The sequence below is a fragment of the Calliopsis andreniformis genome, unplaced genomic scaffold (assembly GCF_051401765.1).
Source record: "Calliopsis andreniformis isolate RMS-2024a unplaced genomic scaffold, iyCalAndr_principal scaffold0008, whole genome shotgun sequence".
Classification (NCBI taxonomy): Eukaryota; Metazoa; Arthropoda; class Insecta; order Hymenoptera; family Andrenidae; genus Calliopsis; species Calliopsis andreniformis.
The window spans coordinates 21,528,988-21,601,076 of NW_027480426.1; positions in this window are offsets into that span (position 1 = coordinate 21,528,988).

Sequence of the window (72,089 nt, forward strand, 5' to 3'; positions counted from 1 at the left end):
CAGAGGGAATAGTTAGGGCATAAGAAGTCAACGCCAGAAGGATCAAATACAAAATAAATAAAACAGTTTTTCCATCGTATAAAACGAATAATTGCTACCAGTGTGAAAGTTATGGTCATTTCTACGCTCCGCGCACCCTAGGATTGACCCTAGGGCGTTGTTCCACCAGATCGAATAGTTAGGGCCTTAGGAGTCAACGCCCGAAGCATAAAATACAAAATAAATGGAACAGCTTTTCCATCGTATAAAACGAATAATTGCAACCAGTGTGAAAGTAATAGTCATTTCTACGTTCCGGGCAACGTAGGTTTCACTCTAGGGCGTTGATCCGCCAGAGGGAATAGTTAGGGCATAAGAAGTCAACGCCAGAAGCATAAAATACGAAATAAATAAATGAAACAGCTTTTCCATCGTATAAAACGAATAATTGGAACCAGTATGAAAGTTAACGTCATTTCTACATTCCGGGCAACATAGGCTTCACCCATGGGCGTTGCACCAACAGATTGAATAGTTATGACCTTAGGAGTCAACGCCCGTAGCATAAAATACAAAATAGATAGAACAGTTTTTCCATCGTATAAAACGAATAATTGCTACCAGTGTGAAAGTTAAGGTCATTTCTACGTTCCGCGCAACCTAGGCTTCACCCGAGGGCGCTGTTCCACCAGATGGAATAGTTAGGGTCTAAGAAGTCAACGCCAGAAGCATAAAATATGATATAAATAGACCAGCTATTCCATCGTATAAAACGAATAATTGCAACCAGTGTGCAAGTTATGGTCATTTCTACTTACCGGTCAACCTAGGCTTCACTCTAGGCCGTTGCTCGACCAGATCGAATAGCTAGGGCCTTAGAAGTCAACGCCTGAAGTATAAAATACAATAAAAATACAACAGCCTTTCCATCCTATAACAGGAATAATTGCAACCCGTGTGAAAGTGATGGTCATTTCTACGTTCCAGGCAACCTACGCTTCACACTAGGGCGTTGTTCCACCAGATGGAATAGTTAGGGCCTAACAAGTTAACGCCAGAAGCATAAAACCCTATATAAATACAACAGTTTTTCCATCATATAAAACGAGTAATTGCAACCAGGATGAAAGTTATGGGCATTTCTACTTTCCGGGCAGCCTAGGCTTCGCTCTAGGGCGTTGCCCCACCAGATCGAACAGTTAGGGCCTAAGAAGTCAACGCCAGAAGCATAAAATACAATATAAATATAACAGTTTTTCCATCGTATAAAACGAATGATAGCAACCAGTGTGAAAGTTATTGTCATTTCTACGTTCCGGGCAACCTAGGCTTCACTCTCGGGCGTTGCTCCACCAAATCGAATAGCTAGGCCTTAGAAGCCAACGCCTGAAGCATAAAGTACAATAAAGATGCAAAAGTTTTTCCATCGTATAACAGGAATAACTGCAAACAGTGTGAAAGTTATGGTCATTTCTCCGTTCCGGGCAACCTGGCTGCACTCTAGGGCGTTGTTCCACCAGATGGAATAGTTAGGGCCCAAGAAGTCAACGCCAGAAGCATAAAACACTATATAAATACAACAGTTTTTCCATCATATAAAACGAATAATTGCAACCAGGATTAAAGTTATGGTCATTTCTACTTTCCGGGCAACCTAGGCTTCTCCCTAGGGCGTTGCTAAAACAGATTGAGTAGTTAGGGCCTTAGAGGTCAATGCCCGAAGCCTAAAACACAATATAAATACAACAGTTTTTCCATCGTATAAAACGAATAATTGCAACCAGTATGAAAGTTAACATCATTTCTACGTTCCGGGCAACCTAGCCTTCACCCTAGGGCGTTGCTCCAACAGATTGAATAGTTAGGGCCTTAGAAGTCAACGCCCGAAGCATAAAATACAAAATAAACAGAACAGTTTTACCATCGTATAAAAGGAATAATTGCTTCCGGTGTGAAAGTTATGGTCATTTCTCCGTTCCGGGCAACCTAGGCTTCACTCTAGGGCGTTGCTCCACCAGATCGAATAGTTAGGGCCTTAGAAGTCAACGCCAGAAGCATAAAATACAAAATAAATAAAACAGTTTTTCAATCGTATAAAACGAATAATTGCTACCAGTGTGAAAGTTATGGACATTTCTACGTTCCCCGCTACCTTGGCTTCATCCAAGCGCGTTGTTCCACCAGATGGAATAGTTAGGGCCTAAGAAGTCAACGCCAGAAGCATAAAATACGATATAAATACAACAGCTTTTCCATCGTATAAGACGAATAATTGCAACCAGTGTGAATGTAATGGTCGTTTCTACGTTCCGGGCAACCTAGGCTTCACTCTCGGGAGTTGCTCCACCAAATCGAATAGCTAGGGCCTTAGAAGTCAACGCCAGAAGCATAAAATACAATAAAGATGCAAAAGTTTTTCCATCGTATAACAGGAATAACTGCAGACAGTGTGAAAGTAATGGTCATTTCCATGTTCCGGGAAACCAAGTCTTCACTCTAGGGCGTTGTTCCACTAGATCGAATAGTTAGGGCCTAAGAAGTCGACGCCAGAAGAATAAAATACAATATAAGTACAAAAGCTTTTCCATCGTATAAAATGAATAATTGCAAACATTGTGAAAGTGATGGTAATTTCTACGTTCCGGGCAACCTAGGCGTCACTCTAGGGCGTTGCTCCACCACATCCAATAGCTACGGCCTTAGAAGTCAACCCCAGATGAGTAAAATACAGTTAAGATGCAACAGCTTTTCCATCGTATAAAACGAATAATTGCAACCAGGATTAAAGTTATGGTCATTTCTACTTTCCGGGCAACCTAGGCTTCACCCTAGGGCGTTGCTAAAACAGATTGAGTAGTTAGGGCCTTAGAGGTTAATGCCCGAAGCCTAAAATACAATATAAATTCAACAGTTTTTCCATCGCATAAAACGAATAATTGCAACCAGTATGAAAGTTAACATCATTTCTACTTTCCGGGCAACCAGGGCTTCACCCTAGGGCGTTGCACCAACAGATTGAATAGTTAAGGCCTTAGAAGTCAACGCCCGAAGCATAAAATACAAAATAAATAAAACGGTTTTTCCATCGTATAAAACGAATAATTGCAACCAGTGTGAAGGTAATGGTCTTTTCTACGTTCCGGGAAACCTAGGCTTCACCCTAGGGCGGTGCTCCACCAGATCAAATAGTTAGGGCCTAAGAAGTCAACGCCAGAAGCATAAAATACAACATAAATACAACAGATTTTCCATCGTATATAATGCATATTTGCAAACAGTGTGAAAGTAATGGTCATTTCTATGTACCGGGCAACCTAGGCCCCACTCTCGGGCGTTGCTCCACCACATCTAATAGCTACGGCCTTAGAAGTCAACCCCAGATGAATAAAATACAATAAAGATGCAACAGCTTTTCCATCGTATAAAACGAATAATTGCAACCAGTGTGAAAGTAATGGTCATTTCCTTGTTCCGGGCAACCTAGTCTTCACTCTAGGGCGTTGTTCCACCAGATCGAATAATTAGGGCCTAAGAAGTCAACGCCAGAAGAATAAAATACAATATAAGTACAAAAGCTTTTCCATCGTATAAAATGAATAATTGCAAACATTGTGAAAGTAATTGTCATTTCTACGTTCCGGGCAACCTAGGCGTCACTCTAGGGCGTTGCGCCACCAGATAGAATAGTTAGGGCATTAGAAGTCAACGCCAGAAGCATAAAATACAAAATAAATAAAACTGTTTTTCCATCGTATAAAACGAATATTTGCTACCAGTGTGAAAGTTATGGTCATTGCTACGTTCCGCGCAACCTAGGCTTCACCCAAGGGCGTTGTTCGACCAGATGGAATAGTTAGGGCCTAAGAAGTCAACGCCAGAAGCATAAAATACGATATAAATACAACAGCTTTTCCATCGTATAAGACGAATAATTGCAACCAGTGTGAAAGTAATGGTCATTTCTACGTTCCGGCCAACCTAGGCGTCACTCTAGGGCGTTGCTCCACCACATCTAATAGCTACGGCCTTAGAAGTCAACCGCAGATGAATAAAATAAAATAAAGGTGCCACAGATTTCCATCGTATAAAACGAATAATTGCAACCAGTGTGAAAGTTATGGTCATTTCTACTTTCCGGGCAACCTAGGCTTCACCCTAGGGCGTTGTTCCACCAGATCGAACAGATAGGGCCTAAGAAGTCAACGCCAGAAGCATCAAATACAATATAAATATAACAGTTTTTCCATCGTCTAAAACGAATAATTGCTACCGGTGTGAAGGTTATGGTCATTTCTACGTTCCGCGCAACCTAGGCTTCACTCTAGGGCGTTTCTCCACCAGATCGAATAGTTAGGTCCTTAGAAGTCAACGCCACAAGCATAAAATACGATATAAGTACAACAGCTTTTCCATCGTATAAAACGAATAATTGCAACCAGTGTAGAAGTTATGGTCATTTCTACTTACCGGTCAACCTAGGCTTCACTCTAGGCCGTTGCTCGACCAGATCGAATAGCTAGGGCCTTAGAAGTCAACGCCTGAAGTATAAAATACAATAAAAATACAACAGCCTTTCCATCCTATAACAGGAATAATTGCAACCCGTGTGAAAGTGATGGTCATTTCTACGTTCCAGGCAACCTACGCTTCACACTAGGGCGTTGTTCCACCAGATGGAATAGTTAGGGACTAAGAAGTCAACGCCAGAAGCATAAAACACTATATAAATACAACAGTTTTTCCATCATATAAAACGAATAATTGCAGCCAGGATGAAAGTTATGGTCATTTCTACTTTCCGGGCAACCTAGGCTTCACTCTAGGGCGTTGCTCCACCTGATCGAATAGTTAGGGCCTTAGAAGTCAACGCCAGAAGCATAAAATACAAAATAAATAAAACATTTTTTCCATCGTATAAAACGAATAGTTGCTACCAGTGTGAAAGTTATGGTCATTTCTACGTTCCGCGCAACCTAGGCTTCACCCTAGGGCGTTGTTCCACCAGATGGAATAGTAAGGGCCTAAGAAGTCAACGCCAGAAGCATAAAATACGATATAAATACAACAGCTTTTCAATCGTATAAAACGAATAATTGCAACCAGTGTGGAAGTTATGGTCATTTCTACGTTCCGGGCAACCTAGGCTTTACTCTAGGGCGTCGCTCGACCAGATAGAATAGCTAGGGCCTTAGAAGTCAACGCCCGAAGCATAAAATACAAAATAAGTAGAACAGTTTTTCCATCGTATAAAACGAATAATTGCTACCAGTGTGTAAGTTATGGTCATTGCTACGTTCCGCGCAACCTAGGCTTCACCCAAGGGCGTTGTTCCACCAGATGGAATAGTTATTGCCTAAGAAGTCAACGCCAGAAGCATAAAATACGATATAAATACAACAGCTTTTCCATCGTATAAGACGAATAATTTCAACCAGTGTGAATGTAATGGTCATTTCTACGTTCCCGGCAACCTAGGCTTCACTCTAGGGCGTTGCTCCACCAGATCGAATAATTAGGCCTTAGAAATCAACGCCAGAAGCATAAAATACAACATAAATACAACAGATTCTCCATCGTATATAATGTATATTTGCAAACAGTGTAAAAGTAATGGTCATTTCTACGTACCGGGCAACCTAGGCTCCACTCACGGGCGTTGCTCCACCAAATCGAATAGCTAGGGCCTTAGAAGTCAACGCCAGAAGCATATAATAATATAAAGATGCAAAAGTTTTTCCATCGTATAACAGGAGTAACTGCAAACAGTGTGAAAGTAATGGTCATTTCCATGTACCGGGCAACCTAGTCTTCACTCTAGGGCGTTGTCCCACCAGATCGAATAATTAGCGCCTAAGAAGTCAACGCCAGAAGAATAAGATACAATATAAGTACAAAAGCTTTTCCATCGTATAAAATGTATAATTGCAAACATTGTGATAGTAATGGTCATTTCTACGTTCCGGGCAACCTAGGCGTCACTCTAGGGCGTTGCTCCACCACATCTAATAGCTAGGGCCTTCGAAGTCAACCCCAGATGAATAAAATACAATAAAGATGCAACAGCTTTTTCATCGTATAAAACGAATAATTGCAACCAGTGTGAAAATTATGGTCATTTCTACTTTCCGGGCATCCTAGGCTTCACCCTAGGACGTTGTTCCACCAGATCGAACAGTTAGGGCCTAAGAGGTCAACGCCAGAAGCATAAAATACAATATAAATATAACCGTTTTTTCCATCGTCTAAAACGAATAATAGCAACCAGTGTGAAAGTTATGGTGATTTCTACGTTCCGGGCAGCATAGGCTTCCCTCTAGGGCGTTGCGCCGCCAGATCGAATAGTTAGGGCCTTAGAAGTCAACGCCCGAAGCACAAAATACAAAATAACTAAAACAGTTTTTCCATCGTATAAAACGAATAATTGCAACCAGTATGAAAGTTAACGTCATTTCTACTTTCCGGGCAACCTAGGCTTCACTCGAGGGCGTTGCGCCACCAGATCGAATAGTTAGGGCCTTAGAAGTCAACGCCCGAAGCATAAAATACAAAATAAATAAATCAGTTTTTCCATCGTATAAAACGAATAATTGCTACCAGTGTGAACGTTATGGTCATTTCTACGTTCCGCGCAACCTAGGCTTCACTCTAGGGCGTTTCTCCACCAGATCGAATAGTTAGGTCCTTAGAAGTCAACGCCAGAAGCATAAAATACGATATAAATACAACAGCATTTCCATCGTACAAAACGAATAACTGCAACCAGTGTAGAAGTTATGGTCATTTCTACGTTCCGGGCAACCTAGGCTTCACTCTAGGGCGTTGCTCGACCAGATAGAATAGTTAGGGCCTTAGAAGGCAACGCCCGAAGCATAAAATACAAAATAAATAAAACAGTTTTTCCATCGTATAAAACGAATAATTGCAACCAGTATGAAAGTTAACGTCATTTCTACTTTCCGGGCAACATAGGCTTCACCCTTGGTCGTTGCACCAACAGACTGAATAGTTAGGGCCTTAGAAATCAACGCCCGAAGCATAAAATACAAAATAAATAGAACAGTTTTTCCATCGTATAAAACGAATAATTGCTACCGGTGTGAAAGTTATGGTCATTTCTACTTTCCGGGCATCCTAGGCTTCACCCTAGGACGTTGTTCCACCAGATCGAACAGTTAGGGCCTAAGAAGTCAACGCCAGAAGCATAAAATACAATATAAGTAAAAAAGTTTTTCCATCGTATAAAACGAATAATTGCAAACAGTGTGAAAGATATGGACATTTCTACGTTCCGGGCTACCTAGGCTTCACTCTATGGCGTTCTTCCACCACATCGAATAGTTAGGGACTAAGAAGTCAACGCCAGAAGAATAAAACACAATATAAGTACAAAAGTTTATCCGTCGTATAAAACGAATAATTGCAAACAGTGTGAAAGATATGGACATTTCTACGTTCCGGGCTACCTAGGCTTCACTCTATGGCGTTCTTCCACCACGTCGAAAAGCAACGGCCTCAGAAGTCAACGCCAGAAGCATAAAATACAATATCAATATAACAGTTTTTCCATCGTATAAAACGAATAGTAGCAACCAGTGTGAACGTTATGGTCATTTCTGCGTCCCGGGCAACCAAGGCTTCACTCTAGGGCGTTGCTCCACCAGATCAAACAGTTAGGGCCTTAGAAGTCAACGCCCGAAGCATAAAACACAAAATAAATAGAACGGTTTTTCCATTGTATAAAACGAATAATTGCTACCAGTGTAAAAGTTATGGTCATTTCTACGTTCCGGGCTACCTAGGCTTCACCCTAGGGCGTTGTACCACCATATCGAATAGCTAGGTCCTTAGAAGTGAACGCCAGAAGCATAAAATACAATAAAAATGCAACAGTTTTTCCATCGTATAACAGGAATAATTGCAAACAGTGTAAAGGTAATGGTGTGTTCTACGCTCCGGGCAACCTATGCTTGACACAACGGCGTTGTTCCACCAGATCGAATAGTTAGGGCCTTAGGAGTAAACGCCAGAAGCATAAAATACAATATAAATACAACAGCTTTTACCTCGTATATAATGTGTATTTGCAAACAGTGTGAAAGCAATGGTCATTTCTACGTTCCGGGCAACCTAGGCCTCACTCTAGGGCGTAGCTCCACCACATGGAATAGCTCCGGCCCTAGATGTCAACGCCTGAAGTTTGAAATGCAATAAAAATACAACAGTTTTTTCATCCTATAGCAGGAATAATTGCAACAAGCGTGAAGGTAATGGTTATTTCTACATTCCGAGCAACCTAGGCTTCACTCTAGGGCGTTTCTCCACCAGATCGAATAGTTAGGTCCTTAGAAGTCAACGCCACAAGCATAAAATACGATATAAATACAACAGCTTTTCCATCGTATAAAACGAATAATTGCAACCAGTGTAGAAGTTATGGTCATTTCTACGTTCCGGGCAACCTAGGCTTCACTCTAGGGCGTTGCTCGACCTGATCGAATAGCTAGGGCCTTAGAAGTCAACGCCTGAAGTATAAAATACAATAAAAATACAACAGTCTTTCCATCCTATAACAGGAATAATTGCATCCCGTGTGAAGGTGATGGTCATTTCTACGTTCCAGGCAACCTAGGCTTCACCCTAGGGCGTTGTTCCACCAGATGGAATAGTTAGGGACTAAGAAGTCAACGCCAGAAGCATAAAACACTATATAAATACAACAGTTTTTCCATCATATAAAACGAATAATTGCAACCAGGATGAAAGTTATGGTCATTTCTACTTTCCGGGCAACCTAGGCTTCACTCTAGGGCGTTGCTCCACCAGATCGAGTAGTTAGGGCCTTAGAAGTCAACGCCAGAAGCATAAAATACAAAATAAATAAAACATTTTTTCCACCGTATAAAACGAATAATTGCTACCAGTGTGAAAGTTATGGTCATTTCTACGTTCCGCGCAACCTAGGCTTCACCCTAGGGCGTTGTTCCACCAGATGGAATAGTTAGAGCCTAAGAAGTCAACGCCAGAAGCATAAAATACGATATAAATACAACAGCTTTTCCATCGTATAAGACGAATAATTGCAACCAGTGTGAATGTAATGGTCATTTCTCCGTTCCCGGCAACCTAGGCTTCACTCTAGGGCGTTGCTCCACCAGATCAAATAATTAGGACCTTAGAAATCAACGCCAGAAGCATAAAATACAACATAAATACAACAGATTCTCCATCGTATATAATGTATATTTGCAAACAGTGTGAAAGTAATGGTCATTTCTACGTACCGGGCAACCTAGGCTCCACTCACGGGCGTTGCTCCACCAGGTCGAACAGTTAGGGCCTAAGAAGTCAACGCCAGAAGCATCAAATACAATATAAATATAACAGTTTTTCCATCGTCTAAAACGAATAATAGCAACCAGTGTGAAAGTTATGGTCATTTCTACGTTCCGGGCAACATAGGCTACACTCTAGGGCGTTGCTCCACCAGATCAAACAGTTAGGGCCTTAGGTGTCAACGCCCGAAGCCTAAAGTACATAATAAATAGAACAGTATTTCCATCGTATAAAACGAATAATTGCTACCGGTGTGAAAGTTATGGTCATTTCTACGTTCCGCGCAACCTAGGCTTCACTCTAGGGCGTTTCTCCACCAGATCGAATAGTTAGGTCCTTAGAAGTCAACGCCAGAAGCATAAAATACGATATAAATACAACAGCTTTTCCATCGTATAAAACGAATAATTGCAACCAGTGTAGAAGTTATGGTCATTTCTACGTTCCGGGCAACCTAGGCTTCACTCTAGGGCGTTGCTCGACCTGATCGAATAGCTAGGGCCTTAGAAGTCAACGCCTGAAGTATAAAATGCAATAATAATACAACAGTCTTTCCATCCTATAACAGGAATAATTGCAACCCGTGTGAAAGTGATGGTCATTTCTACGTTCCAGGCAACCTAGGCTTCACCCTAGGGCGTTGTTCCACCAGATGGAATAGTTAGGGACTAAGAAGTCAACGCCAGAAGCATAAAACACTATATAAATACAACAGTTTTTCCATCATATAAAACGAATAATTGCAACCAGGATGAAAGTTAACGTCATTTCTACTTTCCGGGCAACATAGGCTTCACCCTTGGTCGTTGCACCAACAGACTGAATAGTTAGGGCCTTAGAAATCAACGCCCGAAGCATAAAATACAAAATAAATAGAACAGTTTTTCCATCGTATAAAACGAATAATTGCTACCGGTGTGAAAGTTATGGTCATTTCTACTTTCCGGGCATCCTAGGCTTCACCCTAGGACGTTGTTCCACCAGATCGAACAGTTAGGGCCTAAGAAGTCAACGCCAGAAGCATAAAATACAATATAAGTAAAAAAGTTTTTCCATCGTATAAAACGAATAATTGCAAACAGTGTGAAAGATATGGACATTTCTACGTTCCGGGCTACCTAGGCTTCACTCTATGGCGTTCTTCCACCACATCGAATAGTTAGGGACTAAGAAGTCAACGCCAGAAGAATAAAACACAATATAAGTACAAAAGTTTATCCGTCGTATAAAACGAATAATTGCAAACAGTGTGAAAGATATGGACATTTCTACGTTCCGGGCTACCTAGGCTTCACTCTATGGCGTTCTTCCACCACGTCGAAAAGCAACGGCCTCAGAAGTCAACGCCAGAAGCATAAAATACAATATCAATATAACAGTTTTTCCATCGTATAAAACGAATAGTAGCAACCAGTGTGAACGTTATGGTCATTTCTGCGTCCCGGGCAACCAAGGCTTCACTCTAGGGCGTTGCTCCACCAGATCAAACAGTTAGGGCCTTAGAAGTCAACGCCCGAAGCATAAAACACAAAATAAATAGAACGGTTTTTCCATTGTATAAAACGAATAATTGCTACCAGTGTAAAAGTTATGGTCATTTCTACGTTCCGGGCTACCTAGGCTTCACCCTAGGGCGTTGTACCACCATATCGAATAGCTAGGTCCTTAGAAGTGAACGCCAGAAGCATAAAATACAATAAAAATGCAACAGTTTTTCCATCGTATAACAGGAATAATTGCAAACAGTGTAAAGGTAATGGTGTGTTCTACGCTCCGGGCAACCTATGCTTGACACAACGGCGTTGTTCCACCAGATCGAATAGTTAGGGCCTTAGGAGTAAACGCCAGAAGCATAAAATACAATATAAATACAACAGCTTTTACCTCGTATATAATGTGTATTTGCAAACAGTGTGAAAGCAATGGTCATTTCTACGTTCCGGGCAACCTAGGCCTCACTCTAGGGCGTAGCTCCACCACATGGAATAGCTCCGGCCCTAGATGTCAACGCCTGAAGTTTGAAATGCAATAAAAATACAACAGTTTTTTCATCCTATAGCAGGAATAATTGCAACAAGCGTGAAGGTAATGGTTATTTCTACATTCCGAGCAACCTAGGCTTCACTCTAGGGCGTTTCTCCACCAGATCGAATAGTTAGGTCCTTAGAAGTCAACGCCACAAGCATAAAATACGATATAAATACAACAGCTTTTCCATCGTATAAAACGAATAATTGCAACCAGTGTAGAAGTTATGGTCATTTCTACGTTCCGGGCAACCTAGGCTTCACTCTAGGGCGTTGCTCGACCTGATCGAATAGCTAGGGCCTTAGAAGTCAACGCCTGAAGTATAAAATACAATAAAAATACAACAGTCTTTCCATCCTATAACAGGAATAATTGCATCCCGTGTGAAGGTGATGGTCATTTCTACGTTCCAGGCAACCTAGGCTTCACCCTAGGGCGTTGTTCCACCAGATGGAATAGTTAGGGACTAAGAAGTCAACGCCAGAAGCATAAAACACTATATAAATACAACAGTTTTTCCATCATATAAAACGAATAATTGCAACCAGGATGAAAGTTATGGTCATTTCTACTTTCCGGGCAACCTAGGCTTCACTCTAGGGCGTTGCTCCACCAGATCGAGTAGTTAGGGCCTTAGAAGTCAACGCCAGAAGCATAAAATACAAAATAAATAAAACATTTTTTCCACCGTATAAAACGAATAATTGCTACCAGTGTGAAAGTTATGGTCATTTCTACGTTCCGCGCAACCTAGGCTTCACCCTAGGGCGTTGTTCCACCAGATGGAATAGTTAGAGCCTAAGAAGTCAACGCCAGAAGCATAAAATACGATATAAATACAACAGCTTTTCCATCGTATAAGACGAATAATTGCAACCAGTGTGAATGTAATGGTCATTTCTCCGTTCCCGGCAACCTAGGCTTCACTCTAGGGCGTTGCTCCACCAGATCAAATAATTAGGACCTTAGAAATCAACGCCAGAAGCATAAAATACAACATAAATACAACAGATTCTCCATCGTATATAATGTATATTTGCAAACAGTGTGAAAGTAATGGTCATTTCTACGTACCGGGCAACCTAGGCTCCACTCACGGGCGTTGCTCCACCAGGTCGAACAGTTAGGGCCTAAGAAGTCAACGCCAGAAGCATCAAATACAATATAAATATAACAGTTTTTCCATCGTCTAAAACGAATAATAGCAACCAGTGTGAAAGTTATGGTCATTTCTACGTTCCGGGCAACATAGGCTACACTCTAGGGCGTTGCTCCACCAGATCAAACAGTTAGGGCCTTAGGTGTCAACGCCCGAAGCCTAAAGTACATAATAAATAGAACAGTATTTCCATCGTATAAAACGAATAATTGCTACCGGTGTGAAAGTTATGGTCATTTCTACGTTCCGCGCAACCTAGGCTTCACTCTAGGGCGTTTCTCCACCAGATCGAATAGTTAGGTCCTTAGAAGTCAACGCCAGAAGCATAAAATACGATATAAATACAACAGCTTTTCCATCGTATAAAACGAATAATTGCAACCAGTGTAGAAGTTATGGTCATTTCTACGTTCCGGGCAACCTAGGCTTCACTCTAGGGCGTTGCTCGACCTGATCGAATAGCTAGGGCCTTAGAAGTCAACGCCTGAAGTATAAAATGCAATAATAATACAACAGTCTTTCCATCCTATAACAGGAATAATTGCAACCCGTGTGAAAGTGATGGTCATTTCTACGTTCCAGGCAACCTAGGCTTCACCCTAGGGCGTTGTTCCACCAGATGGAATAGTTAGGGACTAAGAAGTCAACGCCAGAAGCATAAAACACTATATAAATACAACAGTTTTTCCATCATATAAAACGAATAATTGCAACCAGGATGAAAGTTATGGTCATTTCTACTTTCCGGGCAACCTAGGCTTCACTCTAGGGCGTTGCTCCACCTGATCGAATAGTTAGGGCCTTAGAAGTCAACGCCAGAAGCATAAAATACAAAATAAATAAAACATTTTTTCCATCGTATAAAACGAATAGTTGCTACCAGTGTGAAAGTTATGGTCATTTCTACGTTCCGCGCAACCTAGGCTTCACCCTAGGGCGTTGTTCCACCAGATGGAATAGTAAGGGCCTAAGAAGTCAACGCCAGAAGCATAAAATACGATATAAATACAACAGCTTTTCAATCGTATAAAACGAATAATTGCAACCAGTGTGGAAGTTATGGTCATTTCTACGTTCCGGGCAACCTAGGCTTTACTCTAGGGCGTCGCTCGACCAGATAGAATAGCTAGGGCCTTAGAAGTCAACGCCCGAAGCATAAAATACAAAATAAGTAGAACAGTTTTTCCATCGTATAAAACGAATAATTGCTACCAGTGTGTAAGTTATGGTCATTGCTACGTTCCGCGCAACCTAGGCTTCACCCAAGGGCGTTGTTCCACCAGATGGAATAGTTATTGCCTAAGAAGTCAACGCCAGAAGCATAAAATACGATATAAATACAACAGCTTTTCCATCGTATAAGACGAATAATTTCAACCAGTGTGAATGTAATGGTCATTTCTACGTTCCCGGCAACCTAGGCTTCACTCTAGGGCGTTGCTCCACCAGATCGAATAATTAGGCCTTAGAAATCAACGCCAGAAGCATAAAATACAACATAAATACAACAGATTCTCCATCGTATATAATGTATATTTGCAAACAGTGTAAAAGTAATGGTCATTTCTACGTACCGGGCAACCTAGGCTCCACTCACGGGCGTTGCTCCACCAAATCGAATAGCTAGGGCCTTAGAAGTCAACGCCAGAAGCATAAAATAATATAAAGATGCAAAAGTTTTTCCATCGTATAACAGGAGTAACTGCAAACAGTGTGAAAGTAATGGTCATTTCCATGTACCGGGCAACCTAGTCTTCACTCTAGGGCGTTGTCCCACCAGATCGAATAATTAGCGCCTAAGAAGTCAACGCCAGAAGAATAAGATACAATATAAGTACAAAAGCTTTTCCATCGTATAAAATGTATAATTGCAAACATTGTGATAGTAATGGTCATTTCTACGTTCCGTGCAACCTAGGCGTCACTCTAGGGCGTTGCTCCACCACATCTAATAGCTAGGGCCTTCGAAGTCAACCCCAGATGAATAAAATACAATAAAGATGCAACAGCTTTTCCATCGTATAAAACGAATAATTGCAACCAGTGTGAAAATTATGGTCATTTCTACTTTCCGGGCATCCTAGGCTTCACCCTAGTACGTTGTTCCACCAGATCGAACAGTTAGGGCCTAAGAGGTCAACGCCAGAAGCATAAAATACAATATAAATATAACAGTTTTTCCATCGTCTAAAACGAATAATAGCAACCAGTGTGAAAGTTATGGTGATTTCTACGTTCCGGGCAGCATAGGCTTCCCTCTAGGGCGTTGCGCCGCCAGATCGAATAGTTAGGGCCTTAGAAGTCAACGCCCGAAGCACAAAATACAAAATAACTAAAACAGTTTTTCCATCGTATAAAACGAATAATTGCAACCAGTATGAAAGTCAGCGTCATTTCTACTTTCCGGGCAACCTAGGCTTCACTCGAGGGCGTTGCGCCACCAGATCGAATAGTTAGGGCCTTAGAAGTCAACGCCCGAAGCATAAAATACAAAATAAATAAAACAGTTTTTCCATCGTATAAAACGAATAATTGCTACCAGTGTGAACGTTATGGTCATTTCTACGTTCCGCGCAACCTAGGCTTCACTCTAGGGCGTTTCTCCACCAGATCGAATAGTTAGGTCCTTAGAAGTCAACGCCAGAAGCATAAAATACGATATAAATACAACAGCATTTCCATCGTACAAAACGAATAACTGCAACCAGTGTAGAAGTTATGGTCATTTCTACGTTCCGGGCAACCTAGGCTTCACTCTAGGGCGTTGCTCGACCAGATAGAATAGTTAGGGCCTTAGAAGGCAACGCCCGAAGCACAAAATACAAAATAAATAAAACAGTTTTTCCATCGTATAAAACGAATAATTGCAACCAGTATGAAAGTTAACGTCATTTCTACTTTCCGGGCAACATAGGCTTCACCCTTGGTCGTTGCACCAACAGACTGAATAGTTAGGGCCTTAGAAATCAACGCCCGAAGCATAAAATACAAAATAAATAGAACAGTTTTTCCATCGTATAAAACGAATAATTGCTACCGGTGTGAAAGTTATGGTCATTTCTCCGTTCCGGGCAACCTAGGCTTCACTCTAGGGCGCTGCTCGACCAGATGGAATAGTGGGGCCTTAGAAGTCAACGCCAGAAGCATTAAATACAAAATAAATAAAACTGTTTTTCCATCGTATAAAACGAATATTTGCTACCAGTGTGAAAGTTATGGTCATTGCTACGTTCCGCGCAACCTAGGCTTCACCCAAGGGCGTTGTTCGACCAGATGGAATAGTTAGGGCCTAAGAAGTCAACGCCAGAAGCATAAAATACGATATAAATACAACAGCTTTTCCATCGTATAAGACGAATAATTGCAACCAGTGTGAAAGTAATGGTCATTTCTACGTTCCGGCCAACCTAGGCGTCACTCTAGGGCGTTGCTCCACCACATCTAATAGCTACGGCATTAGAAGTCAACCGCAGATGAATGAAATACAATAAAGGTGCCACAGCTTTTCCATCGTATAAAACGAATAATTGCAACCAGTGTGAAAGTTATGGTCATTTCTACTTTCCGGGCAACCTAGGCTTCACCCTAGGGCGTTGTTCCACCAGATCGAACAGTTAGGGCCTAAGAAGTCAACGCCAGAAGCATCAAATACAATATAAATATAACAGTTTTTCCATCGTCTAAAACGAATAATTGCTACCGGTGTGAAGGTTATGGTCATTTCTACGTTCCGCGCAACCTAGGCTTCACTCTAGGGCGTTTCTCCACCAGATCGAATAGTTAGGTCCTTAGAAGTCAACGCCAGAAGCATAAAATACGATATAAATACAACAGCTTTTCCATCGTATAAAACGAATAATTGCAACCAGTGTACAAGTTATGGTCATTTCTACATTCCTGGCAACCTAGATTTCGCTCTAGGGCGTTGCTCCACCACATCGAATAGTTAGGGCCTTAGAAGTCAATGCACGAAGTATAAAATACAAAATAAATACAACAGTTATTCCATTGTATAAAACGGATAATTGAAACTGGTTTGAAAGATAGGGTCATTTCTACGTTCCGGGCTACCTAGGCTTCACTCTAGGGCGTTGCTCCACCAGATCGAATAGTTAGGGCCTTAGAAGGCTACGCACGAAGCATATAATAAGATAAAAATGCAACAGTTTTTCCATCGTATAACACGATTAATTGCAACCAGTGTGAAAGAGGTAGTCACTTCTACGTTCCGGGCAACCTAGGCTTCAGTCAAGGGCGCAGCTCCACCAGATCGAATAGCTAGGGCCTTAGAAATCTACGCCCGGGGCATAAAATACAATAAAAATACAACAGTTTTTCCATCGTATAAAATGAATAATTGCAAGCAGTGTGATGGTAATGGTCATTTCTACGTTCCGGGAAACCTAGGCTTCACTCAAGGGCGCTGCTCCACCAGATCGAATAGCTAGGGACTTAGAAGTCAACGCCAGAAGCATAAAATACGGTATAAACACAACAGTCTTTTCATCGCGTAACAGGAATAATTGCAACCAGTGTGCAGGTAATGGTCATTTCTACGTTCCGGGCAACCTAGGCTTCCCTTTAGGGCGTTGCTCCACCACATCGAATAGCTACGCCCTTAGAAGACAACGCCTGAAGCATAAAATACAATAAAAATCCAACAGTTTTTCTATCGTATAACAGGAATGATTGCAACCAGTGTGAAAGTGATGCAATTTCTACGAGCCGGGCAACGTCTGCCTCGCTCGGGGGCGTTGTTTCACCAGATCTAATAGTTAGGGCCTAGGAAGTCAACGCCAGAAGCACCAAATACAAAATAAATACAACAGTTTTAACACCGAATAAAACGAATAATTGCAACCAGTGTGAAAGTAATGGCCATTTCTACGTTCCGGGCTACATAGGCTTCACTCTAGGGCGTTACTCCACCACATCGAATAGTTTGGGCCTTAGAAGCCAACGCCGGAAGCTTAAAATACAATATAAATACAACAGTTTTCCATCGTATAACAGGAATAACTGCAGCCAGTGTGAAAGTTATGGTCATTTCTGCGATCCGGGCAACCTAGGCTACACTCTATGGCGTTGCTCCACCAGATCCAATAGTTAGGGCCTAAGAAGTCAACGCCAGAGGCATAAAATACAATAAAAATACAACAGTTTTTCCATCGTGTAACAGGAATAATTGCAACCAGTGTGAAGGATATGGTCATTTCTACGTTCCGGGCAACCTAGGCTTCACTCTAGGGCGTTGCTCCACCAGATCGAATAGGTGTGGCCTTAGAAGTCAACGCCCGAAGCATAAAATACAAAATAAAAAGAACAGTTTTTCCATTGTATAAAACGAATAATTGCAACCAGTGTGAATGTGATGGTCATTTCTACGTTCTGGGCAACCTAGGCTTCACTCTAGGGCGTTGTTCCACCAAATCGAATAGTTAGGGCGTAAGAAGTCAACGCCAGAAACATAAAAAACAATATAAATACAACAGCTTTTCCATCGTATAAAACGAATAATTGCAACCAGTGTGAAAGTTATGGTCATTTCTACGTCCCGGGCAACCTAGGCTTCACTCTAGGGCGTTGCTCCACCAGATCAAACAGTTAGGGCCTTAGAAGTCAACGCCCGTAGCATAAAACGCAAAATAAATAGAACGGTTTTTCCATTGTATAAAACGAATAATTGCTACCAGTGTAAAAGTTATGGTCATTTCTACGTTCCGGGCAACCTAGGCTTCACCCTAGGGCGTTGTTCCACCATATCGAATACCTAGGGCCTTAGAAGTCAACGCCAGAAGCATAAAATACAATATAAGTAAAAAAGTTTTTCCATCGTATAGAATGTATATTTGCAAACAGTGTGAAAATAATGGACATTTCTACATCCTGAGCAAGCTATGCTTCACTCTAGGGCGTTTCTCCACCAGATCGAGTAGTTTGGTCCTACGAAGACAACGCTAGAAGCATAAAATACAATAAAAATGCAACAGTTTTTCCATCGTATAACTGCAATAACTGCAACCAGTGTGAAAGTACTGGTCATTTCTACGTTCCGGGTAACCTAGGCTTCACTCTAAGGCGTAGCTCCACCTGATCGAATAGCTAGGGCCTTAGAAGTCAGCGCCAGGAGCATAAAGTACAATAAAGATGCAACAGTTTTTCCATCGTATAACAGGAATAATTGCAACCAGTGTGAAGGTAATGGTCATTTCTACGTTCCGCGCAACCTAGGCTTCACCCTAGGGCGTTGTTCCACCAGATCGAATAGTTAGGGCCTTAGAAGTCAACGCCCGAAGCATAAAATACAAAATAAATGGAACAGTTTTTCCATCGTATAAAACGAATAGTAGCAACCAGTGTGAACGTTATGGTCATTTCTACGTCCCGGGCAACGTAGGCTTCACTCTAGGGCGCTGCTCCACCAGATCGAATAGTTAGTGCCTAAGAAGTCAACGGCAGAAGCATAAAATACAATATAAATACAACAGCTTTTCCTTCGCATAAAACGTCTAATTGCTCCCAGTGTGAAAGTTATGGTTATTTCTACGTTCCGGGCAACCTAGGCTTCACTGTAGGGCGTTGCTCCACCAGATCAAATAGTTAAGGCCTTAGAAGTCAACGCCAGAAGCAGAAATACAATATAAATACAACAGTTTTTCCAGCAGATAACAGGAATAATTGCAACAAGTCTGAAAGATATGGTCAGTTCTACGTTCCGGGGCACCGAGGCTTCACTCTAGGGCGTTCGTCCGCCAGATCCAATAGCTAGGGCCTAAGAAGTCAACGCCAGAAGCACCACATAGAAAACAAATACAACAGTTTTTCCATCGTATAAAATGAATAATTGTAACCAGTGTGAAAGTAATGGTCATTTCTACGTTCCGGGCAGCCTAGGTTTCGCTCTAGACCGTTGCTCCACCACATCAAATAGTTAAGGCCTTAGAAGTCAACGCCAGAAGCAGAAAATACAATCTAAATAAACAGCATTTCCATCGTATAAAACGAATAATTGCAAACCGTTTGGAGGTAATGGTCATTTCTACGTTCCGGGCAACCTAGGCTACACTCTATGGCGTTGCTCCACCAGATCGAATAGTTAGGGCCTAAGAAGTCAACTCCAGAGGCATAAAACACAATATAAATACAACAGGTTTTCCATCTTATATAACGAATATTTGCAACCGGTGTGAAAGTTATAGTCATTTCTATGTTCCGGGCAAACCTAAGCTTCACTCTAGGGCGTTGCTCCACCAGATCGAATAGTTAGGGCCTAAGGAGTCAACGCCAGAAGCATAAGATACAAAAATACAACAGTCTTTCCATCGTACGACAGGAATAACTACAACCAGTGTGAAGGTAATAGTCATTTCTACGTTCCGGGCAACCTAGGCTTCACTCTAGGGCGTTGTTCCACCAGATCGAATAGTTACGGCCTAAGAAGTCAACGCCAGAAGCATAAAGTACAATAAAAATCTAACAGTTTGTCCACCGTATAACAGGAATAATTGCAACCAGTGTGAAAGTAATGGTCATTTCTACATTCCTGGCAACCTAGATTTCGCTCTAGGGCGTTGCTCCACCACATCGAATAGTTAGGGCCTTAGAAGTCAATGCACGAAGCATAAAATACAAAATAAATACAACAGTTATTCCATTGTATAAAACGGATAATTGAAACTGGTTTGAAAGATAGGGTCATTTCTACGTTCCGGGCTACCTAGGCTTCACTCTAGGGCGTTGCTCCACCAGATCGAATAGTTAGGGCCTTAGAAGGCTACGCACGAAGCATATAATAAGATAAAAATGCAACAATTTTTCCATCGTATAACACGATTAATTGCAACCAGTGTGAAAGAGGTAGTCACTTCTACGTTCCGGGCAACCTAGGCTTCAGTGAAGGGCGCAGCTCCACCAGATCGAATAGCTAGGGCCTTAGAAATCTACGCCCGGGGCATAAAATACAATAAAAATACAACAGTTTTTCCATCGTATAAAATGAATAATTGCAAGCAGTGTGATGGTAATGGTCATTTCTACGTTCCGGGAAACCTAGGCTTCACTCAAGGGCGCTGCTCCACCAGATCGAATAGCTAGGGACTTAGAAGTCAACGCCAGAAGCATAAAATACGGTATAAACACATCAGTCTTTTCATCGCGTAACAGGAATAATTGCAACCAGTGTGCAGGTAATGGTCATTTCTACGTTCCGGGCAACCTAGGCTTCCCTTTAGGGCGTTGCTCCACCACATCGAATAGCTACGCCCTTAGAAGACAACGCCTGAAGCATAAAATACAATAAAAATCCAACAGTTTTTCTATCGTATAAAACGAATAATAGCAGCCAGTGTGAAAGTTATGGTCATTTCTACGATCCGGGCAACCTAGGCTACACTCTATGGCGTTGCTCCACCAGATCCAATAGTTAGGGCCTAAGAAGTCAACGCCAGAGGCATAAAATACAATAAAAATACAACAGTTTTTACATCGTGTAACAGGAATAATTGCAACCAGTGTGAAGGATATGGTCATTTCTACGTTCCGGGCAACCTAGGCTTCACTCTAGGGCGTTGCTCCACCAGATCGAATAGGTGTGGCCTTAGAAGTCAACGCCCGAAGCATAAAATACAAAATAAAAAGAACAGTTTTTCCATTGTATAAAACGAATAATTGCAACCCGTGTGAAAGTGATAGTCATTTCTACGTTCCAGGCAACCTAGGCTTCACTCTAGGGCGTTGTTCCACCAGATCGAATAGTTAGGGCCTAAGAAGTCAACGCCGGAAGCATAAAATACAATATAAATATAACAGTTTTTCCATCGTATAAAACGAATAATAGCAGCCAGTGTGAAAGTTATGGTCATTTCTACGTTCCGGACAACCTAGGCTTCACTCTAGGGCGTTGCTCCACCAGATCAAACAGTTAGGGCCTTAGAAGCCAACGCCCGAAGTATTAAATACAAAATAAATAGAACAGTTTTTCGATTGTATAAAACGATTAATTGCTACCAGTGAAAAGGTTATGGTCATTTCTCCTTTCCGGGCAACCTAGGCTTCACTCTAGGGCGTTGCTCCACTAGATCGAATAGCTAGGGCCTTAGAAGTCGACGCCAGAAGCATAAAATACAATATAAGTACAACAGCTTTTCCATCGTCTAAAACGAATAATTGCAAGCGGTATGAAACTTATGGTCATTTCTACTTTCCGGGCAACCTAGGCTTCACCCTAGGGCGTTGTTCCACCAGATCGAATAGTTAGGGCCTAAGAAGTGAACGCCAGAAGCATAAAATGCAATAAAAATACAACAGTTCTTCCATCGTATAACTGGATTAATTGCAACCAGTTTGAAACTGATGGCCAATTCTACGTTCCGGGCAACCTAGGATTCACTCTAGGGCGTTGCTCCACCAGATCAAACAGTTAGGGCCTTAGAAGCCAACGCCCGAAGCATTAAATACAAAATAAATAGAACAGTTTTTCGATTGTATAAAACGATTAATTGCTACCAGTGAAAAGGTTATGGTCATTTCTCCTTTCCGGGCAACCTAGGCTTCACTCTAGGGCGTTGCTCCACTAGATCGAATAGCTAGGGCCTTAGAAGTCGACGCCAGAAGCATAAAATACAATATAAGTACAACAGCTTTTCCATCGTCTAAAACGAATAATTGCAAGCGGTATGAAACTTATGGTCATTTCTACTTTCCGGGCAACCTAGGCTTCACCCTAGGGCGTTGTTCCACCAGATCGAATAGTTAGGGCCTAAGAAGTGAACGCCAGAAGCATAAAATGCAATAAAAATACAACAGTTCTTCCATCGTATAAAATGAATAATTGCAACCAGTCCGAAAGTAATGGTCATTTCTACGTGCCGGGCAACCTAGGCTTCACTCTAGGGCGTTGCTCCACCAGACCAAATAGTTAGGCCCATAGAAGTCAACGCCGGAAGCATAAAATACAACATAAATACAACAGCTCTTCCATCGCATATAATGTATATTTGCAAACAGTGTGAAAGTAATAGTCATTTCTACGATCCGCGCAACCTAGGCTTCACTCTCGGGCGTAGCTCCACCATTTCGAATAGCTCCGGCCTTAGAAGTCAACGCCTGAAGCATAAAATACAATAAAGGTACAACAGCTTTTCCATCGTATACCAGGAATAATTGCAACCAGTGTGAAAGTTATGGTCATTTCTACGTTGCGGGCAACGTAGGCTTCACTCTAGGGCGTTGCTCCACCAGATCGAATAGATAGGGCCTTAGAAGTCAACGCCAGAAGCATAAAATACAATCAAGATGCAACAGTTTTTCCATCGTATAACAGGAATAATTGCAACCAGTGTGAAGGTAATGGTGATTTCTACGTTCCGTGCAATCTAGGCTTCACTCTAGGGCGTTGCTCCACCAGATCGAATAGCTAGGGCCTAAGAAGTCAACGCCAGAAGCATAAAATACAATATAAATACAACGGTTTTTCCATCGTATATAATGTATATTTGCAAACAGAGTGAAAGTAACGGTCGTTTCTACGTTCCGGGCAACCTAGGCTTCACTCTAGGGCGTAGCTCCACCACTTCGAATAGCTCCGGCCTTAGAATTCAACGCCTGAAGCATAAAATACAATAAAGGTACAACAGCTTTTCCATCGTGTATCAGAAGTAATTGCAACCAGTGTGAAAGTAATGGCCATTTCTACTTTCCGGGCAACCTAGGCGTCACTCTAGGGCGTTGCTCCACCACATCTAATAACTGCGGCCTTAGAAGTCAACGCCAGGAGCATAAAATACAATATAAATACAACAGCTTTGCCATCGTATAAAATGAATAATTGCAAACACTGTGAAAGTAATGGTCATTTCTACGTTCCGAGCAACCTAGGTTTCACTCTAGGGCGTTGCTCCACCAGATCGAATAGCCAGGGCCTTAGAATTCAACGCCAGAAGCATAAAATACGATAAAGATGCAACAGTTTTTCCATTGTATAAAACGAATAATTGCAACCAGTGTGAAAGTTATGGTCATTTCTTCATTCCGAGCAATCTAGGCTTCACTCTAAGGCGTTGCTCCAACAGATCGAATAGTTAGGGCATTAGAAGTCAACGCCAGAAGCATAAAATGCAATGAAGATGCAACAGTTTTTCCATCGTATAGCACGGCTAATTGCAACCTGTGTGAAGGTTATGGTCATTTCTACGTTCCGGGCAACCTAGGCTTCACTGTAGGGCGTTGCTCCACCAGGTCGAATAGTTAGGGCCTTAGAAGTCAACGCCAGAAGCTTAAATACAATGAAGATGAAACAGTTGTTCCATCGTATACCAGGAATAATTGCAACCAGTGTGAAGGTAATGGTATGTTCTACGTTCCGGGCAACCTAGGCTTCACTATAGGGCGGTGCTCCACCAGATAAAATAGTTAGGGCCTAAGAAGTCGACGCCAGAAGCATAAAATACAATATAAATACAACAGCTTTTCCATCGTATATAATGTATATTTGCAAACAGTGTGAAAGTAATGGTCATTTCTACGTTTCGGGCAACCTAGGCTTCACTCTACGGCGTTGCTCCACGAGATCGAATAATGAGGGACTTAGAATTCAACGCCAGAAGAATAAAATACAATTAAAATGCCACAGTTTCTCCATCGTATAACAGGAATAACTGCAACCAGTGTGAAAGTAATGGTCATTTCACCGTTCCGGGCAACATAGGCTTCACTCTAGGGCGTTGCTCCACCAGATCGAATAGCTAGGGCCTAAGGAGTCAACGCCAGAAGCACAAAATACAATATAAATACAACGGTTTTTCCATCGTATATAATGTATATTTGCAAACAGTGTGAAAGTAAATGTCATTTCTGCGTTCCGGGCAACCTAGGCTTCACTCTAGGGCGTAGCTCCACCACATCGAATAGCTCCGGCCTTAGAAGTCAACGCCTGAAGCATAAAATACAATAAAGGTACAACAGCTTTTCCATCGTGTATCAGAAGTAATTGCAACCAGTGTGAAAGTAATGGCCATTTCTACTTTCCGGGCAACCTAGGCGTCACTCTAGGGCGTTGCTCCACCACATCTAATAACTGCGGCCTTAGAAGTCAACGCCAGGAGCATAAAATACAATACAAATACTACAGCTTTGCCATCGTATAAAATGAATAATTGCAAACAGTGTGAAAGTAATGGTCATTTCTACGTTCCGAGCACCCTATGCGTCACTCTGGGGCGTTGGTCCACCACATCTAATAGCTACGGCCTTTGAAGTCAACCCCAGATGAATAAAATACAGTAAAGGTGCTACAGCTTTTCCATCGTACAAAACGAATAATTGCAACCAGTGTGAAAGTTATGGTCATTTCTACTTTCCGGGCAACCTAGGCTTCACCCTAGGGCGTCGCTCCAACAGATTGAATAGTTAGGAGCTTAGAAGTCAATGCCCGAAGCATAAAATGCAATAAAAATACAACAGTTTTTCCATCATATAACAGGAATATTTGCAAACCGATTGAAAGTGATGGTCATTTCTACGTTCCGGGCAACCTAGGCTTCACTCTAGGGCGTTTTTCCACCAGACCGAACAGTTAGGGTCTAAGAAGTCAACGCCGGAAGCATAAATTACAATATAAATGTAACAGCTTTTCCATCGTATAAAACGAATGATAGCAACCAGTGTGAAAGTTATGGTCATTTCTACGTTCCGGCAACCTAGGCTTCACTCTAGGGCGTTGCTCCACCAGATCGATTAGTTAGGGCCTTAGAAGTCAACGACCGAAGCATAAAATACAAAATAAGTAAAACAGTTTTTCCATCGTATAAAACGAATAATTGCTACCAGTGTGACAGTTATGGGCATTTCTACGTTCCGTGCAACCTGGGCTTTACCCTACGGCGTTGTTCCACCAGATAGAATAGTCAGGGCCTAAGAATTCAGCGCCAGAAGCATAAAATACGATATAAATACAACAGCTTTTCCATCGTATAAAACGAATAATTGTAACCAGTGTGGAAGTTATGGTCATTTCTACGTTCCGGGTAACCTTGGTTTCACTCTAGGGCGTTGGTCCACCAGACCGAATAGTTAGGGCCTTAGAAAGCAACGCCAGAAGCATAAAATGCAATATAAATACAACAGTTGTTCCATCGTGTAACAGGAATAATTGCAACCAGTGTGAACGATATGGTCATTTCTACGGTCCGGGCAACCTAGGATTCACTCTAGGGCGTTGGTCCACCAGATCCAATAGTTAGGGCCTTAGAAGTCAACGCGCGAAGCATAAAGTACAATAAAGATGAAACAGCTATTCCATCGTATAACAGGGATAACTGCAACCAGTGTGAAGGTAATGGTCATTTCTACGTTCCGAGCATCCTAGGCTTCACTCCAGGACGTTGTTCAACCAGATCGAATAGTTAGGGCCGAAGAAATCAAGGCCAGAAGCATAATATAGAATATAAATATAACAGTCTTTCCATCGTATAAAACGAATAATTGCAACCACTGTGAAAGTTATGGTCACCTCCACTTTCCGGTCAACCTGGGCTTCACTCTAGGGCGTTGCTCCGCCAGCTCGAATAGTTAGGGCCTTAGAAGTCAACGCGAGAAGAATAAGATACAATTTAAATACAACAGTTTTTCCATCGTATAACAGGAATAATTGCATCCAGTGTGAAAGTTATGGTCATTTCTACGTTCCGGGCAACCTAGGCTTCATCCTATGGCGTTCCACCACCAAACCGAATAGCTAGGGCGTTAGAAGTCAACGCCAGAAGCATAAAATACAATAAAGATGCAACAGTTTTGCCATTGTATAACAGGAATAACTGCAAACAGTGGGAAAGTTATGGTCATTTCAACGTTCCGGTCAATCTAGGCTTCACTCTAGGGCGATGCTCCACCAGATCAATCAGTTAGGGCCTTACAAGTCAACGCCCGAAGCATAAAACGAGAAATAAATAGAACAGTTTTTCCATTGTATACAACGAATAATTGCTACCAGTGCGAAAGTTATGGTCATTTCTAGGTTCAGGGCAACCTAGGCTTCACGATAGGGCGTTGCTCCACCAGATGGAATAGTTAGGGCCTAAGAAGTCAACGCCCGAAGCATAAAATGCACTAAAAATACAACAGTTTTTCCATCATATAACAGGAATAATTGCAAGCAGTTTGAAAGTGATGGTAATTTCTACGTACCGGGCACCCTAGGCTTCACCCTAGGGCGTTGCTCCACCAGATCAAACAGTTAGGGCATTAGAAGCCAACGCCCGAAGCATTAAATACAAAATAAATAGAACAGTTTTTCCATTGTATAAAACGAATAATTGCTACCAGTGTAAAAGTTATGGTCATTTCTACGTTCCGGGCAACCTAGGCTTCACCCTAGGCCGTTGTTCCACCAGATCGAATAGTTAGGGCCTAAGAAGTGATCGCCAGACGCATAAAATACAATATAAATATAACAGTTTTTCCATCATATAAAACGAATAATAGCAACCAGTGTGAAAGTTATGGTCATTTCTACGTTCCGGGCAACCTAGGTTTCACTCTAGGGCGTTGCTCCACCAGATCAAACAGTTAGGGCCTTAGAAGTCAACGCCCGAAGCATAAAATACAAAATAAATAGAACAGTTTTTCCATTGTATAAAACGAATAATTGCAACCAGTGTGAAAGTGGTGGTCATTTCTACGTACCGTGCAACCTAGGCTTCACTCCAGGCCGTTGTTCCACCAGATCGAATAGTTCGGGCCTAAGAAGTGAACGCCAGAAGCATAAAATACAATATAAATACAACAGTTTTTCCATCATATAAAACGAATAATTGCAACCAGTATGAAAGTTATGGTCATTTCTACTTTCCGGGCAACCTAGGCTTCACCCTAGGGCGTTGCTCCAACAGTTTGAATAGTTAGGGCCTTAGAAGTCAAGGCCCGAAGCATAAAATGCAATAAAAATACAACAGCTTTTCCATCATATAAAACGAATAATTGCAACCAGTATGAAAGTTATGGTCATTTCTACGTTCCGAGCACCCTAGGCGTCACTCTAGGGCGTTGCTCCACCACATATAATAGCTACGGCCTTAGAAGTCAACGCCAGAGGCATAAAATACAATATAAATACAACAGCTTTTCCATCGTATAAAACGAATGATTGCAACCAGTGTGAAAGTAATGGTCATTTCTACATTACGAGAAACCTAGGCTTCACTCTAGGGCGCTGCTCCACCGGATCGAATAGTTAGGTCCTTAGATGTCAACGCCAGAAGCATAAAATACGATATAAATACAACAGCTTTTCCATTGTGTAAAAGGAATAATTGCAAACAGTGTGAAAGTAATGGTCATTTCTACGTTCCAGGCAACCTAGGCTTCACTCTACGGTGTTGTTCCTCCAGATCGAATAGTTATGGCCTATGAAGTGAACGCCAGAAGCATAAAATACAATATAAGTATAACAGCTTTTCCATCGTATAAAACGAATAATAGCAAAAAGTGTTAATGTTATTGTCATTTCTACGTTCCGGGCAAGCTAGGCTACACTCTACGGCGTTGCTCCACCAGATCAAACAGTTAGGGCCTTAGAAGTCAACGCCCGAACCATAAAATGCAAAAAAAATACAACAGTGTTTCCATCATATAACAGGAATAATTGCAACCTGTTTGAAAGTGATGGTCACTTCTCCGTTCCGGGCAACCTAGGCTTCACTCTAGGGCGTTGCTCCACTAGATCGAATAGCTAGGGCCTTAGAAGTCAACGCCAGAAGCATGAAATACAATATAAATACAACAGCTTTTCCATCGTATAAAACGAATAATTGCAACCAGTATGAAACTTATGGTCATTTCTACTTTCCGAGCAACCTAGGCTTCAACCCTATGGCGTTGCACCAACAGATTGAATAGTTAGGGCCTTAGAAGTCAACGCCCGAAGCATAAAATGCAATAAAAATACAACAGTGTTTCCATCATATAACAGGAATAATTGCAACCAGTTTGAAACTGATTGCCAATTCTACGTTCCGGGCAACCTAGGCTTCACTCTATTGCGTTGCTCCACCAGATCGTATAGTTAGTGCCTTAGAAGTCGACGCCAGAAGCTTAAAATACATTATAAATACCACAGTTTTTCCATCGTATAAAACGAATAATTGCAACCAGTATGAAACTTATGGTCATTTCTACTTACCGAGCAAGCTAGGCTTCACCCTAGGGCGTTGCTCCAACAGATTGAATAGTTAGGGCAGTAGAAGTCAACGCCCGAACCATAAAATGAAAAAAAATACAACAGTGTTACCATCATATAACAGGAATAATTGCAACCAGTTTGAAAGTGATGGACAATTCTACGTTCCGGGCAACCTAGGCATCACTCTATTGCGTTGTTCCACCAGATCGAATAGTTAGGGGCTAAGAAGTCAACGCCAGAAGCATTAAATACAATATAAATATAACAGTTTTTCCATCGTATTAAACGAATAATTGCACCCAGTGTGAAAGTTATTGTCATTTCTACTTTCCGCGCAACGTAGGCTTCACCCTAGGGCGTTGCTCCAACAGATTGAATAGTTAGGACCTTAGAAGTCAATGCCCGTAGCATAAAATGCAATAAAAATACAACAGTTTTTCCATCATATAACAGGAATAATTGCAACCAGTTTGAAAGTGATGGTCATTTCTACGTTCCGGGCAACCTATGCTTCACTCTAGGGCGTTGCTCCACCAAATCGCGTAGTTAGGGCCTTAGAAGTCCACGGCCGGAGCATAAAATACAAAATAAATAGAACAGTTTTTCCATTGTAAGAAGCGAATAATTGCTGCCAGTGTGAAAGTTATGTTTATTTCTACGTTCCGGGCAACCTAGGTTTAACTGTAGGGTGTTGCTCCAACAGATCGAATAGGTAGGGCCATAGAAGTCAACGCCCGGAGCATAAAATACATTAAAGATGCAACAGTTTTTCCATCGTATAACAGGAACAATTGCAACCAGTGTGAAAGTAATGGTCAGTTCTACGTTCCGGGCAAACTAGGTTTCACTCTAGGGCGTTGCTCCACCAGATCGAATAGTTAGGGCCTAAGAAGTCAACGCCAGAAACATAAAATACGAAATAAATACCACAGCTTTTCCGTCGTATAAAACGAATAATTGCAACCAGTGTGAAAGTTATGGTCATTTCTACGTTCCGGGCAACCTAGGCTTCACTCTAGGGCGTTGCTCCACCAGATCGTATAGTTAGGGCCTTAGAACTCAACGCCAGAAGCATAAAATGCAATAAATATACAAGAGTTTTTCCATCGTATAACAGGAATAATTGCAACCAGTATGAAAGTAAACGTCATTTCTACGTTCCGGGCAACCTAGGCTTCACCCAAGGGCGTTGTTCCACCAGATCGAATAGTTAGTACCTAAGAAGTGAACGCCAGAAGCATAAAATACAATATAAATACAACAGATATTCCATCATATGAAACGAATAATTGCAACCAGTATGAAAGCTATGGTCATTTCTACGTTACGGGCAACCTAGACTTCACTCTAGTGCGTTGCTCCACCAGATCGAATAGTTAGGGACTTAGAAGTCAACGCCAGGGGCATAAAATAAAATAAAGATGCAACAGTTTTTCCATCGTATAAAACGAATAATTGAAACCAGTGGAAAACTAATGGTCATTTCTACGTTCCGGGCAACCTAGGCTTCACCCTAGGGCGCTGCTCCACCAGATCGAATAGGTAGTGCCCTAGAAGTCAGCGCCAGAAGCATAAAATACAATATAAATCTAACAGTTTTTCCATCGTATAAAACGAATAATTGCAACCAGTATGAAAGTTATGGTCATTTCTACTTTCCGGGCAACCTAGGCTTCACCCTAGGGCGTTGCTCCACCACATCTAATAGCTACGGCCTTATAAGTCAACGCCAGAAGCATAAAATACAACATAAATACAACACCTTTTCCATCGTATAACAGGAATAATTGCAACCAGTGTGAAAGTAATTGTCATTTCTACGTTCCGGGCAACCTAGGCTTCACTCTGGGCCGTTGCTCCACCAGATCGAATAGTTAGGGCCTTAGAAGTTAACGCCCGAAGCATAAAATAATATATAAATATAACAGTTTTTCCATCGTATAAAACGAATAATAGCAACCAGTGTGAAAGTTATGGTCATTTCTACGTTCCGTGCAACCTAGGCTTCACCCTAGGGCGTTGTTCCACCAGATCGAATAGTTAGGGCCAAAGAAGTGAACGCCAGAAGCAAAAAATACAATATAAATACAACAGTTTTTCCATCATATAAAACGTATAATTGCAACCAGGATAAATTTATGGTCATTTCTACTTTCCGGGCAACCTAGGCTTCACCCTAGGGCGTTGCTCCAACAGATTGAATACTTAGGGCCTTAGAAGTCAACGCCCGAAGCATTAAATACAAAATAAATGGAACAGTTGTTCCATCGTATAAAACCTATAATTGCTACCAGTGTGAAAGTAATGTTCATTTCTACGTTCCTGACAACCTAGGCTTCACTGTAGGGCGTTGTTCCACCAGATCGAAAAGTTAGGGCCTTAGAAGTCAACGCCAGAGGCATAAAATACAATATAAATACAACAGCTTTTCCATCGTATAAAACGAATGATTGCAACCAGTGTGAAAGTAATGGTCATTTCTACATTACGAGAAACCTAGGCTTCACTCTAGGGCGCTGCTCCACCGGATCGAATAGTTAGGTCCTTAGATGTCAACGCCAGAAGCATAAAATACGATATAAATACAACAGCTTTTCCATTGTGTAAAACAAATAATTGCAACCAGTGTGAAAGTAATGTTCATTTCTACGTTCCGATTACCCTAGGCGTCACTCTAGGGCGTTGCTCCACCACATCTAATAGCTACGGCCTTAGAAGTCAACGCCAGTGGCATAAAATACGATATAAATACAACAGCTCTTCCATCGTATAAAACGAATAATTGCTACCAGTGTAAAAGTTATGGTCATTTCTATGTTCCGGGCAACCTAGGCCTCACTCTAGGGCGTTGCACCACCAGATCGAATAGTTAGGGCCTTAGAAGTCAACGCCCGAAGCATAAACTACAAAATAAATAGAACAGTTTTTCCATTGTATAAAACGAATAATTGCTACCAGTGTGAAAGTTATGGTCATTTCTACGTGCCGGGCAACCTAGGCTTCACTCTAGGGCGTTGCTCCACCAGATCGAATAGTTAGGGCCTTAGAAGTCAACGCCAGGGGCATAAAATAAAATAAAGATGCAACAGTTTTTCCATCGTATAAAACGAATAATTGAAGCCAGGGGAAAGGTAATGGTCATTTCTACGTTCCGGGCAACCTAGGCTTCACCATAGGGCGCTGCTCCACCACATCGAATAGGTAGTGCCCTAGAAGTCAGCGCCAGAAGCATAAAATACAATATAAATACAACAGTTTTTCCATCGTATAAAACGAATAATTGCAACCAGTATGAAAGTTATGGTCATTTCTACTTTCCGGGCAACCTAGGCTTCACCCTAGGGCGTTGCTCCAACAGATTGAATAGTTAGGGCCTTAGAAGTCAACGCCCGAAGCATTAAATACAAAATAAATAGAACAGTTGTTCCATCGTATAAAACCTATAATTGCTACCAGTGTGAAAGTAATGTTCATTTCTACGTTCCGATTACCCTAGGCGTCACTCTAGGGCGTTGCTCCACCACATCTAATAGCTACGGCCTTAGAAGTCAACGCCAGAGGCATAAAATACAATATAAATACAACAGCTCTTCCATCGTATAAAATGAATAATTGCAAACATTGTGAAAGTAATGGTCATTTCTACGATTCCGGCAACCTAGGCTTCACTCTAGGGCGTTGCTCCACCAGATCGAATAGTTAGATCCTTAGAAGTCAACGCCAGGAGCTTAAAATACGATATAAGTACAACAGTTTTTCCATCGTATAAAACGAATAATTGCAACCAGTATGAAACTTATGGTCATTTCTACGTTCCGGGCAACCTGGGCGTCACTCTACGGCGTTGCTCCTCCACATCTAATAGCTACGGCCTTAGAAGTCAACGCCAGAAGCATAAAATACAATAAAGATGCAACAGTTTTTCCATCGAATAACAGGAATAACTGCAAACATTGTGCAAGTACTGGTCATTTCTACGTTCCGGGTACCTAGGTTTCATTCTAGGCCGTAGCTCCACCAGATCGAATAGCTAGGGACATAGAATTCAACGCCAGAAGAATAAAATACAATATAAGTACAACAGTTTTTCTATCGTATAAAATGAATAATTGCAAACATTGTGAAAGTAATGGTCATTTCTAAGTTCCGGCAACCTAGGCGTCACTCTAGGGCGTTGCTCCACCACAACTAATTGCTACGGCCTTAGAAGTCAACGACAGAAGCATAAAATACAATATAAATACAACAGCTTTTCCATCGTATAACAGGAATAATTGCAACCAGTGTGAAAGTAAAGGTCATTTCTACGTTCCGGGCAACCTAGGCTTCACTCTAGGGCGTTGCTCCACCAGATCGTATAGCTAGGGCCTTAGAAGTCAACGCCAGGGGCATAAAATAAAATAAAGATGCAACAGTTTTTCCATCGTATAACAGGAATAATTGCAACAAGTGTGAAGGTAATGGCATGTCCTACGTTCCGAGCAAGCTTGGCTTCACCCTAGGGTGTTGCTAAACCAGATCGAATAGTTAGGGCCTTAGAAGTCAACGCCCGAAGCATAAACTACAAAATAAATGGAACAGTTTTTCCATTGTATAAAACGAATAATTGCAACCAGTATGAAAGTTATGGTCATTTCTACTTTCCGGGCAACCTAGGCTTTACCCTAGGGCGTTGCTCCACCACATCTAATAGCTACGGCCTTATAAGTCAACGCCAGAAGCATAAAATACAACATAAATACAACACCTTTTCCATCGTATAACAGGAATAATTGCAAACATTGTGAAAGTAATGGTCATTTCTAAGTTCCGGCAACCTAGGCGTCACTCTAGGGCGTTGCTCCACCAGATCGAATAGATAGGGCCTTAGAAGTCAACGCCAGAAGCATAAAATACAATAAAGATGCAACAGTTTTTCCATCGTATAACAGGAATAATTGCAACAAGTGTGAAGGTAATGGCATGTCCTACGTTCCGAGCAAGCTTGGCTTCACCCTAGGGTGTTGCTAAACCAGATCGAATAGTTAGGGCCTTAGAAGTCAACGCCCGAAGCATAAACTACAAAATAAATGGAACAGTTTTTCCATTGTATAAAACGAATAATTGCTACCAGTGTGAATGTTATGGTCATTTCTACGTGCCGGGCAACCTAGGCTTCACTCTAGGGCGTTGATCCACCAGATCGTATAGTTAGGGCCTTAGAAGTCAACGCCAGGGGCATAAAATAAAATAAAGATGCAACAGTTTTTCCATCGTATAAAACGAATAATTGAAACCAGTGGAAAACTAATGGTCATTTCTACGTTCCGGGCAACATAGGCTTCACCCTAGGGCGCTGCTCCACCAGATCGAATAGGTAGTGCCCTAGAAGTCAGCGCCAGAAGCATAAAATACAATATAAATCTAACAGTTTTTCCATCGTATAAAACGAATAATTGCAACCAGTATGAAAGTTATGGTCATTTCTACTTTCCGGGCAACCTAGGCTTCACCCTAGGGCGTTGCTCCACCACATCTAATAGCTACGGCCTTATAAGTCAACGCCAGAAGCATAAAATACAACATAAATACAACACCTTTTCCATCGTATAACAGGAATAATTGCAAACATTGTGAAAGTAATGGTCATTTCTACGATTCCGGCAACCTAGGCTTCACTCTAGGGCGTTGCTCCACCAGATCGAATAGTTAGATCCTTAGAAGTCAACGCCAGGAGCTTAAAATACGATATAAGTACAACAGTTTTTCCATCGTATAAAACGAATAATTGCAACCAGTATGAAACTTATGGTCATTTCTACGTTCCGGGCAACCTGGGCGTCACTCTACGGCGTTGCTCCTCCACATCTAATAGCTACGGCCTTAGAAGTCAACGCCAGAAGCATAAAATACAATAAAGATGCAACAGTTTTTCCATCGAATAACAGGAATAACTGCAAACATTGTGAAAGTACTGGTCATTTCTACGTTCCGGGTAACCTAGGTTTCATTCTAGGCCGTAGCTCCACCAGATCGAATAGCTAGGGACATAGAATTCAACGCCAGAAGAATAAAATACAATATAAGTACAACAGTTTTTCTATCGTATAAAATGAATAATTGCAAACATTGTGAAAGTAATGGTCATTTCTAAGTTCCGGCAACCTAGGCGTCACTCTAGGGCGTTGCTCCACCACAACTAATTGCTACGGCCTTAGAAGTCAACGACAGAAGCATAAAATACAATATAAATACAACAGCTTTTCCATCGTATAACAGGAATAATTGCAACCAGTGTGAAAGTAAAGGTCATTTCTACGTTCCGGGCAACCTAGGCTTCACTCTAGGGCGTTGCTCCACCAGATCGTATAGCTAGGGCCTTAGAAGTCAACGCCAGAAGAATAAAATACAATAAATATACAAGAGTTTTTCCATCGTATAACAGGAATAATTGCAACCAGTGTGAATGTGGTGGACATTTCTACGTTCCGGGCAACCTAGGCTTCACTCTAGGGCGTTGCTCCACCACAACTAATTGCTACGGCCTTAGAAGTCAACGACAGAAGCATAAAATACAATATAAATACAACAGCTTTTCCATCGTATAACAGGAATAATTGCAACCAGTGTGAAAGTAAAGGTCATTTCTACGTTCCGGGCAACCTATACTTCGCTCTAGGGCGTTGCTCCACAAGATCGAGTAGTTAGGGCCTTAGAAGTCCACGGCCAAAGCATAAAATACAAAATAAATAGAATAGTTTTTCCATTGTATAAAGCGAATAATCGCTGCCAGTGTGAAAGTTATGTTTATTTCTACGTTCCGGGCAACCTAGGCTTAACTGTAGGGTGTTGCTCCAACAGATCGAATAGGTAGGGCCATAGAAGTCAACGCCCGGAGCATAAAATACCATAAATATGCAAGAGTTTTTCCATCGTATAACAGGAATAATTGCAACCCGTGTGAATGTGGTGGTCATTTCTACGTTCCGGGCAACCTAGGCTTCACTCTAGGGCGTTGTTCCAACAGATAGAATAGTTAGGGCTTAAGAAGTCAACGCCAGAAGCTTAAAATACAATAAAATATAACAGGTTTTCCATCGTATAAAACGAATAATAGCAACCAGTGTGAAAGTTATGGTTATTTCTCCGTTCCAGGCAACCTAGGCTTCACTCTAGTGCGTTGCACCACCAGATCGAATAGTTAGGGGCTTAGAAGTCAACGCCCGAAGCATAAAATACAAAATAAATAGAACAGCTTTTCCATCGTATAAAATGAGTAATTGCAAACAGTGTGATAGTAATGGTCATTTCTACGTTCCGAGCACCCTAGGCGTCACTCTAGGGCGATGCTCCACCAGATCGCATAGCTAGGGACTTAGAATTCAACGCCATAAGTATAAAATACAATATAAGTACAACAGTTTTTCCATCGTATAAAATGAATAATTGGAAACATTGTGAAAGTAATGGGCATTTCTACGTTCCAGGCAACATAGGCGTCACTCTAGGGCGTTGCTCCACCACATCGGATAGTTAGATCCATAGAAGTCAACGCCAGGAGCATAAAATACGATATAAATACAACAGTTTTTCCATCGTATAAAACGAATAATTGCAACCAGTATGAAACTTATGGTCATTTCTACGTTCCGGGCAACCTGGGCGTCACTCTACGGCGTTGCTCCTCCACATCTAATAGCTACGGCTTTAAAAGTCAACGCCAGAAGCATAAAATACAATAAAGATGCAACAGTTTTTCCATCGAATAACAGGAATAACTGCAATCAGTGTGAAAGTACTGGTCATTTCTACGTTCCGGGTGACCTAGGTTTCATTCTAGGGCGTAGCTCCACCAGATCGAATAGCTAGGGACATAGAATTCAACGCCAGAAGAATAAAATACAATATAAGTACAACAGTTTTTCCATCGTATAAAATGAATAATTGCAAACATTGTGAAAGTAATGGTCATTTCTAAGTTCCGGCAACCTTGGCGTCACTCTAGGGCGTTGCTCCACCAGATCGAATAGATAGGGCCTTAGAAGTCAACGCCAGAAGCATAAAATACAATAAAGATGCAACAGTTTTTCCATCGTATAACAGGAATAATTGCAACAAGTGTGAAGGTAATGGCATGTCCTACGTTCCGAGCAAGCTTGGCTTCACCCTAGGGTGTTGCTAAACCAGATCGAATAGTTAGGGCCTTAGAAGTCAACGCCCGAAGCATAAACTACAAAATAAATGGAACAGTTTTTCCATTGTATAAAACGAATAATTGCTACCAGTGTGAATGTTATGGTCATTTCTACGTGCCGGGCAACCTAGGCTTCACTCTAGGGCGTTGATCCACCAGATCGTATAGTTAGGGCCTTAGAAGTCAACGCCAGGGGCATAAAATAAAATAAAGATGCAACAGTTTTTCCATCGTATAAAACGAATAATTGAAACCAGTGGAAAACTAATGGTCATTTCTACGTTCCGGGCAACCTAGGCTTCACCCTAGGGCGCTGCTCCACCAGATCGAATAGGTAGTGCCCTAGAAGTCAGCGCCAGAAGCATAAAATACAATATAAATCTAACAGTTTTTCCATCGTATAAAACGAATAATTGCAACCAGTATGAAAGTTATGGTCATTTCTACTTTCCGGGCAACCTAGGCTTCACCCTAGGGCGTTGCTCCACCACATCTAATAGCTACGGCCTTATAAGTCAACGCCAGAAGCATAAAATACAATATAAATACAACACCTTTTCCATCGTATAACAGGAATAATTGCAACCAGTGTGAATGTGGTGGTCATTTCTACGTTCCGGGCAACCTAGGCTTCACTCTAGGGCGTTGTTCCAACAGATAGAATAGTTAGGGCTTAAGAAGTCAACGCCAGAAGCTTAAAATACAATAAAATATAACAGGTTTTCCATCGTATAAAACGAATAATAGCAACCAGTGTGAAAGTTATGGTTATTTCTCCGTTCCAGGCAACCTAGGCTTCACTCTAGTGCGTTGCACCACCAGATCGAATAGTTAGGGGCTTAGAAGTCAACGCCCGAAGCATAAAATACAAAATAAATACAACAGCTTTTCCATCGTATAAAATGAGTAATTGCAAACAGTGTGATAGTAATGGTCATTTCTACGTTCCGAGCACCCTAGGCGTCACTCTAGGGCGATGCTCCACCAGATCGCATAGCTAGGGACTTAGAATTCAACGCCATAAGTATAAAATACAATATAAGTACAACAGTTTTTCCATCGTATAAAATGAATAATTGGAAACATTGTGAAAGTAATGGTCATTTCTACGTTCCAGGCAACCTAGGCGTCACTCTAGGGCGTTGCTCCACCACATCGGATAGTTAGATCCATAGAAGTCAACGCCAGGAGCATAAAATACGATATAAATACAACAGTTTTTCCATCGTATAAAACGAATAATTGCAACCAGTATGAAACTTATGGTCATTTCTACGTTCCGGGCAACCTGGGCGTCACTCTACGGCGTTGCTCCTCCACATCTAATAGCTACGGCTTTAAAAGTCAACGCCAGAAGCATAAAATACAATAAAGATGCAACAGTTTTTCCATCGAATAACAGGAATAACTGCAATCAGTGTGAAAGTACTGGTCATTTCTACGTTCCGGGTAACCTAGGTTTCATTCTAGGGCGTAGCTCCACCAGATCGAATAGCTAGGGACATAGAATTCAACGCCAGAAGAATAAAATACAATATAAGTACAACAGTTTTTCCATCGTATAAAATGAATAATTGCAAACATTGTGAAAGTAATGGTCATTTCTAAGTTCCGGCAACCTAGGCGTCACTCTAGGGCGTTGCTCACCAGATCGAATAGATAGGGCCTTAGAAGTCAACGCCAGAAGCATAAAATACAATAAAGATGCAACAGTTTTTCCATCGTATAACAGGAATAATTGCAACAAGTGTGAAGGTAATGGCATGTCCTACGTTCCGAGCAAGCTTGGCTTCACCCTAGGGTGTTGCTAAACCAGATCGAATAGTTAGGGCCTTAGAAGTCAACGCCCGAAGCATAAACTACAAAATAAATGGAACAGTTTTTCCATTGTATAAAACGAATAATTGCTACCAGTGTGAATGTTATGGTCATTTCTACGTGCCGGGCAACCTAGGCTTCACTCTAGGGCGTTGATCCACCAGATCGTATAGTTAGGGCCTTAGAAGTCAACGCCAGGGGCATAAAATAAAATAAAGATGCAACAGTTTTTCCATCGTATAAAACGAATAATTGAAACCAGTGGAAAACTAATGGTCATTTCTACGTTCCGGGCAACCTAGGCTTCACCCTAGGGCGCTGCTCCACCAGATCGAATAGGTAGTGCCCTAGAAGTCAGCGCCAGAAGCATAAAATACAATATAAATCTAACAGTTTTTCCATCGTATAAAACGAATAATTGCAACCAGTATGAAAGTTATGGTCATTTCTACTTTCCGGGCAACCTAGGCTTCACTCTAGGGCGTTGCTCCACCAGATCAAACAGTTAGGGTCTTAGAAGCCAACGCCCGAAGCATTAAATGCAAAATAAATCGAACAGTTTTTCCATCGTATAAAACGAGTAATTGCAACCAGTATGAAAGTTAACGTCATTTCTACTTCCCGGGCAACCTAGGCTTCACCCTATTGCGTTGCTCCAACAGATTGAATAGTTGGGGCCTTAGAAGTCAACGCCCGAAGCATAAACGGCAATAAAAATACAACAGTTTTTCCATCGTATAACAGGATTAATTGCAACCGGTTTGAAAGTGATGGCCAATTCTACGTTCCGGGCAACCTAGGCTTCACTCTAGGGCGTTGCTCCACCAGATCGAATGGTTAGTGCCTTAGAAGTCAACGACAGAAGCAAAAAATGCAATAAAAATGCAACAGTTTTTTCATCGTATAACAGGAATAATTGCAACAAGCGTGAAGGTAATGGTCATTTCTACGTTCCGGGCACACTAGGCATCACTCTTGGGCGTTGTTCCACCAAATGGAATGGTTAGGGCCTAAGAAGTCAGCGCCAGAAGCATAAAATACGATACAAATACAACAGCTTTTCCATCGTATAAAACGAATAATGGTAACCAGTGTGAATGTTATGGTCATTTCTACGTTCCGGGCAACCTAGTCTTCACTCCAGGACGATGCTCCACCAGATCGCATAGTTAGGGCCTTAGAAGTCAACGCCCGAAGCATAAAATACAAAATAAATAGAACAGTTTTTCCATCGTATAAAACGAATAATTAATACCAGTGTGAAAGTTATGGTCATTTCTACTTTCCGGGCAACCTACGCCTCTCCCTAGGGCGTTGTTCCACCAGATGGAATAGTTAGGGCCTAAGAAGTCAACGCCAGAAGCATAAAATACGATATAAATACAACAGCTTTTCCATCGTATAAAACGAATAATTGCAACCAGTGTGAAAGTTATGGTCATTTCTATGTTCCGGGCAACCTAGGCTTCACCCTAGGACGTTGCTCCTACAGATTGAATAGTTAGGGCCTTAGAAGTCCATGCCCGAAGCATAAAATGCAATAAAAATACAACAGTTTTTCCATCGTATAGCAGGAATAATTTGCAACGAGTGTGATAGTAGTGGTCATTTCTGCGTTCCGGGCAACCTAGGTTTCACTCCAGCGCGTTGCTCCACCAGATCGAATAGTTACGGACTAAGAAGTCAACGTCAGAAGCATAAAATACGATAGAGATGCAACAGTTTTTCCATCGTATAAAACGAATAATTGCAACCAGTGTGAAAGTTATGGTCATTTCTACATTCCGAGCAACCTAGGCCTCACTCTAGGGCGTTGCACCACCAGATCGAATAGTTAGGGCCTTAGAAGTCAATGCCCGAAGCATAAAATGCAATAAAAATGCAACAGTTTTTCCATCGTATAACAGGAATAATTGCTACCAGTGTGAAAGTGATGGTCATTTCTACGTTCCGGGTAACCCAGGTTTCACTCTAGAGCATTACTCCACCACATCGAATAGCTACGGTCGTAGAAGTCAACGACTGAAGCATAAAATGCAATAAAAGTACAACAGTTTTTTCACCGTATAACAGGAATAATTGCTGCAAGCGTGAAGGTAATGGTCATTTCTACGTTCCGGGCACCCTAGGAATCACTCTTTGGCGTTGTTCCACCAGATGGAATAGTTAGGGCCTAAGAAGTCAACGCCAGAAGCATAAAATACGATACAAATGCAACAGCTTTTCCATCGTATAAAACGAATAATGGTAACCAGTGTGAAAGTTATGGTCATTTCTACGTTCCGGGCAACCTAGGCTTCACTCTAGGACGATGGTCCACGAGATCGAATAGTTAGGGCCTAAGAAGTCAGCGCCAGAAGCATAAAATACAATAAAGATGCAACAGTTGTTCCATCGTATAACAGGAATAACTGCAAACAGTGTGAAAGTACAGGTCATTTCTACGTTCCGGGCAACCTAGGCTTCACTCTAGGGCGGTCCTCCACCAGGTTAAATAGTTAGGGCCTAAGAAGTCAACGCCAGAAGCATAAAACACAATATAAATACAACAGCCTTTCCATCGTATATAATGTATATTTGCAAACAGTGTGAAAGTAATTGTCATTTCTACGTTCCTGTTAACCTAGGCTTCACTCTATGGCGTTGTCCCACCAGATCGAATAGTTAGGGCCTAAGAAGTCAACGCCAGAAGAATAAAATGCAATATAAGTACAACAGTTTACCATCGTGTAAAATGAATAATTACAAACATTGTGAAAGTAATGGTCATTTCTACGTGCCGGGCAACATAGGCGTCACTCTAGGGCGTTGCTCCACCACAGCTAAAAGCTACGGCCTTAGAAGTCAACGCCAGAAGCATAAAATACAATAAATATGCAACAGATTTTCCATCGTATAGCATTACTAATTGCAACCAGTGCGAAAGTAATGACCATTTCGACGTTCCGGGCATCCTAGGATTAACTCTGTGGCGTTGCTCCACCAAATCGAAGAGATAGGGCCTTAGAAGTCAACGCCAGAAGCATAAAATACAATATAAATACAACAGCTTTGCCATCGTATAAAATGAATTATTGCAAACAGTGTGAAGGTAATGGTCATTTCTACGTTCCGAGCAACCTAGGCTTCACTGTAGGCTGTTGCTCCGCCAGATCGAATAGTTAGGGCCTAAGAAGTCAACACCAGAAGAATAAAATACAAAATAAACACAACAGCCTTTACACCGTATAAAACGAATAATTGCAACCTGTGTGAAGGTTATGGTCATATCTACGTTCCGGGCAACATAGGCTTCACTGTAGGGCGTTGCTCCACCAGATCGAAATGTTAGGGCCTAAGAAGTCAACGCCCGAAGCATAAAATACGATATAAATACAACAGCTTTTCCACCATATTAAATGAATAATTGCAAACAGTGTGAAAGAAGTGGTCATTTCTACGTTCCGAGCAACCTAGGCTTCACTCTAGGGCGGTGCTCCACCATATCGCATAGCTACGGCCTTAGAAGCCTACGCCTGAAGCACAAAATACTATAAAAATACAACAGTCTTTTCATGGTATATCAGGAATAATTGCAACAAGCGTGAAAGTAATGATCATTTCGGCGTTTCGGGCATCCTAGACTTAACTCTGAGGCATTGCTCCACCAGATCGAATAGTTAGGGCCTAAGAAGTCAACGCCAGAAGCATAAAATACAATATAAATATAACAGTTTTTCCATCGTATAAAACGAATAATAGCAACCAGTGTGAAAGTTATGGTCATTTTTACATTCCGGGCAACCTAGGCTTCACTCTAGGGCGTTGCTCCTCCAGATCAAACAGTTAGGGCCTTAGATGTCAACGCCAGAAGCATAAAATACAATAAAGGTGCAACAGTTTTTCAATCGTAAAACAGGTATAACTGCAACCAGTGTGAAAGTACTGGTCATTTCTACGTTCCGGGTAACCTAGGTTTCACTCTAGGCCGTTGCTCCACGAGATCGAAAAGCTAGGGACTTAGAATTCAACGACAGAAGAATAAAATACAATATAAGTACAACAGTTTTTCCATCGTATAAAATGAATATTTGCAAACATTGTGAAAGTAATGGTCATTTCTACGTTCCGGGCAACCTAAGCTTCACTCTAGGGCGTTGCTCCACCACATCAAACAGTTAGGGCCTTAGAAGTCAACGCCCGAAGCATAAAATACAAAATAAATATAACAGTTTTTCCACCGTATAAAACGAATAATAGCAACCAGTGTGAAAGTTATGGTCACTTCTACGTTCCGGGCAACCTAGGCTTCACTCTAGGGCGTTGCTCCACCAGATCAAACAGTTAGGGTCTTAGAAGCCAACGCCCGAAGCATTAAATGCAAAATAAATCGAACAGTTTTTCCATCGTATAAAACGAGTAATTGCAACCAGTATGAAAGTTAACGTCATTTCTACTTCCCGGGCAACCTAGGCTTCACCCTATTGCGTTGCTCCAACAGATTGAATAGTTGGGGCCTTAGAAGTCAACGCCCGAAGCATAAACGGCAATAAAAATACAACAGTTTTTCCATCGTATAACAGGATTAATTGCAACCGGTTTGAAAGTGATGGCCAATTCTACGTTCCGGGCAACCTAGGCTTCACTCTAGGGCGTTGCTCCACCAGATCGAATGGTTAGTGCCTTAGAAGTCAACGACAGAAGCAAAAAATGCAATAAAAATGCAACAGTTTTTTCATCGTATAACAGGAATAATTGCAACAAGCGTGAAGGTAATGGTCATTTCTACGTTCCGGGCACACTAGGCATCACTCTTGGGCGTTGTTCCACCAAATGGAATGGTTAGGGCCTAAGAAGTCAGCGCCAGAAGCATAAAATACGATACAAATACAACAGCTTTTCCATCGTATAAAACGAATAATGGTAACCAGTGTGAATGTTATGGTCATTTCTACGTTCCGGGCAACCTAGTCTTCACTCCAGGACGATGCTCCACCAGATCGCATAGTTAGGGCCTTAGAAGTCAACGCCCGAAGCATAAAATACAAAATAAATAGAACAGTTTTTCCATCGTATAAAACGAATAATTAATACCAGTGTGAAAGTTATGGTCATTTCTACTTTCCGGGCAACCTACGCCTCTCCCTAGGGCGTTGTTCCACCAGATGGAATAGTTAGGGCCTAAGAAGTCAACGCCAGAAGCATAAAATACGATATAAATACAACAGCTTTTCCATCGTATAAAACGAATAATTGCAACCAGTGTGAAAGTTATGGTCATTTCTATGTTCCGGGCAACCTAGGCTTCACCCTAGGACGTTGCTCCTACAGATTGAATAGTTAGGGCCTTAGAAGTCCATGCCCGAAGCATAAAATGCAATAAAAATACAACAGTTTTTCCATCGTATAGCAGGAATAATTTGCAACGAGTGTGATAGTAGTGGTCATTTCTGCGTTCCGGGCAACCTAGGTTTCACTCCAGGGCGTTGCTCCACCAGATCGAATAGTTACGGACTAAGAAGTCAACGTCAGAAGCATAAAATACGATAGAGATGCAACAGTTTTTCCATCGTATAAAACGAATAATTGCAACCAGTGTGAAAGTTATGGTCATTTCTACATTCCGAGCAACCTAGGCCTCACTCTAGGGCGTTGCACCACCAGATCGAATAGTTAGGGCCTTAGAAGTCAATGCCCGAAGCATAAAATGCAATAAAAATGCAACAGTTTTTCCATCGTATAACAGGAATAATTGCTACCAGTGTGAAAGTGATGGTCATTTCTACGTTCCGGGTAACCCAGGTTTCACTCTAGAGCATTACTCCACCACATCGAATAGCTACGGCCGTAGAAGTCAACGACTGAAGCATAAAATGCAATAAAAGTACAACAGTTTTTTCACCGTATAACAGGAATAATTGCTGCAAGCGTGAAGGTAATGGTCATTTCTACGTTCCGGGCACCCTAGGAATCACTCTTTGGCGTTGTTCCACCAGATGGAATAGTTAGGGCCTAAGAAGTCAACGCCAGAAGCATAAAATACGATACAAATGCAACAGCTTTTCCATCGTATAAAACGAATAATGGTAACCAGTGTGAAAGTTATGGTCATTTCTACGTTCCGGGCAACCTAGGCTTCACTCTAGGACGATGGTCCACGAGATCGAATAGTTAGGGCCTAAGAAGTCAGCGCCAGAAGCATAAAATACAATAAAGATGCAACAGTTGTTCCATCGTATAACAGGAATAACTGCAAACAGTGTGAAAGTACAGGTCATTTCTACGTTCCGGGCAACCTAGGCTTCACTCTAGGGCGGTCCTCCACCAGGTTAAATAGTTAGGGCCTAAGAAGTCAACGCCAGAAGCATAAAACACAATATAAATACAACAGCCTTTCCATCGTATATAATGTATATTTGCAAACAGTGTGAAAGTAATTGTCATTTCTACGTTCCTGTTAACCTAGGCTTCACTCTATGGCGTTGTCCCACCAGATCGAATAGTTAGGGCCTAAGAAGTCAACGCCAGAAGAATAAAATGCAATATAAGTACAACAGTTTACCATCGTGTAAAATGAATAATTACAAACATTGTGAAAGTAATGGTCATTTCTACGTGCCGGGCAACATAGGCGTCACTCTAGGGCGTTGCTCCACCACAGCTAAAAGCTACGGCCTTAGAAGTCAACGCCAGAAGCATAAAATACAATAAATATGCAACAGATTTTCCATCGTATAGCATTACTAATTGCAACCAGTGCGAAAGTAATGACCATTTCGACGTTCCGGGCATCCTAGGATTAACTCTGTGGCGTTGCTCCACCAAATCGAAGAGATAGGGCCTTAGAAGTCAACGCCAGAAGCATAAAATACAATATAAATACAACAGCTTTGCCATCGTATAAAATGAATTATTGCAAACAGTGTGAAGGTAATGGTCATTTCTACGTTCCGAGCAACCTAGGCTTCACTGTAGGCTGTTGCTCCGCCAGATCGAATAGTTAGGGCCTAAGAAGTCAACACCAGAAGAATAAAATACAAAATAAACACAACAGCCTTTACACCGTATAAAACGAATAATTGCAACCTGTGTGAAGGTTATGGTCATATCTACGTTCCGGGCAACATAGGCTTCACTGTAGGGCGTTGCTCCACCAGATCGAAATGTTAGGGCCTAAGAAGTCAACGCCCGAAGCATAAAATACGATATAAATACAACAGCTTTTCCACCATATTAAATGAATAATTGCAAACAGTGTGAAAGAAGTGGTCATTTCTACGTTCCGAGCAACCTAGGCTTCACTCTAGGGCGGTGCTCCACCATATCGCATAGCTACGGCCTTAGAAGCCTACGCCTGAAGCACAAAATACAATAAAAATACAACAGTCTTTTCATGGTATAACAGGAATAATTGCAACAAGCGTGAAAGTAATGATCATTTCGGCGTTTCGGGCATCCTAGACTTAACTCTGAGGCATTGCTCCACCAGATCGAATAGTTAGGGCCTAAGAAGTCAACGCCAGAAGCATAAAATACAATATAAATATAACAGTTTTTCCATCGTATAAAACGAATAATAGCAACCAGTGTGAAAGTTATGGTCATTTTTACATTCCGGGCAACCTAGGCTTCACTCTAGGGCGTTGCTCCTCCAGATCAAACAGTTAGGGCCTTAGATGTCAACGCCAGAAGCATAAAATACAATAAAGGTGCAACAGTTTTTCAATCGTAAAACAGGTATAACTGCAACCAGTGTGAAAGTACTGGTCATTTCTACGTTCCGGGTAACCTAGGTTTCACTCTAGGCCGTTGCTCCACGAGATCGAAAAGCTAGGGACTTAGAATTCAACGACAGAAGAATAAAATACAATATAAGTACAACAGTTTTTCCATCGTATAAAATGAATATTTGCAAACATTGTGAAAGTAATGGTCATTTCTACGTTCCGGGCAACCTAAGCTTCACTCTAGGGCGTTGCTCCACCACATCAAACAGTTAGGGCCTTAGAAGTCAACGCCCGAAGCATAAAATACAAAATAAATATAACAGTTTTTCCACCGTATAAAACGAATAATAGCAACCAGTGTGAAAGTTATGGTCACTTCTACGTTCCGGGCAACCTAGGCTTCACTCTAGGGCGTTGCTCCACCAGATCAAACAGTTAGGGTCTTAGAAGCCAACGCCCGAAGCATTAAATGCAAAATAAATCGAACAGTTTTTCCATCGTATAAAACGAGTAATTGCAACCAGTATGAAAGTTAACGTCATTTCTACTTCCCGGGCAACCTAGGCTTCACCCTATTGCGTTGCTCCAACAGATTGAATAGTTGGGGCCTTAGAAGTCAACGCCCGAAGCATAAACGGCAATAAAAATACAACAGTTTTTCCATCGTATAACAGGATTAATTGCAACCGGTTTGAAAGTGATGGCCAATTCTACGTTCCGGGCAACCTAGGCTTCACTCTAGGGCGTTGCTCCACCAGATCGAATGGTTAGTGCCTTAGAAGTCAACGACAGAAGCAAAAAATGCAATAAAAATGCAACAGTTTTTTCATCGTATAACAGGAATAATTGCAACAAGCGTGAAGGTAATGGTCATTTCTACGTTCCGGGCACACTAGGCATCACTCTTGGGCGTTGTTCCACCAAATGGAATGGTTAGGGCCTAAGAAGTCAGCGCCAGAAGCATAAAATACGATACAAATACAACAGCTTTTCCATCGTATAAAACGAATAATGGTAACCAGTGTGAATGTTATGGTCATTTCTACGTTCCGGGCAACCTAGTCTTCACTCCAGGACGATGCTCCACCAGATCGCATAGTTAGGGCCTTAGAAGTCAACGCCCGAAGCATAAAATACAAAATAAATAGAACAGTTTTTCCATCGTATAAAACGAATAATTAATACCAGTGTGAAAGTTATGGTCATTTCTACTTTCCGGGCAACCTACGCCTCTCCCTAGGGCGTTGTTCCACCAGATGGAATAGTTAGGGCCTAAGAAGTCAACGCCAGAAGCATAAAATACGATATAAATACAACAGCTTTTCCATCGTATAAAACGAATAATTGCAACCAGTGTGAAAGTTATGGTCATTTCTATGTTCCGGGCAACCTAGGCTTCACCCTAGGACGTTGCTCCTACAGATTGAATAGTTAGGGCCTTAGAAGTCCATGCCCGAAGCATAAAATACAATAAAGATGCAACAGTTGTTCCATCGTATAACAGGAATAACTGCAAACAGTGTGAAAGTACAGGTCATTTCTACGTTCCGGGCAACCTAGGCTTCACTCTAGGGCGGTGCTCCACCAGGTTAAATAGTTAGGGCCTAAGAAGTCAACGCCAGAAGCATAAAACACAATATAAATACAACAGCCTTTCCATCGTATATAATGTATATTTGCAAACAGTGTGAAAGTAATTGTCATTTCTACGTTCCTGTTAACCTAGGCTTCACTCTATGGCGTTGTCCCACCAGATCGAATAGTTAGGGCCTAAGAAGTCAACGCCAGAAGAATAAAATGCAATATAAGTACAACAGTTTACCATCGTGTAAAATGAATAATTGCAAACATTGTGAAAGTAATGGTCATTTCTACGTGCCGGGCAACATAGGCGTCACTCTAGGGCGTTGCTCCACCACAGCTAAAAGCTACGGCCTTAGAAGACAACGCCAGAAGCATAAAATACAATAAATATGCAACAGCTTTTCCATCGTATAGCATTACTAATTGCAACCAGTGCGAAAGTAATGACCATTTCGACGTTCCGGGCATCCTAGGATTAACTCTGTGGCGTTGCTCCACCAAATCGAAGAGATAGGGCCTTAGAAGTCAACGCCAGAAGCATAAAATACAATATAAATACAACAGCTTTGCCATCGTATAAAATGAATTATTGCAAACAGTGTGAAGGTAATGGTCATTTCTACGTTCCGAGCAACCTAGGCTTCACTGTAGGCTGTTGCTCCGCCAGATCGAATAGTTAGGGCCTAAGAAGTCAACACCAGAAGAATAAAATACAAAATAAACACAACAGCCTTTACACCGTATAAAACGAATAATTGCAACCTGTGTGAAGGTTATGGTCATATCTACGTTCCGGGCAACATAGGCTTCACTGTAGGGCGTTGCTCCACCAGATCGAAATGTTAGGGCCTAAGAAGTCAACGCCCGAAGCATAAAATACGATATAAATACAACAGCTTTTCCACCATATTAAATGAATAATTGCAAACAGTGTGAAAGAAGTGGTCATTTCTACGTTCCGAGCAACCTAGGCTTCACTCTAGGGCGGTGCTCCACCATATCGCATAGCTACGGCCTTAGAAGCCTACGCCTGAAGCACAAAATACAATAAAAATACAACAGTCTTTTCATGGTATAACAGGAATAATTGCAACAAGCGTGAAAGTAATGATCATTTCGGCGTTTCGGGCATCCTAGACTTAACTCTGAGGCATTGCTCCACCAGATCGAATAGTTAGGGCCTAAGAAGTCAACGCCAGAAGCATAAAATACAATATAAATATAACAGTTTTTCCATCGTATAAAACGAATAATAGCAACCAGTGTGAAAGTTATGGTCATTTTTACATTCCGGGCAACCTAGGCTTCACTCTAGGGCGTTGCTCCTCCAGATCAAACAGTTAGGGCCTTAGATGTCAACGCCAGAAGCATAAAATACAATAAAGGTGCAACAGTTTTTCAATCGTAAAACAGGTATAACTGCAACCAGTGTGAAAGTACTGGTCATTTCTACGTTCCGGGTAACCTAGGTTTCACTCTAGGCCGTTGCTCCACGAGATCGAAAAGCTAGGGACTCAGAATTCAACGACAGAAGAATAAAATACAATATAAGTACAACAGTTTTTCCATCGTATAAAATGAATATTTGCAAACATTGTGAAAGTAATGGTCATTTCTACGTTCCGGGCAACCTAAGCTTCACTCTAGGGCGTTGCTCCACCACATCAAACAGTTAGGGCCTTAGAAGTCAACGCCCGAAGCATAAAATACAAAATAAATATAACAGTTTTTCCATCGTATAAAACGAATATTAGCAACCAGTGTGAAAGTTATGGTCACTTCTACGTTCCGGGCAACCCAGGCTTCACTCTAGGCGTTGCTCCACCAGATCAAACAGTTAGGGTCTTAGAAGCCAACGCCCGAAGCATTAAATACAAAATAAATCGAACAGTTTTTCCATCGTATAAAACGAGTAATTGCAACCAGTATGAAAGTTAACGTCATTTCTACTTCCCGGGCAACCTAGGCTTCACCCTATTGCGTTGCTCCAACAGATTGAATAGTTGGGGCCTTAGAAGTCAACGCCCGAAGCATAAACGGCAATAAAAATACAACAGTTTTTCCATCGTATAACAGGATTAATTGCAACCGGTTTGAAAGTGATGGCCAATTCTACGTTCCGGGCAACCTAGGCTTCACTCTAGGGCGTTGCTCCACCAGATCGAATGGTTAGTGCCTAAGAAGTCAACGCCAGAAGCATAAAATACGATATAAATACAACAGCTTTTCCATCGTATAAAACGAATAATTGCAACCAGTGTGAAAGTTATGGTTATTTCTATGTTCCGGGCAACCTAGGCTTCACCCTAGGACGTTGCTCCTACAGATTGAATAGTTAGGGCCTTAGAAGTCAATGCCCGAAGCATAAAATGCAATAAAAATACAACAGTTTTTCCATCGTATAGCAGGAATAATTTGCAACGAGTGTGATAGTTATGGTCATTTTTACATTCCGGGCAACCTAGGCTTCACTCTAGGGCGTTGCTCCTCCAGATCAAACAGTTAGGGCCTTAGATGTCAACGCCAGAAGCATAAAATACAATAAAGGTGCAACAGTTTTTCAATCGTAAAACAGGTATAACTGCAACCAGTGTGAAAGTACTGGTCATTTCTACGTTCCGGGTAACCTAGGTTTCACTCTAGGCCGTTGCTCCACGAGATCGAAAAGCTAGGGACTTAGAATTCAACGACAGAAGAATAAAATACAATATAAGTACAACAGTTTTTCCATCGTATAAAATGAATATTTGCAAACATTGTGAAAGTAATGGTCATTTCTACGTTCCGGGCAACCTAAGCTTCACTCTAGGGCGTTGCTCCACCACATCAAACAGTTAGGGCCTTAGAAGTCAACGCCCGAAGCATAAAATACAAAATAAATATAACAGTTTTTCCATCGTATAAAACGAATATTAGCAACCAGTGTGAAAGTTATGGTCACTTCTACGTTCCGGGCAACCTAGGCTTCACTCTAGGCGTTGCTCCACCAGATCAAACAGTTAGGGTCTTAGAAGCCAACGCCCGAAGCATTAAATACAAAATAAATCGAACAGTTTTTCCATCGTATAAAACGAGTAATTGCAACCAGTATGAAAGTTAACGTCATTTCTACTTCCCGGGCAACCTAGGCTTCACCCTATTGCGTTGCTCCAACAGATTGAATAGTTGGGGCCTTAGAAGTCAACGCCCGAAGCATAAACGGCAATAAAAATACAACAGTTTTTCCATCGTATAACAGGATTAATTGCAACCGGTTTGAAAGTGATGGCCAATTCTACGTTCCGGGCAACCTAGGCTTCACTCTAGGGCGTTGCTCCACCAGATCGAATGGTTAGTGCCTAAGAAGTCAACGCCAGAAGCATAAAATACGATATAAATACAACAGCTTTTCCATCGTATAAAACGAATAATTGCAACCAGTGTGAAAGTTATGGTTATTTCTATGTTCCGGGCAACCTAGGCTTCACCCTAGGACGTTGCTCCTACAGATTGAATAGTTAGGGCCTTAGAAGTCAATGCCCGAAGCATAAAATGCAATAAAAATACAACAGTTTTTCCATCGTATAGCAGGAATAATTTGCAACGAGTGTGATAGTTATGGTCATTTTTACATTCCGGGCAACCTAGGCTTCACTCTAGGGCGTTGCTCCTCCAGATCAAACAGTTAGGGCCTTAGATGTCAACGCCAGAAGCATAAAATACAATAAAGGTGCAACAGTTTTTCAATCGTAAAACAGGTATAACTGCAACCAGTGTGAAAGTACTGGTCATTTCTACGTTCCGGGTAACCTAGGTTTCACTCTAGGCCGTTGCTCCACGAGATCGAAAAGCTAGGGACTTAGAATTCAACGACAGAAGAATAAAATACAATATAAGTACAACAGTTTTTCCATCGTATAAAATGAATATTTGCAAACATTGTGAAAGTAATGGTCATTTCTACGTTCCGGGCAACCTAAGCTTCACTCTAGGGCGTTGCTCCACTACATCAAACAGTTAGGGCCTTAGAAGTCAACGCCCGAAGCATAAAATACAAAATAAATATAACAGTTTTTCCATCGTATAAAACGAATAATAGCAACCAGTGTGAAAGTTATGGTCACTTCTACGTTCCGGGCAACCTAGGCTTCACTCTAGGGCGTTGCTCCACCAGATCAAACAGTTAGGGTCTTAGAAGCCAACGCCCGAAGCATTAAATACAAAATAAATCGAACAGTTTTTCCATCGTATAAAACGAGTAATTGCAACCAGTATGAAAGTTAACGTCATTTCTACTTCCCGGGCAACCTAGGCTTCACCCTATTGCGTTGCTCCAACAGATTGAATAGTTGGGGACTTAGAAGTCAACGCCCGAAGCATAAACGGCAATAAAAATACAACAGTTTTTCCATCGTATAACAGGATTAATTGCAACCGGTTTGAAAGTGATGGCCAATTCTACGTTCCGGGCAACCTAGGCTTCACTCTAGGGCGTTGCTCCACCAGATCGAATGGTTAGTGCCTTAGAAGTCAACGACAGAAGCATAAAATACAATATAAATACAACAGTTTTTCCATCGTATAAAACGAATAATTGCAACCAGTATGAAACTTATGGTCAACGACTGAAGCATAAAATGCAATAAAAGTACAACAGTTTTTTCATCGTATAACAGGAATAATTGCAGCAAGCGTGAAGGTAATGGTCATTTCTACGTTCCGGGCACCCTAGGCATCGCTCTTGGGCGTTGTTCCACCAGATGGAATAGTTAGGGCCTAAGAAGTCAACGCCAGAAGCATAAAATACGATACAAATGCAACAGCTTTTCCATCGTATAAAACGAATAATGGTAACCAGTGTGAAAGTTATGGTCATTTCTACGTTCCTGGCAACCTAGGCTTCACTCTAGGACGATGGTCCACGAGATCGAATAGTTAGGGCCTAAGAAGTCAACGCCAGAAGCATAAAATACAAAATAAATAGAACAGTTTTTCCATCGTATAAAACGAATAATTAATACCAGTGTGAAAGTTATGGTCATTTCTACTTTCCGGGCAACCTACGCTTCTCCCTAGGGCGTTGTTCCACCAGATGGAATAGTTAGGGCCTAAGAAGTCAACGCCAGAAGCATAAAATACGATATAAATACAACAGTTTTTCCATCGTATAGCAGGAATAATTTGCAACGAGTGTGATAGTAGTGGTCATTTCTGCGTTCCGGGCAACCTAGGCTTCACCCTAGTGCGTTGCTACACCAGATCGAATAGTTAGGGCCTTAGAAGTCATCGCCTGAAGCATACAATACAATAAAGACGCAACAGTTTTTCCATCGTATAGCATGAATAGTTGCAACCAGTGAGAAATTAATGATCATTTCGACGTGTCGGGCATCCTAGACTTAACTCTGATGCATTGCTCCACAAGACCGAATGGTTAGGGCCTAAGAAGTCAACGCCAGAAGCATAAAATACAATATAAATACAATAGCTTTTCCATCGTATAAAACGAATAATTGCACCCAGTGTGAAAGTTATGGTCATTTCTACGTTCCGGGCAACATAGGCTTCACTCTTGGACGTTGCCCCACCAGATCGAATAGCTAGGACCTTAGAATTCAAATACAGAAGCAGTAAATACAATAAAAATGCAACAGTTCTTCAACCGTATAGCATGAATAATTGCAACCAGTGTGAAAGTAACGATCATTTCGACGTTTCGGGCAACCCAGACTTAACTCTGAGGCATTGCTCCACCAGGTCGAAATGTTAGGGCCTTGGAATTCAACGCCAGAAGCATAAACTACAAAATAAATACAACAGCCTTTCAAACGTATAAAACGAATAATTACAATCTGTGTGAAGGTTATGGTCATATCTACGTTCCGCACAAACTAGGCTTCACTGTAGGGTGTTGCTCCACCAGATCGAATAGGTAGGGCCATAGAAGTCAACGCCCGCAGCATAAAATACGAAATAAATAGAACAGTTCTTCCATGTATAAAACGAATAATTGCTACCAGTGTGAAAGTTATGGTCATTTCTACGTTCCGGGCAACCTAGGCTTCACCGTAGTGCGTTGTTCCACCAGATGGAATAGTTAGGGCCTAAGAAGTCAACGCCAGAAACATAAAATACGATATAAATACAGCAGCTTTTCCATCATATAAAACGAATAATGGTAACCAGTGTGAAAGTTATGGTCATTTCTACGTTCCGGGCAACCTAGGCTTCACTCTAGGACGTTGCTCCACCTGATCGAATAGTTAGGGCCTAAGAAGTCAACGCCAGAAGCATAAAATACAATAAAGATGCAACAGTTTTTCCATCGTATAACAGGAATAATTGCAACCAGTGTGAAAGTTATGGTCATTTCCACGTTCCGGGCAACCTAGGCTTCACCCTAGTGCGTTGCTACACCAGATCGAATAGTTAGGGCCTTAGAAGTCATCGCCTGAAGCATACAATACAATAAAAATACAATAGTTTTACCATCGTATAACAGGAATAATTGCAGCGATTGTGAAAGATATGGTCATAACCACGTTCCGGGCAACCTAGGCTTCACTCTTGGACGTTGCCCCACCAGATCGAATACCTAGGACCTTAGAATTCAAATACAGAAGGAGAAAATACAATAAAAATGCAACAGTTCTTCAATCGTACAGCATGAATAATTTCAACCAGTGTGAAAGTAACGATCATTTCGACGTTTCGGGCATCCTAGACTTAAGTCTGAGGTATTGCTCCACAAGATCGAATAGTTAGTGCCTAAGAAGTCAACGCCAGAAGCATAAAATACAATATAAATACAATAGCATTTCCATCGTATAACAGGAATAATTGCAACCAGTGTGAAAGTAATTGTCATTTCTACGTTCCGGGCAACCTAGGCTTCACTCTGGGGCGTTGCTCCACCAGATCGAATAGCTACGGCCTAAGAAGTCAACGCCAGAAGTATAAAATACGATATCAATACAACAGCTTTTCCATCGTATAAAACAAATAATTGCAACCAGTGTGAAAGTAATGTTCATTTCTACGTTCCGATTACCCTAGGCGTCACTCTAGGGCGTTGCTCCACCACATCTAATAGCTACGGCCTTAGAAGTCAACGCCAGAGGCATAAAATACAATAAAAATACAACAGCTCTTCCACCGTATAAAACGAATAATTGCTACCAGTGTAAAAGTTATGGTCATTTCTACGTTCCGGGCAACCTAGGCTTGACCCCAGGGCGTTGTTCCACCAGATCGAATAGTTAGAGCCTAAGAAGTGAACGCCAGAAGCATAAAATATAATATAAATACAACAGTTTTTCCATCGTATAAAACGAATAATTGCAACCAGTATGAAACTTATGGTCATTTCTACATTCCGGGCAACCTGAGCGTCACTCTACGGCGTTGCTCCACCACATCTAATAGCTACGGCCTTAGAAGTCAACGCCAGAAGCATAAAATACAATAAAGATGCAACAGCTTTTCCATCGAGTAACAGGAATAACTGCAAACAGTGTGAAAGTACTGGTCATTTCTACGTTCCGGGTAACCTAAGTTTCATTCTAGGGAGTAGCTCCACCAGATCGAATAGCTACGGCCTAAGAAGTCAACGCCAGAGGCATAAAATACAATATAAATACAACAGCTCTTCCATCGTATAAAACGAATAATTGCTGCCAGTGTAAAAGTTATGGTCATTTCTACTTTCCGGGCAACCTAAGCCTCACTCTACGGCGTTGCTCCACCACATAAAACAGTTAGGGCCTTAGAAGTCAACGCCCGAAGCATAAAATACAAAATAAATACAACAGCTTTTCCATCGTATAAATTGAATAATTGCAACCAGTGTGAAAGTAATGGTCATTTCTACGATCCGGGCAACCTAGGCTTCACTCTAGGGCATTGCTCCACCATATCGAATAGCTAGGGACTTAGAATTAAACGCCAGAAGCATAAAATACAATAAAAATACAACAGTTTTTCCATTATATAAAAGGAATAATTGCAACGAGTGTGAAAGTAATGGTTATTTCTACGTTCCGGGCAACCTAGGTTTCACTCTCGGGCGTTGCTCCACCAGCTCGAGTAGCTAGGGCCTCAGAAGTCTACGCTTGAAGCATAGAATACGATATAAATACAACAGTTCTTCCATCGTATAACAGGAATAATTGCAACCAGTGTGAAGGTAAAGGTATGTCCTACGCTCCGGGCAACCTAGGCTTCACTCCAGGGCGTTGCTCCACCAGATCGTATAGTTAGGGCCTTAGAAGTCAACGCCAGAAGCATAAAATACAATAAATAAACAAGAGTTTTTCCATCGTATAACAGGAATAATTGCAACCAGTGTGAATGTGGTGGTCATTTCTACGTTCCGGGCAACCTAGGCTTCACTCTAGGGCGTTGCTCCACCACAACCAATTGCTACGGCCATAGAAGTCAACGACAGAAGCATAAAATACGATATAAGTACAACTGCTTTTCCATCGTATAACAGGAATAATTGCTGCCAGTGTGGAAGTTATGTTTATTTCTACGTTCCGGGCAACCTAGGCTTAACTGTAGGGTGTTGCTCGAACAGATCGAATAGGTAGGGCCATAGAAGTCAACGCCCGGAGAATAAAATACAACAAATATACAAGAGTTTTTCCATCGTATAACAGAAATAATTGCAACCAGTGTGAAAGTGATGATCATTTCTACGTTCCGGGCAACCTAGGCTTCACTCTAGGGCGTTGCTCCACCAGATCGAATAGCTAGGGCCTAAGAAGTGAACGCCAGAAGCATAAAATGCAATATAAATACAACAGTTTTTCCATCGTATAAAACGAATAATTGCTGCCAGTGTGAAAGTTATGGTCATTTCTACTTTCCGGGCAACCTAGGCTTCACCCTAGGGCGTTGTTCCACCAGATGGAATAGTTAGGGCCTAAGAAGTCAACGCCAGAAGCATAAAATACGATATAAATACAACAGGTTTTCCATTGCATAAAGCGAATAATTGCTGCCAGTGTGAAAGTTATGTTTATTTCTACGTTCCGGGCAACCGAGGCTTCACTCTAGGGCGTTGCTCCATCAGATCGTATAGTTAGGGCCTTAGAAGTCGACGCCAGAAGCATAAAGTGCAATAAATATACAAGAGTTTTTCCATCGTATAACAGGAATAATTGCAACCAGTGTGAAAGTTATGGTTATTTCTCCGTTCCAGGCAACCTAGGCTTCACTCTAGTGCGTTGCACCGCCAGATCGAATAGTTAGGGGCTTAGAAGTCAACGCCCGAAGCATAAAATACAAAATAAATAGAACAGCTTTTCCATCGTATAAAATGAATAATTGCAAACAGTGTGAAAGTAATGGTCATTTCTACGTTCCGAGCACCCTAGGCGTCACTCTAGGGCGTTGCTCCACCACATCTAATAGCTACGGCCTTAGAAGTCAACGCCAGAGGCATAAAATACAATATAAATACAACAGCTCTTCCATCGTATAAAACGAATAATTGCTACCAGTGTAAAAGTTATGGTCATTTCTACGTTCCGAGCATCCTAGGCTTCACTCTAGGGCGTTACTCCACCAGATCGAATAGTTAGGGCCTTAGAAGTCAACGCCCGAAGCATAAAATATAAAATAAATAGAACAGTTTTTCCATCGTCTAAAACGAATAATTGCTACCAGTGTGAAAGTTATGGTCATTTCTACTTTCCGGGCAACCTAGGCTTCACCCTAGGGCATTGTTCCACCAGATGGAATAGTTAGGGCCTAAGAAGTCAACGCCAGAAGCATAAAATACGATATAAATACAACAGGTTTTCTATCGTATAAAACGAATAATTGCAACCAGTTTGAAAATGATGGTCATTTCTACGTACCGGGCAACCTAGGCTTCACTCTAGGGCGTTGCTCCACCTGATCGAATAGTTAGGGCCTAAGAAGTCAACGCCAGAAGCATAAAATACAATATAAATACAATAGCTTTTCCATCGTATAAAACGAATAATTGCACCCAGTGTGAAAGTAACGATCATTTCGACGTTTCGGGCAACCCAGACTTAACTCTGAGGCATTGCTCCACCAGGTCGAAATGTTAGGGCCTTGGAATTCAACGCCAGAAGCATAAACTACAAAATAAATACAACAGCCTTTCAAACGTATAAAACGAATAATTACAATCTGTGTGAAGGTTATGGTCATATCTACGTTCCGCACAAGCTAGGCTTCACTGTAGGGTGTTGCTCCACCAGATCGAATAGGTAGGGCCATAGAAGTCAACGCCCGAAGCATAAAATACGAAATAAATAGAACAGTTCTTCCATGTATAAAACGAATAATTGCTACCAGTGTGAAAGTTATGGTCATTTCTACGTTCCGGGCAACCTAGGCTTCACCGTAGTGCGTTGTTCCACCAGATGGAATAGTTAGGGCCTAAGAAGTCAACGCCAGAAACATAAAATACGATATAAATACAGCAGCTTTTCCATCATATAAAACGAATAATGGTAACCAGTGTGAAAGTTATGGTCATTTCTACGTTCCGGGCAACCTAGGCTTCACTCTAGGACGTTGCTCCACCTGATCGAATAGTTAGGGCCTAAGAAGTCAACGCCAGAAGCATAAAATACAATAAAGATGCAACAGTTTTTCCATCGTATAACAGGAATAATTGCAACCAGTGTGAAAGTTATGGTCATTTCCACGTTCCGGGCAACCTAGGCTTCACCCTAGTGCGTTGCTACACCAGATCGAATAGTTAGGGCCTTAGAAGTCATCGCCTGAAGCATACAATACAATAAAAATACAATAGTTTTACCATCGTATAACAGGAATAATTGCAGCAATTGTGAAAGATATGGTCATAACCACGTTCCGGGCAACCTAGGCTTCACTCTTGGACGTTGCCCCACCAGATCGAATAGCTAGGACCTTAGAATTCAAATACAGAAGGAGAAAATACAATAAAAATGCAACAGTTCTTCAATCGTACAGCATGAATAATTGCAACCAGTGTGAAAGTAACGATCATTTCGACGTTTCGGGCATCCTAGACTTAAGTCTGAGGTATTGCTCCACAAGATCGAATAGTTAGGGCCTAAGAAGTCAACGCCAGAAGCATAAAATACAATATAAATACAATAGCATTTCCATCGTATAACAGGAATAATTGCAACCAGTGTGAAAGTAATTGTCATTTCTACGTTCCGGGCAACCTAGGCTTCACTCTGGGGCGTTGCTCCACCAGATCGAATAGCTACGGCCTAAGAAGTCAACGCCAGAAGTATAAAATACGATATCAATACAACAGCTTTTCCATCGTATAAAACAAATAATTGCAACCAGTGTGAAAGTAATGTTCATTTCTACGTTCCGATTACCCTAGGCGTCACTCTAGGGCGTTGCTCCACCACATCTAATAGCTACGGCCTTAGAAGTCAACGCCAGAGGCATAAAATACAATAAAAATACAACAGCTCTTCCACCGTATAAAACGAATAATTGCTACCAGTGTAAAAGTTATGGTCATTTCTACGTTCCGGGCAACCTAGGCTTGACCCCAGGGCGTTGTTCCACCAGATCGAATAGTTAGAGCCTAAGAAGTGAACGCCAGAAGCATAAAATATAATATAAATACAACAGTTTTTCCATCGTATAAAACGAATAATTGCAACCAGTATGAAACTTATGGTCATTTCTACATTCCGGGCAACCTGAGCGTCACTCTACGGCGTTGCTCCACCACATCTAATAGCTACGGCCTTAGAAGTCAACGCCAGAAGCATAAAATACAATAAAGATGCAACAGCTTTTCCATCGAGTAACAGGAATAACTGCAAACAGTGTGAAAGTACTGGTCATTTCTACGTTCCGGGTAACCTAAGTTTCATTCTAGGGCGTAGCTCCACCAGATCGAATAGCTACGGCCTAAGAAGTCAACGCGAAGGCATAAAATACAATATAAATACAACAGCTCTTCCATCGTATAAAACGAATAATTGCTGCCAGTGTAAAAGTTATGGTCATTTCTACTTTCCGGGCAACCTAAGCCTCACTCTACGGCGTTGCTCCACCACATAAAACAGTTAGGGCCTTAGAAGTCAACGCCCGAAGCATAAAATACAAAATAAATACAACAGCTTTTCCATCGTATAAATTGAATAATTGCAACCAGTGTGAAAGTAATGGTCATTTCTACGATCCGGGCAACCTAGGCTTCACTCTAGGGCATTGCTCCACCATATCGAATAGCTAGGGACTTAGAATTAAACGCCAGAAGCATAAAATACAATAAAAATACAACAGTTTTTCCATTGTATAAAAGGAATAATTGCAACGAGTGTGAAAGTAATGGTTATTTCTACGTTCCGGGCAACCTAGGTTTCACTCTCGGGCGTTGCTCCACCAGCTCGAGTAGCTAGGGCCTCAGAAGTCTACGCTTGAAGCATAGAATACGATATAAATACAACAGTTCTTCCATCGTATAACAGGAATAATTGCAACCAGTGTGAAGGTAAAGGTATGTCCTACGCTCCGGGCAACCTAGGCTTCACTCCAGGGCGTTGCTCCACCAGATCGTATAGTTAGGGCCTTAGAAGTCAACGCCAGAAGCATAAAATACAATAAATAAACAAGAGTTTTTCCATCGTATAACAGGAATAATTGCAACCAGTGTGAATGTGGTGGTCATTTCTACGTTCCGGGCAACCTAGGCTTCACTCTAGGGCGTTGCTCCACCACAACCAATTGCTACGGCCATAGAAGTCAACGACAGAAGCATAAAATACGATATAAGTACAACTGCTTTTCCATCGTATAACAGGAATAATTGCTGCCAGTGTGGAAGTTATGTTTATTTCTACGTTCCGGGCAACCTAGGCTTAACTGTAGGGTGTTGCTCGAACAGATCGAATAGGTAGGGCCATAGAAGTCAACGCCCGGAGAATAAAATACAACAAATATACAAGAGTTTTTCCATCGTATAACAGAAATAATTGCAACCAGTGTGAAAGTGATGATCATTTCTACGTTCCGGGCAACCTAGGCTTCACTCTAGGGCGTTGCTCCACCAGATCGAATAGCTAGGGCCTAAGAAGTGAACGCCAGAAGCATAAAATGCAATATAAATACAACAGTTTTTCCATCGTATAAAACGAATAATTGCTGCCAGTGTGAAAGTTATGGTCATTTCTACTTTCCGGGCAACCTAGGCTTCACCCTAGGGCGTTGTTCCACCAGATGGAATAGTTAGGGCCTAAGAAGTCAACGCCAGAAGCATAAAATACGATATAAATACAACAGGTTTTCCATTGCATAAAGCGAATAATTGCTGCCAGTGTGAAAGTTATGTTTATTTCTACGTTCCGGGCAACCGAGGCTTCACTCTAGGGCGTTGCTCCATCAGATCGTATAGTTAGGGCCTTAGAAGTCGACGCCAGAAGCATAAAGTGCAATAAATATACAAGAGTTTTTCCATCGTATAACAGGAATAATTGCAACCAGTGTGAAAGTTATGGTTATTTCTCCGTTCCAGGCAACCTAGGCTTCACTCTAGTGCGTTGCACCGCCAGATCGAATAGTTAGGGGCTTAGAAGTCAACGCCCGAAGCATAAAATACAAAATAAATAGAACAGCTTTTCCATCGTATAAAATGAATAATTGCAAACAGTGTGAAAGTAATGGTCATTTCTACGTTCCGAGCACCCTAGGCGTCACTCTAGGGCGTTGCTCCACCACATCTAATAGCTACGGCCTTAGAAGTCAACGCCAGAGGCATAAAATACAATATAAATACAACAGCTCTTCCATCGTATAAAACGAATAATTGCTACCAGTGTAAAAGTTATGGTCATTTCTACGTTCCGAGCATCCTAGGCTTCACTCTAGGGCGTTACTCCACCAGATCGAATAGTTAGGGCCTTAGAAGTCAACGCCCGAAGCATAAAATATAAAATAAATAGAACAGTTTTTCCATCGTCTAAAACGAATAATTGCTACCAGTGTGAAAGTTATGGTCATTTCTACTTTCCGGGCAACCTAGGCTTCACCCTAGGGCATTGTTCCACCAGATGGAATAGTTAGGGCCTAAGAAGTCAACGCCAGAAGCATAAAATACGATATAAATACAACAGGTTTTCTATCGTATAAAACGAATAATTGCAACCAGTTTGAAAATGATGGTCATTTCTACGTACCGGGCAACCTAGGCTTCACTCTAGGGCGTTGCTCCACCTGATTGAATAGTTAGGGCCTTAGAAGTCAACGCCCGAAGCATAAAATACAAAATAAATAGAACAGTTTTTCCATTGTATAAAGCGAACAATTGCTGCCAGTGTGAAAGTTATGTTTATTTCTACGTTACGGGCAACCTAGGCTTAACTGTAGGGTGTTGCTCGAACAGATCGAATAGGTACGGCCATAGAAGTCAACGCCCGGAGAATAAAATACAACAAATATAAAAGAGTTTTTCCATCGTATAACAGGAATAATTGCAACCAGTGTGAAAGTGATGATCATTTCTACGTTCCGGGCAACCGAGGCTTCACTCTAGGGCGTAGCTCCATCAGATCCTATAGTTAGGGCCTTAGAAGTCAACGCCAGAAGCATAAAGTGCAATAAATATACAAGAGTTTTTCCATCGTATAACAGGAATAATTGCAACCAGTGTGAAAGTTATGGTTATTTCTCCGTTCCAGGCAACCTAGGCTTCACTCTAGTGCGTTGCACCGCCAGATCGAATAGTTAGGGGCTTAGAAGTCAACGCCCGAAGCATAAAATACAAAATAAATAGAACAGCTTTTCCATCGTATAAAATGAATAATTGCAAACAGTGTGAAAGTAATGGTCATTTCTACGTTCCGAGCACCCTAGGCGTCACTCTAGGGCGTTGCCCCACCACATCTAATAGCTACGGCCTTAGAAGTCAACGCCAGAGGCATAAAATACAATATAAATACAACAGCTCTTCCATCGTATAAAACGAATAATTGCTACCAGTGTAAAAGTTATGGTCATTTCTACGTTCCGGGCAACCTAGGCTTCACCCTAGGGCGTTGTTCCACCAGATCGAATAGTTAGGGCCTAAGAAGTGAACGCCAGAAGCATAAAATGCAATATAGATACAACAGTTTTTCCATCGTATAAAACGAATAATTGCAACCAGTATGAAACTTATGGTCATTTCTACGTTCCGGGCAACCTAGGCTTCACTCTATGGCGTTCTTCCACCACATCGAATAGCTACAGCCTCAGAAGTCGACGCCTGAAGTATAAAATACCATAAAAATACAACAGCCTTTCCATCCTATAACAGGAATAATGGCAACCCGTGTGAAAGTGAGGGTCATTTCTACGTTCCGGGCAACCTAGGCTTCACTCTAGGACGTTGCTCCACCAGATCGAATAGTTAGGGCCTAAGAAGTCAACTACAGAAGCATAAAATACAATAAAGATGCAACAGTTTTTCCATCGTATAGCAGGAATAATTGCAACCAGTGTGAAGGTAATGGTATGTTCTACGTTCTGGGCAACCTAGGCTTCACTCTAGGGCGGTGCTCCACCAGCTTAAATAGTTAGGGCCTAAGAAGTCAACGCCAGAAGCATAAAATACAATATAAATACAACAGCCTTTCCATCGTATAAAATGAATAGTTGCAAACATTGTGAAAGTAATGGTAATTTCTACGTGCCGGACAACCTAGGCGTCACTCTAGGGCGTTGCTCCACCACAGCTAAAAGCTACGGCCTTAGAAGTCAGCGCCAGAAGCATAAAATACAATAAATATGCAACAGATTTTCCATCGTATAGCATGACTAATTGCAACCAGTGCGAAAGTAATGACCATTTCGACGTTCCGCGCATCCTAGGCTTCACTCCAGGGCGTTGTTCCACCAGATGGAATAGTTACGGCCTAAGTAGACAGCGCCAGAAGCATAAAACACGATATAAATACAACAGCTTTTCCATCGTATAAAATGAATAATTGCAACCTGTGTGAAGGTTATGGTCATATCTTCGGTCCGTGCAACCTAGGCTTCACTGTAGGGTGTTGCTCTACCAGATCGAATAGGTAGGGCCATAGAAGTCAACGCGCAAGCATAAAATACAATAAATATACAAGAGTTTTTCCATCGTATAACAGGAATTATTGCAACCAGTGTGAAAGTGATGGTCATTTCTACGTTCCGGGCAACCTAGGCTTCACTCTGGGGCGTTGTTCCAACAGATCGAATAGTTAGGGCCTAAGAAGTCAACGCCAGAAGCATAAAATACAATATAAATATAACAGTTTTTCCATCGTATAAAACGAATAATGGCAACCAGTGTGAAAGTTATGGTCATTTCTACGTTCCGGGCAACCTAGGCTTCACCCTAGTGCGTTGCTACACCAGATCGAATAGCTAGGGCCTAAGAAGTCAACGCCAGAAGCATAAAATACAATATAAATACAACAGCTCTTCCATCGTATAAAACGAATAATGGTAACCAGTGTGAAAGTTATGGTCATTTGTACGTTCCGGGCAACCTAGGCTTCACTGTAGGACGTTGCTCCACCAGATCGAATAGTTGGGGCCTAAGAAGTCAACGCCAGAAGCATAAAATACAATCTAAGTACATCAGTTTTTCCACCGAATAAAATGAATAATTGCATACATTGTGAAAGCAATGGTCATATCTACGTTCCGGGCAACCTAGGCTTCACTCTAGGGCGTTGCTCCACCAGATCGAATAGCTAGGGACTTAGAATTCAATGTCAGAAGCATAAAATGCAATATATATAAAACAGCTTTTCCATGTATAAAACGAATAATTGTTACCAGTGTGAAAGAGTTGGTCATTTCTACGTTCCGGGCAACCTAGGCTTCTCCCTAGGGAGTTGTTCCACCAGATGGAATAGTTAGGGCCTAAGAAGTCAACGCCAGAAACATAAAATGCAAAATAAATAGAACAGCTTTTCCATCGTATAAAATGAATAATTGCAAACAGTGTGAAAGTAATGGTCATTTCTACGTACCGAGCACCCTAGGCGTCACTCTAGGGCGTTGCTCCACCACATCTAATAGCTACGGCCTTAGAAGTCAACGCCAGAGGCATAAAATACAATATAAATACAACAGCTCTTCCATCGTATAAAACGAATAATTGCTACCAGTGTAAAAGTTATGGTCATTTCTACGTTCCGGGCAACCTAGGCTTCACTCTATGGCGTTCTTCCACCACATCGAATAGCTACAGCCTCAGAAGTCGACGCCTGAAGTATAAAATACCATAAAAATACAACAGTCTTTCCATCCTATAACAGGAATAATGGCATCCCGTGTGAAAGTGATGGTCATTTCTACGTTCCAGGATACCTAGGCTTCACTCTAGGGCGTTGTTCCAACAGATCGAATAGTTAGGGCCTAAGAAGTCAACGCCAGAAGCATAAAATACAATATAAATATAACAGTTTTTCCATCGTATAAAACGAACAATAGCACCCAGTGTTAAAGTTATGGTCATTTCTACGTTCCGGGCAACCTAGGCTTCACTCTAGGGCGTTCTTCAACCAGATCAAACAGTTAGGGCCTTAGAAGCCAACGCCCGAAGCACTACATACAAGATAAATAGAACAGTTTTTCCATTGTATAAAACGAATAATTGCTACCAGTGTTAAAGTTATGGTCATTTCTACGTTCAGGGCGTCCTAGGCTTCACTCTAGGGCGTTGCTCCACTAGATCGAATAGCTAGGGCCTTAGAAGTCTACGTCAGAAACATAAAACACAATATAAATCCAAAGGTTTTTCCATCGTATAAAACGAATAATTGCAACCAGTATGAAACTTATGGTCATTTCTACTTTCCGAGCAACCTAGGCTTCACTCTAGGGCATTGCTCCAACAGATTCAATAGTTAGGGCCTTAGAAGTCAACGCCCGAAGCATAAAATGCAATAAAAATACAACAGTGTTTCCATCATATAACAGGAATAATTGCAACCAGTTTGAAAGTGATGGCCAATTCTACGTTCCGGGCAACCTAGGTTTCACCCTAGGCCGTTGTTCCACCAGATCGAATAGTTAGTGCCTTAGAAGTCAACGCCAGAAGCATAAAATACAATATAAATACAACAGTTTTTCCATCGTATAAAACGAATAATTGCAACCAGTATGAAACTTATGGTCATTTCTACTTTCCGAGCATCCTAGGCTTCACTCTAGGGCGTTGCTCCACCAGATCGAATAGTTAGGGCCTTAGATGTCAACGCCCGAAGCATAAAATATAAAATAAATAGAACAGTTTTTCCATCGTCTAAAACGAATAATTGCTACCAGTGTGAAAGTTATGGTCATTTCTACGTTCCGGGCAACCTAGGTTTCACCCTAGGCCGTTGTTCCACCAGATCGAATAGTTAGTGCCTTAGAAGTCAACGCCAGAAGCATAAAATACAATATAAATACAACAGTTTTTCCATCGTATAAAACGAATAATTGCAACCAGTATGAAACTTATGGTCATTTCTACTTTCCGAGCATCCTAGGCTTCACTCTAGGGCGTTGCTCCACCAGATCGAATAGTTAGGGCCTTAGATGTCAACGCCCGAAGCATAAAATATAAAATAAATAGAACAGTTTTTCCATCGTCTAAAACGTATAATTGCTACCAGTGTGAAAGTTATGGTCATTTCTACTTTCCGGGCAACCTAGGCTTCACCCTAGGGCGTTGTTCCACCAGATGGAATAGTTAGGGCCTAAGAAGTCAACGCCAGAAGCATAAAATACGATATAAATACAACAGGTTTTCCATCGTATAAAACGAATAATTGCAACCAGTTTGAAAATGATGGTCATTTCTACGTACCGGGCAACCTAGGCTTCACTCTAGGGCGTTGCTCCACCTGATCGAATAGTTAGGGCCTTAGAAGTCAACGCCCGAAGCATAAAATACAAAATAAATAAAACAGTTTTTCCATTGTATAAAGCGAATAATTGCTGCCAGTGTGAAAGTTATGTTTATTTCTACCTTCCGGGCAACCTAGGCTTAACTGTAGGGTGTTGCTCGAACAGATGGAATAGGTACGGCCATAGAAGTCAACGCCCGGAGAATAAAATACAACAAATATACAAGAGTTTTTCCATCGTATAACAGGAATAATTGCAACCAGTGTGAAAGTGATGATCCTTTCTACGTTCCGGGCAACCGAGGCTTCACTCTAGGGCGTTGCTCCATCAGATCGTATAGTTAGGGCCTTAGAAGTCAACGCCAGAAGCATAAAGTGCAATAAATATACAGGAGTTTTTCCATCGTATAACAGGAATAATTGCAACCAGTGTGAAAGTTATGGTTATTTCTCCGTTCCAGGCAACCTAGGCTTCACTCTAGTGCGTTGCACCGCCAGATCGAATAGTTAGGGGCTTAGAAGTCAACGCCCGAAGCATAAAATACAAAATAAATAGAACAGCTTTTCCATCGTATAAAATGAATAATTGCAAACAGTGTGAAAGTAATGGTCATTTCTACGTTCCGAGCACCCTAGGCGTCACTCTAGGGCGTTGCTCCACCACATCTAATAGCTACGGCCTTAGAAGTCAACGCCAGAGGCATAAAATACAATATAAATACAACAGCTCTTCCATCGTATAAAACGAATAATTGCTACCAGTGTAAAAGTTATGGTCATTTCTACGTTCCGGGCAACCTAGGCTTCACCCTAGGGCGTTGTTCCACCAGATCGAATAGTTAGGGCCTAAGAAGTGAACGCCAGAAGCATAAAATGCAATATAAATACAACAGTTTTTCCATCGTATAAAACGAATAATTGCAACCAGTATGAAACTTATGGTCATTTCTACGTTCCGGGCAACCTAGGCTTCACTCTATGGCGTTCTTCCACCACATCGAATAGCTACAGCCTCAGAAGTCGACGCCTGAAGTATAAAATACCATAAAAATACAACAGTCTTTCCATCCTATAACAGGAATAATGGCAACCCGTGTGAAAGTGATGGTCATTTCTACGTTCCAGGATACCTAGGCTTCACTCTAGGGCGTTGTTCCAACAGATCGAATAGTTAGGGCCTAAGAAGTCAACGCCAGAAGCATAAAATACAATATAAATATAACAGTTTTTCCATCGTATAAAACGAACAATAGCAGCCAGTGTGAAAGTTATGGTCATTTCTACGTTCCGGGCAACCTAGGCTTCACTCTAGGGCGTTGTTCCAGCAGATCAAACAGTTAGGGCCTTAGAAGCCAACGCCCGAAGCACTACATACAAGATAAATAGAACAGTTTTTCCATTGTATAAAACGAATAATTGCTACCAGTGTAAAAGTGATGGTCATTTCTACGATCCGGGTAACCCAGGTTTCACTCTAGGGCAATACACGACCACATCGAATAGCTACGGCCGTAGAAGTCAACGACTGAAGCAAAAAATGCAATAAAAATGCAACAGTTTTTTCATCGTATAACAGGAATAATTGCAACAAGCGTGAAGGTAATGGTCATTTCTACGTTCCGGGCACCCTAGGCATCACTCTTGGGCGTTGTTCCACCAAATGGAATAGTTAGGGCCTAAGAAGTCAACGCCAGAAGAATAAAATACAAAATAAACACTACAGCCTTTACACCGTATAAAACGAATAATTGCAACCTGTGTGAAGGTTAAGGTCATTTCTACATTCCGGGCAACCTAGGCTTCACTCTAGGGCGTTGCTCCACCAGATCAAACAGTTAGGGCCTCAGACGTCAACGCCAGAAGCATAAAATACAATAAAGGTGCAACAGTTTTTCCATCGTATAACAGGTATAACTGCAACCAGTGTGAAAGTACTGGTCATTTCTACGTTCCGGGTAACCTAGGTTTCACTCTAGGGCGTTGCTGCACGAGATCGAAAAGCTAGGGACTTAGAATTCAACGACAGAAGAATAAAATACAATATAAGTACAACAGTTTTTCCATCGTATAACAGGAATAACTGCAACCAGTGTGAATGTAATGGTCATTTGTACGTTCCGGGCAACCTAGGCTACACTCTAGGGCGTTGCTCCACCAGATCGAATAGTTAGTGCCTTAGAAGTCAACGCCCGAAGCATAAAATACAAAATAAATAGAACAGATTTTCCATGTATAAAACGAATAATTGCTACCAGTGAGAAAGAGTTGGTCATTTCTACGTTCCGGGCAACCCAGGCTTCACCCTAGGGCCTCGTTCCACCAGATCGAATAGGTAGGGCCATAGAAGTCAACGCCCCAAGCATTAAATACAATAAATATACAAGAGTTTTTCCATCGTATAACAGGAATTATTGCAACCAGTGTGAAAGTGATGGTCATTTCTACGTTCCGGGCAACCTAGGCTTCACTCTGGGGCGTTGTTCCACCAGATGGAATAGTTAGGACCTAAGAAGTCAACGCCGGAAGCATAAAATACAATAAAGATGCAACAGTTTTTCCATCGTATAACAGGAATAATTGCAACCAGTGTGAAGGTAATGGTATGTTCTACGTTCCGGGCAACCTAGGCTTCACTCTAGGGCGGTGCTCCACCAGCTTAAATAGTTAGGGCCTAAGAAGTCAACGCCAGAAACATAAAATACAATATAAATACAACAGCATTTCCATCGTATATAATGTATATTTGCAAACAGTGTGAAAGTAATGGTCATTTCTACGTTCCTGGTAACCTAGGCTTCACTCTAGGGCGTTGTTTCACCAGATCGAATAGTTAGGGCCTAAGAAGTCAACGCCAGAAGAATAAAATGCAATATAAGTACAACAGTTTACCATCGTATAAAATGAATAGTTGCAAACATTGTGAAAGAAATGGTCATTTCTACGTGCCGGGCAACCTAGGCGTCACTTTAGGGCGTTGCTCCACCACAGCTAAAAGCTACGGCCTTAGAAGTCAGCGCCAGAAGCATAAAATACAATAAATATGCAACAGATTTTCCATCGTATAGCATGACTAATTGCAACCTGTGCGAAAGTAATGACCATTTCGACGTTCCGGGCATCCTAGGCTTAACTCTGTGGCGTTGCTCCACCAAATCGAAGAGATAGGGCCTTAGAAGTCAAAGCCAGAAGCATAAAATACAATATAAATACAACAGCTTTGCCATCGTATAAAATGAATTATTGCAAACAGTGTGAAGGTAATGGTCATTTCTACGTTCCGAGCAACCTAGGCTTCACTGTAGACTGTTGCTCCGCCAGATCGAATAGGTAGGGCCTTAGAAGTCAACGCCAGAAGCATAAAATACAAAATAAATAGAACAGTGTTTCCATGTATAAAACGAATAATTGCTACCAGTGTGAAAGTTATGGTCATTTCTACGTTCCGGGCAACCTAGGCTTCACTCCAGGGCGTTGTTCCACCAGATGGAATAGTTAGGGCCTAAGAAGTCAACGCCAGAAGCATAAAATACGGTATAAATACTACAGCTTTTCCATCGTATAAAACGAATAATTGCTACCAGTGTGAAAGTTATGGTCATTTCTACGTTCCGGGCAACCGAGGCTTCACCCTAGGGCGTTGTTCCACCAGATGGAATAGTTACGGCCTAAGAAGTCAGCGCCAGAAGCATAAAATACGATATAAATACAACAGCTTTTCCATCGTATAAAATGAATAATTGCAACCTGTGTGAAGGTTATGGTCATATCTTCGGTCCGTGCAACCTAGGCTTCACTGTAGGGTGTTGCTCTACCAGATCGAATAGGTAGGGCCATAGAAGTCAACGCGCAAGCATAAAATACAATAAATATACAAGAGTTTTTCCATCGTATAACATGAATTATTGCAACCAGTGTGAAAGTGATGGTCATTTCTACGTTCCGGGCAACCTAGGCTTCACTCTGGGGCGTTGTTCCAACGGATCGAATAGTTAGGGCCTTAGAAGTCAACGCCAGAAGCATAAAATACATAATAAATATAACAGTTTTTCCATCGTATAAAACGAATAATGGCAACCAGTGTGAAAGTTATGGTCATTTCTACGTTCCGGGCAACCTAGTCTTCACCCTAGTGCGTTGCTACACCAGATCGAATAGCTAGGGCCTAAGAAGTCAACGCCAGAAGCATAAAATACAATATAAATACAATAGCTTTTCCATCATATAAAACGAATAATTTCACCCAGTGTGAAAGTTATGGTCATTTCTACGTTCCGGGCAACCTCGGCTTCACCTTAGGGCGTTGTTCCACCAGATGGAACGGCTGGGCCCTAAGATGTCAACGCCAGAAGCATAAAATACGATATAAATACAACAGCTCTTCCATCGTATAAAACGAATAATGGTAACCAGTGTGAAAGTTATGGTCATTTGTACGTTCCGGGCAACCTAGGCTTCACTCTAGGACGTTGCTCCACCAGATCGAATAGTTGGGGCCTAAGAAGTCAACGCCAGAAGCATAAAATACAATCTAAGTACATCAGTTTTTCCACCGAATAAAATGAATAATTGCATACATTGTGAAAGCAATGGTCATATCTACGTTCCGGGCAACCTAGGCTTCACTCTAGGGCGTTGCTCCACCAGATCGAATAGCTAGGGACTTAGAATTCAATGCCAGAAGAATAAAATGCAATATAAATACAACAGCTTTTCCATCGTATAAAATGAATAATTGCAAACAGTATGAAAGTACTGGTCATTTCTACATTTCGAGCAACCTAGGCTTCACTCTAGGGCGTTGCTTCATCTGATCGAATAGTTAGGGCCTTAGAAGTCAACGCCAGAAGCAAAATATACAATAAAGATGCAACAGTTTTTCCATCGTATAACAGGAATAACTGCAAACAGTGTGAAAGTACTGGTCATTTCTACGTTCCGGGTAACCTAGGTTTCACTCTAGGGCGTTGCTCTACCAGATCGAATAGCTGGGGACTCAGAATTCAACGCCATAAGAATAAAATACAATATAAATACAACAGTTTATCCATCATATAAAACGAATAATTGCTGCCAGTGTGAAAGTTATGTTCATTTCTACATTCCGAGGAACCTAGGCGTCACTCTACGGCGTTGCTCCACCACAACTAATTGCTACGGCCTTAGAAGTCTACGACAGAAGCATAAAATACAATATAAATACAACAGCTTTTCCATCGTATAACAGGAATAATTGCAACCAGTGTGAAAGTAAAGGTCATTTCTACGTTCCGGGCAACCTATGCTTCACTCT